The sequence below is a fragment of the Colletes latitarsis genome, chromosome 1, assembly GCF_051014445.1.
Source record: "Colletes latitarsis isolate SP2378_abdomen chromosome 1, iyColLati1, whole genome shotgun sequence".
Taxonomy (NCBI): domain Eukaryota; kingdom Metazoa; phylum Arthropoda; class Insecta; order Hymenoptera; family Colletidae; genus Colletes; species Colletes latitarsis.
The window spans coordinates 31,340,691-31,412,779 of NC_135134.1; positions in this window are offsets into that span (position 1 = coordinate 31,340,691).

Sequence of the window (72,089 nt, forward strand, 5' to 3'; positions counted from 1 at the left end):
CAGGTTTAATTGACTGCTTCAGTGTGGTACCACATTACTGCGTTATTCAAACCCGAAAAAAACCCAGGATCTAGCCAACAAGTTTGCGTAAAAGGCGAAAGTATAAGCCAGATGCGCGCATATCCCAGACCTAACCCAGACCTAACCGGTGTTATCCTCTGAAATATTGATCGAAACCAGGTTTAATTGACTGCCTCAGTGTGTCACCACATTACTACGTGATTGAAACACGAAAAAAACTCAGGATCTGGCCAACAAGTATGCGAAGAAGGCAAAATCATGAGCCAGATGCGGGCATGTCCCGGACCTATCCCAAACCTAACCGGTGTTATCCTCTGAAATATTGATCGAAACCAGGTTTAATTGACTGCTTCAGTGTGTTACCACATTACTACGTGATTCAAACTCGGAAAAAACCCAGGATCTGGCCAACAAGTATGCGATGAAGGCAAAATCATGAGCCAGATGCGGGCATAACCCAGACCTAACCCAGACCTAACCGGTGTTATCCTCTGAAATATTGATCGAAACCAGGTTTAATTGCCTGCTTCAGTGTGTTACCACATTACTACGTGATTCAAACACGAAAAAAACCCAGGATCTGGCCAACAAGTATGCGAAGAAGGCAAAATCATGAGCCAGATGCGGGCATATCCAAGACCTAACCCAGACCTAACCTGTGTTATCCTCTAAAATATTGATCGAAACCAGGTTTAACTGACTGCTTCAGTGTGTTACCACATTACTACGTGATTCAAACACGGAAAAAACCCAGGATCTGGCCAACAAGTATGCGAAGAAGGCAAAATCATGAGCCAGATGCGGGCATGTCCCGGACCTATCCCAGACCTAACCGGTGTTATCCTCTGAAATATTGATCGAAACCAGGTTTAATTGCCTGCTTCAGTGTGTTACCACATTACTACGTGATTCAAACACGAAAAAAACCCAGGATCTGGCCAACAAGTATGCGAAGAAGGCAAAATCATGAGCCAGATGCGGGCATATCCCGGACCTATCCCAGACCTAACCGGTGTTATCCTCTAAAATATTGATCGAAACCAGGTTTAATTGACTGTTTCAGTGTGTTACCACATTACTACGTGATTCAAACACGAAAAAACCCCAGGATCTGGCCAACAAGTATGCGAAGAAGGCAAAATCATGAGCCAGATGCGTGCATGTCCCGGACCTATCCCAAACCTAACCGGTGTTATCCTCTGAAATATTGATCGAAACCAGGTTAAATTGACTGCTTCAGTGTGTTACCACATTACTACGTGATTCAAACACGGAAAAAACCCAGGATCTGGCCAACAAGTATGCGATGAAGGCAAAATCATGAGCCAGATGCGGGCATAACCCAGACCTAACCCAGACCTAACCGGTGTTATCCTCTGAAATATTGATCGAAACCAGGTTTAATTGACTGCTTCAGTGTGTTACCACATTACTACGTGATTCAAACACGGAAAATACCCAGGATCTGGCCAACAAGTTTGCGAAAAAGGCGAAAGTATAAGCCAGATGCGCGCAAATCCCAGACCTAACCCAGACCTAACCGGTGTTATCCTCTAAAATATTGATCGAAACCAGGTTTTATTGACTGCTTCAGTGTGTTACCACATTACTTTTTTTTTTTTTTTTTTTTTTTTTTTTTTTTTTTTTTTTTTTTTTTTGTCGTGGGGAAAATCTTCGAAAGACTCCCTCCCACCTCCTTGGGGAGAGGTGGGAGGGGTGTGTGGGATTCCCCGCGCCCGTACAACGACAGGCGCGGGACCTACCCACTAAAAACCCCACGGTGACCCTTCGGCACGCTTTGGGAGGATACCGGGAATCGCTCGAAGCATTCTTCCGGTATCCTCCCCGTGCCCGCGCTTTCGCGCCCATCCCCCGGGGGGACAATCGGTCCCCCCAGTAGACACACTGCCTCATAGCGGCGGGACGGGGCCACTCCATCCCGCCGCTATCCGTCCCGGGGCCGCGTTTAGTGGCGGCTGCGAGCCCCAACTCGCAACCGCCCGCGACCCCGTTTCCACCCCTCGGCGGCCGGGCGTTCATGGCCGCACCAGACCGCCGAGGGTGCCTCCCCTTGCGTCGGACCGGTAGGGGGAGGCACTCCTACCCCCAACCGGTCCGACCCGGCGCCTCCTGGCGGGAGGAAGGTCCCCTCAGGACCCCCCTCCCAGCCTAGGTCATCCGGCACGCCGAGGCGGCCGCCCGCGACGCCTCGCGACCGGGCGACGACCTCGGGCCACCGCACGAGCGCGAGCTTCAGCGCGCCGCTGAAGCTCGCGCTCCCTCCCCGCGGCCTCCTTCTGCAACATTACGTTCTCGCAGAAGGAGGCCATTACCACATTACTACGTGATCAAACACGGAAAAAACCCAGGATCTGGCCAACAAGTTTGCGAAAAAGGCGAAAGTATAAGCCAGATGCGCGCAAACCCCAGACCTAACCCAGACCTAACCGGTGTTATCCTATAAAATATTGATCGAAACCAGGTTTTATTGACTGCTTCAGTGTGTTACCACATTACTACGTGATGAAACACGGAAAAAACCCAGGATCTGGCCAACAGGTATGCGAAGAAGGCAAAATCATGAGCCAGATGCGGGCATATCCCGGACCTAACCCAGACCTAACCGGTGTTATCCTCTAAAATATTGATCGAAACCAGGTTTAATTGACTGCTTCAGTGTGTTACCACATTACTACGTGATTCAAACACGGAAAAACCCAGGATCTGGCCAACAAGTATGCGAAGAAGGCAAAATCATGAGCCAGATGCGGGCATGTCCCGGACCTATCCCAAACCTAACCGGTGTTATCCTCTGAAATATTGATCGAAACCAGGTTTAATTGACTGCTTCAGTGTGTTACCACATTACTACGTGATTCAAACACGGAAAAAACCCAGGATCTGGCCAACAAGTATGCGATGAAGGCAAAATCATGAGCCAGATGCGGGCATAACCCAGACCTAACCCAGACCTAACCGGTGTTATCCTCTAAAATACTGTCCGAATCCAGGTTTAATAGACTGCCTCAGTGTGTTACCACATTACTACGTGATTGAAACACGAAAAAAACCCAGGATCTGGCCAACAAGTATGCGAAGAAGGCAAAATCATGAGCCAGATGCGGGCATATCCCGGACCTAACCCAGACCTAACCGGTGTTATCCTCTGAAATATTCGTCGAAACCAGGTTTAATTGACTGCTTCAGTGTGGTACCACATTACTGCGTTATTCAAACCCTAAAAAAACCCAGGATCTAGCCAACAAGTTTGCGAAAAAGGCGAAAGTATAAGCCAGATGCGCGCATATCCCAGACCTAACCCAGACCTAACCTGTGTTACCCTCTAAAATATTGATCGAAACCAGGTTTAACTGACTGCTTCAGTGTGTTACCACATTACTACGTGATTCAAACACGAAAAAACCCCAGGATCTGGCCAACAAGTATGCGAAGAAGGCAAAATCATGAGCCAGATGCGGGCATATCCCGGACCTATCCCAGACCTAACCGGTGTTATCCTCTAAAATATTGATCGAAACCAGGTTTAATTGACTGTTTCAGTGTTTTACCACATTACTACGTGATTCAAACACGGAAAAACCCCAGGATCTGGCCAACAAGTATGCGAAGAAGGCAAAATCATGAGCCAGATGCGGGCATAACCCAGACCTAACCCAGACCTAACCGGTGTTATCCTCTAAAATATTGATCGAAACCAGGTTTAATTGACTGCTTCAGTGTGTTACCACATTACTACGTTATTCAAACCCGAAAAAAACCCAGGATCTAGCCAACAAGTTTGCGAAAAAGGCGAAAGTATAAGCCAGATGCGCGCATATCCCAGACCTAACCCAGACCTAACCGGTGTTATCCTCTGAAATATTGATCGAAACCAGGTTTAATTGACTGCTTCAGTGTGTTACCACATTACTACGTGATTCAAACACGAAAAAAACCCAGGATCTGGCCAACAAGTATGCGAAGAAGGCAAAATCATGAGCCAGATGCGGGCATAACCCAGACCTAACCCAGACCTAACCGGTGTTATCCTCTAAAATATTGATCGAAACCAGGTTTAATTGACAGCTTCAGTGTGTTACCACATTACTACGTGATTCAAACACGAAAAAAACCCAGGATCTGCCCAACAAGTATGCGAAGAAGGCAAAATCATGAGCCAGATGCGGGCATAACCCAGACCTAACCCAGACCTAACCGGTGTTATCCTCTGAAATATTGATCGAAACCAGGTTTAATTGACTGCTTCAGTGTGTTACCACATTACTACGTGATTCAAACACGAAAAAAACCCAGGATCTGGCCAACAGGTATGCGAAAAAGGCAAAATCATGAGCCAGATGCGTGCATATCCCGGACCTAACCCAGACCTAACCGGTGTTATCCTCTAAAATATTGATCGAAACCAGGTTTAATTGACTGCTTCAGTGTGTTACCACATTACTACGTGATTCAAATACGTAAAAAACCCAGGATCTGGCCAACAAGTTTGCGAAAAAGGTGAAAGTATAAGCCAGATGCGCGCATATCCCAGACCTAACCCAGACCTAACCGGTGTTATCCTCTAAAATATTGATCGAAACCAGGTTTAATTGACAGCTTCAGTGTGTTACCACATTTCTACGTGATTCAAACACAGAAAAAGCCAGGATCTGGCCAACAAGTTTGCGAAAAAGGTGAAAGTATAAGCCAGATGCGCGCATATCCCAGACCTAACCCAGACCTAACCGGTGTTATCCTCTAAAATATTGATCGAAACCAGGTTTAATTGACACCTTCAGTGTGTTACCACATTACTACGTGATTCAAACACGAAAAAAACCCAGGATCCGGCAAACAAGTATGCGAAGAAGGCAAAATCATGAGCCAGATGCGGGCATAACCCAGACCTAACCCAGACCTAACCGGTGTTATCCTCTAAAATATTGATCGAAACCAGGTTTGATTGACTGCTTCAGTGTGGTACCACATTACTGCGTTATTCAAACCCGAAAAAAACCCAGGATCTAGCCAACAAGTTTGCGTAAAAGGCGAAAGTATAAGCCAGATGCGCGCATATCCCGGACCTATCCCAGACCTAACCGGTGTTATCCTCTAAAATATTGATCGAAACCAGGTTTAATTGACTGCTACAGTGTGTTACCACATTACTACGTGATTCAAACACGGAAAAAACACAGGATCTGGCCAACAAGTATGCGAAGATGGCAAAATCATGAGCCAGATGCGGGCATAACCCAGACCTAACCCAGACCTAACCGGCGTTATCCTCTGAAATATTGATCGAAACCAGGTTTAATTGCCTGCTTCAGTGTGTTACCACATTACTACGTGATTCAAACACGAAAAAACCCCAGGATCTGGCCAACAAGTATGCGAAGAAGGCAAAATCATGAGCCAGATGCGGGCATGTCCCGGACCTATCCCAAACCTAACCGGTGTTATCCTCTGAAATATTGATCGAAACCAGGTTTAATTGACTGCTTCAGTGTGTTACCACATTACTACGTGATTCAAACACGGAAAAAACCCTGGATCTGGCCAACAAGTATGCGATGAAGGCAAAATCATGAGCCAGATGCGGGCATAACCCAGACCTAACCCAGACCAAACCGGTGTTATCCTCTAAAATATTCGTCGAAACCAGGTTTAATTGACTGCTTCAGTGTGGTACCACATTACTGCGTTATTCAAACCGTAAAAAAACCCAGGATCTAGCCAACAAGTTTGCGAAAAAGGCGAAAGTATAAGCCAGATGCGCGCATATCCCAGACCTAACCCAGACCTAACCTGTGTTATCCTCTAAAATATTGATCGAAACCAGGTTTAATTGACTGTTTCAGTGTGTTACCACATTACTACGTGATTCAAACACGAAAAAACCCCAGGATCTGGCCAACAAGTATGCGAAGAAGGCAAAATCATGAGCCAGATGCGGGCATGTCCCGGACCTATCCCAAACCTAACCGGTGTTATCCTCTGAAATATTGATCGAAACCAGGTTTAATTGACTGCTTCAGTGTGTTACCACATTACTACGTGATTCAAACACGGAAAATACCCAGGATCTGGCCAACAAGTATGCGAAGAAGGCAAAATCATGAGCCAGATGCGGGCATAACCCAGACCTAACCCAGACCTAACCGGTGTTATCCTCTAAAATATTGATCGAAACCAGGTTTAATTGACAGCTTCAGTGTGTTACCACATTACTACGTGATTCAAACACGAAAAAAACCCAGGATCTGGCCAACAGGTATGCGAAGAAGGCAAAATCATGAGCCAGATGCGGGCATATCCCGGACCTAACCCAGACCTAACCGGTGTTATCCTCTAAAATATTGATCGAAACCAGGTTTAATTGACTGCTTCAGTGTGTTACCACATTACTACGTGATTCAAACACGGAAAAAACCCAGGATCTAGCCAACAAGTTTGCGTAAAAGGCGAAAGTATAAGCCAGATGCGCGCATATCCCGGACCTATCCCAGACCTAACCGGTGTTATCCTCTAAAATATTGATCGAAACCAGGTTTAATTGACTGCTACAGTGTGTTACCACATTACTACGTGATTCAAACACGGAAAAAACACAGGATCTGGCCAACAAGTATGCGAAGAAGGCAAAATCATGAGCCAGATGCGGGCATAACCCAGACCTAACCCAGACCTAACCGGCGTTATCCTCTGAAATATTGATCGAAACCAGGTTTAATTGCCTGCTTCAGTGTGTTACCACATTACTACGTGATTCAAACACGAAAAAACCCCAGGATCTGGCCAACAAGTATGCGAAGAAGGCAAAATCATGAGCCAGATGCGGGCATAACCCAGGCCTAACCCAGACCTAACCGGTGTTATCCTCTAAAATACTGTCCGAATCCAGGTTTAATAGACTGCCTCAGTGTGTTACCACATTACTACGTGATTGAAACACGAAAAAAACCCAGGATCTGGCCAACAAGTATGCGAAGAAGGCAAAATCATGAGCCAGATGCGGGCATATCCCAGACCTAACCCAGACCTAACCGGTGTTATCCTCTAAAATATTCGTCGAAACCAGGTTTAATTGACTGCTTCAGTGTGGTACCACATTACTGCGTTATTCAAACCCTAAAAAAACCCAGGATCTAGCCAACAAGTTTGCGAAAAAGGCGAAAGTATAAGCCAGATGCGCGCATATCCCAGACCTAACCCAGACCTAACCTGTGTTATCCTCTAAAATATTGATCGAAACCAGGTTTAACTGACTGCTTCAGTGTGTTACCACATTACTACGTGATTCAAACACGGAAAAAACCCAGGATCTGGCCAACAAGTATGCGAAGAAGGCAAAATCATGAGCCAGATGCGGGCATGTCCCGGACCTATCCCAGACCTAACCGGTGTTATCCTCTGAAATAGTGATCGAAACCAGGTTTAATTGACTGTTTCAGTGTGTTACCACATTACTACGTGATTCAAACACGAAAAAACCCCAGGATCTGGCCAACAAGTATACGAAGAAGGCAAAATCATGAGCCAGATGCGGGCATGTCCCGGACCTATCCCAAACCTAACCGGTGTTATCCTCTGAAATATTGATCGAAACCAGGTTTAATTGACTGCTTCAGTGTGTTACCACATTACTACGTGATTCAAACACGGAAAAAACCCAGGATCTGGCCAACAAGTATGCGAAGAAGGCAAAATCATGAGCCAGATGCGGGCATAACCCAGACCTAACCCAGACCTAACCGGTGTTATCCTCTAAAATATTGATCGAAACCAGGTTTAATTGACTGCTTCAGTGTGTTACCACATTACTACGTGATTCAAACACGAAAAAAACCCAGGATCTGGCCAACAAGTATGCGAAGAAGGCAAAATCATGAGCCAGATGCGGGCATAACCCAGACCTAACCCAGACCTAACCGGTGTTATCCTCTAAAATATTGATCGAAACCAGGTTTAATTGACTGCTTCAGTGTGTTACCACATTACTACGTGATTCAAACACGAAAAAAACCCAGGATCTGGCCAACAAGTATGCGAAGAAGGCAAAATCATGAGCCAGATGCGGGCATAACCCAGACCTAACCCAGACCTAACCGGTGTTATCCTCTAAAATATTGATCGAAACCAGGTTTAAGTGACTGCTTCAGTGTATTACCACATTACTACGTGATTCAAACACGGAAAAAACACAGGATCTGGCCAACAAGTATGCGAAGAAGGCAAAATCATGAGCCAGATGCGGGCATAACCCAGACCTAACCCAGACCTAACCGGCGTTATCCTCTGAAATATTGATCGAAACCAGGTTTAATTGCCTGCTTCAGTGTGTTACCACATTACTACGTGATTCAAACACGAAAAAACCCCAGGATCTGGCCAACAAGTATGCGAAGAAGGCAAAATCATGAGCCAGATGCGGGCATAACCCAGGCCTAACCCAGACCTAACCGGTGTTATCCTCTAAAATACTGTCCGAATCCAGGTTTAATAGACTGCCTCAGTGTGTTACCACATTACTACGTGATTGAAACACGAAAAAAACCCAGGATCTGGCCAACAAGTATGCGAAGAAGGCAAAATCATGAGCCAGATGCGGGCATATCCCAGACCTAACCCAGACCTAACCGGTGTTATCCTCTAAAATATTGATCGAAACCAGGTTTAATTGACTGCTTCAGTGTGTTACCACATTACTACGTGATTCAAACACGGAAAAAACCCAGGATCTAGCCAACAAGTTTGCGTAAAAGGCGAAAGTATAAGCCAGATGCGCGCATATCCCGGACCTATCCCAGACCTAACCGGTGTTATCCTCTAAAATATTGATCGAAACCAGGTTTAATTGACTGCTACAGTGTGTTACCACATTACTACGTGATTCAAACACGGAAAAAACACAGGATCTGGCCAACAAGTATGCGAAGAAGGCAAAATCATGAGCCAGATGCGGGCATAACCCAGACCTAACCCAGACCTAACCGGCGTTATCCTCTGAAATATTGATCGAAACCAGGTTTAATTGCCTGCTTCAGTGTGTTACCACATTACTACGTGATTCAAACACGAAAAAACCCCAGGATCTGGCCAACAAGTATGCGAAGAAGGCAAAATCATGAGCCAGATGCGGGCATAACCCAGGCCTAACCCAGACCTAACCGGTGTTATCCTCTAAAATACTGTCCGAATCCAGGTTTAATAGACTGCCTCAGTGTGTTACCACATTACTACGTGATTGAAACACGAAAAAAACCCAGGATCTGGCCAACAAGTATGCGAAGAAGGCAAAATCATGAGCCAGATGCGGGCATATCCCAGACCTAACCCAGACCTAACCGGTGTTATCCTCTAAAATATTCGTCGAAACCAGGTTTAATTGACTGCTTCAGTGTGGTACCACATTACTGCGTTATTCAAACCCTAAAAAAACCCAGGATCTAGCCAACAAGTTTGCGAAAAAGGCGAAAGTATAAGCCAGATGCGCGCATATCCCAGACCTAACCCAGACCTAACCTGTGTTATCCTCTAAAATATTGATCGAAACCAGGTTTAACTGACTGCTTCAGTGTGTTACCACATTACTACGTGATTCAAACACGGAAAAAACCCAGGATCTGGCCAACAAGTATGCGAAGAAGGCAAAATCATGAGCCAGATGCGGGCATGTCCCGGACCTATCCCAGACCTAACCGGTGTTATCCTCTGAAATAGTGATCGAAACCAGGTTTAATTGACTGTTTCAGTGTGTTACCACATTACTACGTGATTCAAACACGAAAAAACCCCAGGATCTGGCCAACAAGTATACGAAGAAGGCAAAATCATGAGCCAGATGCGGGCATGTCCCGGACCTATCCCAAACCTAACCGGTGTTATCCTCTGAAATATTGATCGAAACCAGGTTTAATTGACTGCTTCAGTGTGTTACCACATTACTACGTGATTCAAACACGGAAAAAACCCAGGATCTGGCCAACAAGTATGCGAAGAAGGCAAAATCATGAGCCAGATGCGGGCATAACCCAGACCTAACCCAGACCTAACCGGTGTTATCCTCTAAAATATTGATCGAAACCAGGTTTAATTGACTGCTTCAGTGTGTTACCACATTACTACGTGATTCAAACACGAAAAAAACCCAGGATCTGGCCAACAAGTATGCGAAGAAGGCAAAATCATGAGCCAGATGCGGGCATAACCCAGACCTAACCCAGACCTAACCGGTGTTATCCTCTAAAATATTGATCGAAACCAGGTTTAATTGACTGCTTCAGTGTGTTACCACATTACTACGTGATTCAAACACGAAAAAAACCCAGGATCTGGCCAACAAGTATGCGAAGAAGGCAAAATCATGAGCCAGATGCGGGCATAACCCAGACCTAACCCAGACCTAACCGGTGTTATCCTCTAAAATATTGATCGAAACCAGGTTTAAGTGACTGCTTCAGTGTATTACCACATTACTACGTGATTCAAACACGAAAAAAACCCAGGATCTGGCCAACAAGTATGCGAAGAAGGCAAAATCATGAGCCAGATGCGGGCATAACCCAGACCTAACCCAGACCTAACCGGTGTTATCCTCTAAAATATTGATCGAAACCAGGTTTAATTGACTGCTTCAGTGTGGTACCACATTACTGCGTTATTCAAACCCGAAAAAAACCCAGGATCTAGCCAACAAGTTTGCGTAAAAGGCGAAAGTATAAGCCAGATGCGCGCATATCCCAGACCTAACCCAGACCTAACCGGTGTTATCCTCTGAAATATTGATCGAAACCAGGTTTAATTGACTGCCTCAGTGTGTCACCACATTACTACGTGATTGAAACACGAAAAAAACTCAGGATCTGGCCAACAAGTATGCGAAGAAGGCAAAATCATGAGCCAGATGCGGGCATATCCCGGACCTATCCCAGACCTAACCGGTGTTATCCTCTAAAATATGGATCGAAACCAGGTTTAATTGACTGTTTCAGTGTGTTACCACATTACTACGTGATTTAAACACGAAAAAACCCCAGGATCTGGCCAACAAGTATGCGAAGAAGGCAAAATCATGAGCCAGATGCGGGCATGTCCCGGACCTATCCCAAACCTAACCGGTGTTATCCTCTGAAATATTGATCGAAACCAGGTTTAATTGACTGCTTCAGTGTGTTACCACATTACTACGTGATTCAAACTCGGAAAAAACCCAGGATCTGGCCAACAAGTATGCGATGAAGGCAAAATCATGAGCCAGATGCGGGCATAACCCAGACCTAACCCAGACCTAACCGGTGTTATCCTCTGAAATATTGATCGAAACCAGGTTTAATTGCCTGCTTCAGTGTGTTACCACATTACTACGTGATTCAAACACGAAAAAAACCCAGGATCTGGCCAACAAGTATGCGAAGAAGGCAAAATCATGAGCCAGATGCGGGCATATCCAAGACCTAACCCAGACCTAACCTGTGTTATCCTCTAAAATATTGATCGAAACCAGGTTTAACTGACTGCTTCAGTGTGTTACCACATTACTACGTGATTCAAACACGGAAAAAACCCAGGATCTGGCCAACAAGTATGCGATGAAGGCAAAATCATGAGCCAGATGCGGGCATAACCCAGACCTAACCCAGACCTAACCGGTGTTATCCTCTAAGATATTGATCGAAACCAGGTTTAATTGACTGCTTTAGTGTGTTACCACATTACTACGTGATTCAAACACGGAAAAAACCCAGGATCTGGCCAACTAGTATGCGATGAAGGCAAAATCATGAGCCAGATGCGGGCATAACCCACACCTAACCCAGACCTAACCGGTGTTATCCTCTAAAGTATTGATCGAAACCAGGTTTAATTGACTGCTTCAGTGTATTACCACATTACTACGTGATTCAAACACGAAAAAAACCCAGGATCTGGCCAACAAGTATGCGAAGAAGGCAAAATCATGAGCCAGATGCGGGCATAACCCAGACCTAACCCAGACCTAACCGGTGTTATCCTCTAAAATATTGATCGAAACCAGGTTTAATTGACTGCTTCAGTGTGTTACCACATTACTACGTGATTCAAACACGGAAAAAACCCAGGATCTGGCCAACAAGTATGCGAAGAAGGCAAAATCATGAGCCAGATGCGGGCATAACCCAGACCTAACCCAGACCTAACCGGTGTTATCCTCTAAAATATTGATCGAAACCAGGTTTAATTGACTGCTTCAGTGTGTTACCACATTACTACATGATTCAAACACGAAAAAACCCAGGATCTGGCCAACAAGTATGCGAAGAAGGCAAAATCATGAGCCAGATGCGGGCATAACCCAGACCTAACCCAGACCTAACCGGTGTTATCCTCTAAAATATTGATCGAAACCAGGTTTAATTGACTGCTTCAGTGTGGTACCACATTACTGCGTTATTCAAACCCGAAAAAAACCCAGGATCTAGCCAACAAGTTTGCGTAAAAGGCGAAAGTATAAGCCAGATGCGCGCATATCCCAGACCTAACCCAGACCTAACCGGTGTTATCCTCTGAAATATTGATCGAAACCAGGTTTAATTGACTGCCTCAGTGTGTCACCACATTACTACGTGATTGAAACACGAAAAAAACTCAGGATCTGGCCAACAAGTATGCGAAGAAGGCAAAATCATGAGCCAGATGCGGGCATATCCCGGACCTATCCCAGACCTAACCGGTGTTATCCTCTAAAATATGGATCGAAACCAGGTTTAATTGACTGTTTCAGTGTGTTACCACATTACTACGTGATATAAACACGAAAAAACCCCAGGATCTGGCCAACAAGTATGCGAAGAAGGCAAAATCATGAGCCAGATGCGGGCGTGTCCCGGACCTATCCCAAACCTAACCGGTGTTATCCTCTGAAATATTGATCGAAACCAGGTTTAATTGACTGCTTCAGTGTGTTACCACATTACTACGTGATTCAAACTCGGAAAAAACCCAGGATCTGGCCAACAAGTATGCGATGAAGGCAAAATCATGAGCCAGATGCGGGCATAACCCAGACCTAACCCAGACCTAACCGGTGTTATCCTCTGAAATATTGATCGAAACCAGGTTTAATTGCCTGCTTCAGTGTGTTACCACATTACTACGTGATTCAAACACGAAAAAAACCCAGGATCTGGCCAACAAGTATGCGAAGAAGGCAAAATCATGAGCCAGATGCGGGCATATCCAAGACCTAACCCAGACCTAACCTGTGTTATCCTCTAAAATATTGATCGAAACCAGGTTTAACTGACTGCTTCAGTGTGTTACCACATTACTACGTGATTCAAACACGGAAAAAACCCAGGATCTGGCCAACAAGTATGCGATGAAGGCAAAATCATGAGCCAGATGCGGGCATAACCCAGACCTAACCCAGACCTAACCGGTGTTATCCTCTAAGATATTGATCGAAACCAGGTTTAATTGACTGCTTCAGTGTGTTACCACATTACTACGTGATTCAAACACGGAAAAAACCCAGGATCTGGCCAACTAGTATGCGATGAAGGCAAAATCATGAGCCAGATGCGGGCATAACCCAGACCGAACCCAGACCTAACCGGTGTTATCCTCTAAAATATTGATCGAAACCAGGTTTAATTGACTGCTTCAGTGTATTACCACATTACTACGTGATTCAAACACGAAAAAAACCCAGGATCTGGCCAACAAGTATGCGAAGAAGGCAAAATCATGAGCCAGATGCGGGCATAACCCAGACCTAACCCAGACCTAACCGGTGTTATCCTCTAAAATATTGATCGAAACCAGGTTTAATTGACTGCTTCAGTGTGTTACCACATTACTACGTGATTCAAACACGAAAAAAACCCAGGATCTGGCCAACAAGTATGCGAAGAAGGCAAAATCATGAGCCAGATGCGGGCATAACCCAGACCTAACCCAGACCTAACCGGTGTTATCCTCTGAAATATTGATCGAAACCAGGTTTAATTGACTGCTTCAGTGTGTTACCACATTACTACGTGATTCAAACACGGAAAATACCCAGGATCTGGCCAACAAGTTTGCGAAAAAGGCGAAAGTATAAGCCAGATGCGCGCAAATCCCAGACCTAACCCAGACCTAACCGGTGTTATCCTCTAAAATATTCGTCGAAACCAGGTTTAATTGACTGCTTCAGTGTGGTACCACATTACTGCGTTATACAAACCCTAAAAAAACCCAGGATCTAGCCAACAAGTTTGCGAAAAAGGCGAAAGTATAAGCCAGATGCGCGCATATCCCAGACCTAACCCAGACCTAACCTGTGTTATCCTCTAAAATATTGATCGAAACCAGGTTTAACTGACTGCTTCAGTGTGTTACCACATTACTACGTGATTCAAACACGGAAAAAACCCAGGATCTGGCCAACAAGTATGCGAAGAAGGCAAAATCATGAGCCAGATGCGGGCATGTCCCGGACCTATCCCAGACCTAACCGGTGTTATCCTCTGAAATAGTGATCGAAACCAGGTTTAATTGACTGTTTCAGTGTGTTACCACATTACTACGTGATTCAAACACGAAAAAACCCCAGGATCTGGCCAACAAGTATACGAAGAAGGCAAAATCATGAGCCAGATGCGGGCATGTCCCGGACCTATCCCAAACCTAACCGGTGTTATCCTCTGAAATATTGATCGAAACCAGGTTTAATTGACTGCTTCAGTGTGTTACCACATTACTACGTGATTCAAACACGGAAAAAACCCAGGATCTGGCCAACTAGTATGCGATGAAGGCAAAATCATGAGCCAGATGCGGGCATAACCCAGACCTAACCCAGACCTAACCGGTGATATCCTCTAAAATATTGATCGAAACCAGGTTTTATTGACTGCTTCAGTGTATTACCACATTACTACGTGATTCAAATACGAAAAAAACCCAGGATCTGGCCAACAAGTATGCGAAGAAGGCAAAATCATGAGCCAGATGCGGGCATAACCCAGACCTAACCCAGACCTAACCGGTGTTATCCTCTAAAATATTGATCGAAACCAGGTTTAATTGACTGCTTCAGTGTGTTACCACATTACTACGTGATTCAAACACGAAAAAAACCCAGGATCTGGCCAACAAGTATGCGAAGAAGGCAAAATCATGAGCCAGATGCGGGCATAACCCAGACCTAACCCCGACCTAACCGGTGTTATCCTCTAAAATATTGATCGAAACCAGGTTTAAGTGACTGCTTCAGTGTATTACCACATTACTACGTGATTCAAACACGAAAAAAACCCAGGATCTGGCCAACAAGTATGCGAAGAAGGCAAAATCATGAGCCAGATGCGGGCATAACCCAGACCTAACCCAGACCTAACCGGTGTTATCCTCTAAAATATTGATCGAAACCAGGTTTAATTGACTGCTTCAGTGTGGTACCACATTACTGCGTTATTCAAACCCGAAAAAAACCCAGGATCTAGCCAACAAGTTTGCGTAAAAGGCGAAAGTATAAGCCAGATGCGCGCATATCCCAGACCTAACCCAGACCTAACCGGTGTTATCCTCTAAAATATTCGTCGAAACCAGGTTTAATTGACTGCTTCAGTGTGGTACCACATTACTGCGTTATTCAAACCCGAAAAAAACCCAGGATCTAGCCAACAAGTTTGCGTAAAAGGCGAAAGTATAAGCCAGATGCGCGCATATCCCGGACCTATCCCAGACCTAACCGGTGTTATCCTCTAAAATATTGATCGAAACCAGGTTTAATTGACTGCTACAGTGTGTTACCACATTACTACGTGATTCAAACACGGAAAAAACACAGGATCTGGCCAACAAGTATGCGAAGATGGCAAAATCATGAGCCAGATGCGGGCATAACCCAGACCTAACCCAGACCTAACCGGCGTTATCCTCTGAAATATTGATCGAAACCAGGTTTAATTGCCTGCTTCAGTGTGTTACCACATTACTACGTGATTCAAACACGAAAAAACCCCAGGATCTGGCCAACAAGTATGCGAAGAAGGCAAAATCATGAGCCAGATGCGGGCATGTCCCGGACCTATCCCAAACCTAACCGGTGTTATCCTCTGAAATATTGATCGAAACCAGGTTTAATTGACTGCTTCAGTGTGTTACCACATTACTACGTGATTCAAACACGGAAAAAACCCTGGATCTGGCCAACAAGTATGCGATGAAGGCAGAATCATGAGCCAGATGCGGGCATAACCCAGACCTAACCCAGACCTAACCGGTGTTATCCTCTAAAATATTCGTCGAAACCAGGTTTAATTGACTGCTTCAGTGTGGTACCACATTACTGCGTTATTCAAACCCTAAAAAAACCCAGGATCTAGCCAACAAGTTTGCGAAAAAGGCGAAAGTATAAGCCAGATGCGCGCATATCCCAGACCTAACCCAGACCTAACCTGTGTTATCCTCTAAAATATTGATCGAAACCAGGTTTAATTGACTGTTTCAGTGTGTTACCACATTACTACGTGATTCAAACACGAAAAAACCCCAGGATCTGGCCAACAAGTATGCGAAGAAGGCAAAATCATGAGCCAGATGCGGGCATGTCCCGGACCTATCCCAAACCTAACCGGTGTTATCCTCTGAAATATTGATCGAAACCAGGTTTAATTGACTGCTTCAGTGTGTTACCACATTACTACGTGATTCAAACACGGAAAATACCCAGGATCTGGCCAACAAGTTTGCGAAAAAGGCGAAAGTATAAGCCAGATGCGCGCAAATCCCAGACCTAACCCAGACCTAACCGGTGTTATCCTCTAAAATATTGATCGAAACCAGGTTTTGTTGACTGCTTCAGTGTGTTACCACATTACTACGTGATCAAACACGGAAAAAACCCCGGATCTGGCCAACAAGTATGCGAAGAAGGCAAAATCATGAGCCAGATGCGGGCATTACCCAGACCTAACCCAGACCTAACCGGTGTTATCCTCTAAAATATTGATCGAAACCAGGTTTAATTGACAGCTTCAGTGTGTTACCACATTACTACGTGATTCAAACACGAAAAAAACCCAGGATCTGGCCAACAAGTATGCGAAGAAGGCAAAATCATGAGCCAGATGCGGGCATAACCCAGACCTAAGCCAGACCTAACCGGTGTTATCCTCTAAAATATTGATCGAAACCAGGTTTAATTGACAGCTTCAGTGTGTTACCACATTACTACGTGATTCAAACACGAAAAAAACCCAGGATCTGGCCACAGGTATGCGAAGAAGGCAAAATCATGAGCCAGATGCGGGCATATCCCGGACCTAACCCAGACCTAACCGGTGTTATCCTCTAAAATATTGATCGAAACCAGGTTTAATTGACTGCTTCAGTGTGTTACCACATTACTACGTGATTCAAACACGGAAAAAACCCAGGATCTAGCCAACAAGTTTGCGTAAAAGGCGAAAGTATAAGCCAGATGCGCGCATATCCCGGACCTATCCCAGACCTAACCGGTGTTATCCTCTAAAATATTGATCGAAACCAGGTTTAATTGACTGCTACAGTGTGTTACCACATTACTACGTGATTCAAACACGGAAAAAACACAGGATCTGGCCAACAAGTATGCGAAGAAGGCAAAATCATGAGCCAGATGCGGGCATAACCCAGACCTAACCCAGACCTAACCGGCGTTATCCTCTGAAATATTAATCGAAACCAGGTTTAATTGCCTGCTTCAGTGTGTTACCACATTACTACGTGATTCAAACACGAAAAAACCCCAGGATCTGGCCAACAAGTATGCGAAGAAGGCAAAATCATGAGCCAGATGCGGGCATGTCCCGGACCTATCCCAAACCTAACCGGTGTTATCCTCTGAAATATTGATCGAAACCAGGTTTAATTGACTGCTTCAGTGTGTTACCACATTACTACGTGATTCAAACACGGAAAAAACCCAGGATCTGGCCAACAAGTATGCGATGAAGGCAAAATCATGAGCCAGATGCGGGCATAACCCAGACCTAACCCAGACCTAACCGGTGTTATCCTCTAAAATACTGTCCGAATCCAGGTTTAATAGACTGCCTCAGTGTGTTACCACATTACTACGTGATTGAAACACGAAAAAAACCCAGGATCTGGCCAACAAGTATGCGAAGAAGGCAAAATCATGAGCCAGATGCGGGCATAACCCAGACCTAACCCAGACCTAACCGGTGTTATCCTCTAAAATATTCGTCGAAACCAGGTTTAATTGACTGCTTCAGTGTGGTACCACATTACTGCGTTATTCAAACCCTAAAAAAACCCAGGATCTAGCCAACAAGTTTGCGAAAAAGGCGAAAGTATAAGCCAGATGCGCGCATATCCCAGACCTAACCCAGACCTAACCTGTGTTATCCTCTAAAATATTGATCGAAACCAGGTTTAACTGACTGCTTCAGTGTGTTACCACATTACTACGTGATTCAAACACGGAAAAAACCCAGGATCTGGCCAACAAGTATGCGAAGAAGGCAAAATCATGAGCCAGATGCGGGCATGTCCCGGACCTATCCCAGACCTAACCGGTGTTATCCTCTGAAATAGTGATCGAAACCAGGTTTAATTGACTGTTTCAGTGTGTTACCACATTACTACGTGATTCAAACACGAAAAAACCCCAGGATCTGGCCAACAAGTATACGAAGAAGGCAAAATCATGAGCCAGATGCGGGCATGTCCCGGACCTATCCCAAACCTAACCGGTGTTATCCTCTGAAATATTGATCGAAACCAGGTTTAATTGACTGCTTCAGTGTGTTACCACATTACTACGTGATTCAAACACGGAAAAAACCCAGGATCTGGCCAACTAGTATGCGATGAAGGCAAAATCATGAGCCAGATGCGGGCATAACCCAGACCTAACCCAGACCTAACCGGTGTTATCCTCTGAAATATTGATCGAAACCAGGTTTAATTGACTGCTTCAGTGTGTTACCACATTACTACGTGATCAAACACGGAAAAAACCCCGGATCTGGCCAACAAGTATGCGAAGAAGGCAAAATCATGAGCCAGATGCGGGCATTACCCAGACCTAACCCAGACCTAACCGGTGTTATCCTCTAAAATATTGATCGAAACCAGGTTTAATTGACAGCTTCAGTGTGTTACCACATTACTACGTGATTCAAACACGAAAAAAACCCAGGATCTGGCCAACAAGTATGCGAAGAAGGCAAAATCATGAGCCAGATGCGGGCATAACCCAGACCTAAGCCAGACCTAACCGGTGTTATCCTCTAAAATATTGATCGAAACCAGGTTTAATTGACAGCTTCAGTGTGTTACCACATTACTACGTGATTCAAACACGAAAAAAACCCAGGATCTGGCCACAGGTATGCGAAGAAGGCAAAATCATGAGCCAGATGCGGGCATATCCCGGACCTAACCCAGACCTAACCGGTGTTATCCTCTAAAATATTGATCGAAACCAGGTTTAATTGACTGCTTCAGTGTGTTACCACATTACTACGTGATTCAAACACGGAAAAAACCCAGGATCTAGCCAACAAGTTTGCGTAAAAGGCGAAAGTATAAGCCAGATGCGCGCATATCCCGGACCTATCCCAGACCTAACCGGTGTTATCCTCTAAAATATTGATCGAAACCAGGTTTAATTGACTGCTACAGTGTGTTACCACATTACTACGTGATTCAAACACGGAAAAAACACAGGATCTGGCCAACAAGTATGCGAAGAAGGCAAAATCATGAGCCAGATGCGGGCATAACCCAGACCTAACCCAGACCTAACCGGCGTTATCCTCTGAAATATTAATCGAAACCAGGTTTAATTGCCTGCTTCAGTGTGTTACCACATTACTACGTGATTCAAACACGAAAAAACCCCAGGATCTGGCCAACAAGTATGCGAAGAAGGCAAAATCATGAGCCAGATGCGGGCATGTCCCGGACCTATCCCAAACCTAACCGGTGTTATCCTCTGAAATATTGATCGAAACCAGGTTTAATTGACTGCTTCAGTGTGTTACCACATTACTACGTGATTCAAACACGGAAAAAACCCAGGATCTGGCCAACAAGTATGCGATGAAGGCAAAATCATGAGCCAGATGCGGGCATAACCCAGACCTAACCCAGACCTAACCGGTGTTATCCTCTAAAATACTGTCCGAATCCAGGTTTAATAGACTGCCTCAGTGTGTTACCACATTACTACGTGATTGAAACACGAAAAAAACCCAGGATCTGGCCAACAAGTATGCGAAGAAGGCAAAATCATGAGCCAGATGCGGGCATAACCCAGACCTAACCCAGACCTAACCGGTGTTATCCTCTAAAATATTCGTCGAAACCAGGTTTAATTGACTGCTTCAGTGTGGTACCACATTACTGCGTTATTCAAACCCTAAAAAAACCCAGGATCTAGCCAACAAGTTTGCGAAAAAGGCGAAAGTATAAGCCAGATGCGCGCATATCCCAGACCTAACCCAGACCTAACCTGTGTTATCCTCTAAAATATTGATCGAAACCAGGTTTAACTGACTGCTTCAGTGTGTTACCACATTACTACGTGATTCAAACACGGAAAAAACCCAGGATCTGGCCAACAAGTATGCGAAGAAGGCAAAATCATGAGCCAGATGCGGGCATGTCCCGGACCTATCCCAGACCTAACCGGTGTTATCCTCTGAAATAGTGATCGAAACCAGGTTTAATTGACTGTTTCAGTGTGTTACCACATTACTACGTGATTCAAACACGAAAAAACCCCAGGATCTGGCCAACAAGTATACGAAGAAGGCAAAATCATGAGCCAGATGCGGGCATGTCCCGGACCTATCCCAAACCTAACCGGTGTTATCCTCTGAAATATTGATCGAAACCAGGTTTAATTGACTGCTTCAGTGTGTTACCACATTACTACGTGATTCAAACACGGAAAAAACCCAGGATCTGGCCAACTAGTATGCGATGAAGGCAAAATCATGAGCCAGATGCGGGCATAACCCAGACCTAACCCAGACCTAACCGGTGTTATCCTCTAAAATATTGATCGAAACCAGGTTTTATTGACTGCTTCAGTGTATTACCACATTACTACGTGATTCAAATACGAAAAAAACCCAGGATCTGGCCAACAAGTATGCGAAGAAGGCAAAATCATGAGCCAGATGCGGGCATAACCCAGACCTAACCCAGACCTAACCGGTGTTATCCTCTAAAATATTGATCGAAACCAGGTTTAATTGACTGCTTCAGTGTGTTACCACATTACTACGTGATTCAAACACGAAAAAAACCCAGGATCTGGCCAACAAGTATGCGAAGAAGGCAAAATCATGAGCCAGATGCGGGCATAACCCAGACCTAACCCAGACCTAACCGGTGTTATCCTCTAAAATATTGATCGAAACCAGGTTTAAGTGACTGCTTCAGTGTATTACCACATTACTACGTGATTCAAACACGAAAAAAACCCAGGATCTGGCCAACAAGTATGCGAAGAAGGCAAAATCATGAGCCAGATGCGGGCATAACCCAGACCTAACCCAGACCTAACCGGTGTTATCCTCTAAAATATTGATCGAAACCAGGTTTAATTGACTGCTTCAGTGTGGTACCACATTACTGCGTTATTCAAACCCGAAAAAAACCCAGGATCTAGCCAACAAGTTTGCGTAAAAGGCGAAAGTATAAGCCAGATGCGCGCATATCCCAGACCTAACCCAGACCTAACCGGTGTTATCCTCTGAAATATTGATCGAAACCAGGTTTAATTGACTGCCTCAGTGTGTCACCACATTACTACGTGATTGAAACACGAAAAAAACTCAGGATCTGGCCAACAAGTATGCGAAGAAGGCAAAATCATGAGCCAGATGCGGGCATATCCCGGACCTATCCCAGACCTAACCGGTGTTATCCTCTAAAATATGGATCGAAACCAGGTTTAATTGACTGTTTCAGTGTGTTACCACATTACTACGTGATTTAAACACGAAAAAACCCCAGGATCTGGCCAACAAGTATGCGAAGAAGGCAAAATCATGAGCCAGATGCGGGCATGTCCCGGACCTATCCCAAACCTAACCGGTGTTATCCTCTGAAATATTGATCGAAACCAGGTTTAATTGACTGCTTCAGTGTGTTACCACATTACTACGTGATTCAAACTCGGAAAAAACCCAGGATCTGGCCAACAAGTATGCGATGAAGGCAAAATCATGAGCCAGATGCGGGCATAACCCAGACCTAACCCAGACCTAACCGGTGTTATCCTCTGAAATATTGATCGAAACCAGGTTTAACTGACTGCTTCAGTGTGTTACCACATTACTACGTGATTCAAACACGGAAAAAACCCAGGATCTGGCCAACAAGTATGCGATGAAGGCAAAATCATGAGCCAGATGCGGGCATAACCCAGACCTAACCCAGACCTAACCGGTGTTATCCTCTAAGATATTGATCGAAACCAGGTTTAATTGACTGCTTCAGTGTGTTACCACATTACTACGTGATTCAAACACGGAAAAAACCCAGGATCTGGCCAACTAGTATGCGATGAAGGCAAAATCATGAGCCAGATGCGGGCATAACCCAGACCTAACCCAGACCTAACCGGTGTTATCCTCTAAAATATTGATCGAAACCAGGTTTAATTGACTGCTTCAGTGTATTACCACATTACTACGTGATTCAAACACGAAAAAAACCCAGGATCTGGCCAACAAGTATGCGAAGAAGGCAAAATCATGAGCCAGATGCGGGCATAACCCAGACCTAACCCAGACCTAACCGGTGTTATCCTCTAAAATATTGATCGAAACCAGGTTTAATTGACTGCTTCAGTGTGTTACCACATTACTACGTGATTCAAACACGAAAAAAACCCAGGATCTGGCCAACAAGTATGCGAAGAAGGCAAAATCATGAGCCAGATGCGGGCATAACCCAGACGTAACCCAGACCTAACCGGTGTTATCCTCTAAAATATTGATCGAAACCAGGTTTAATTGACTGCTTCAGTGTGTTACCACATTACTACATGATTCAAACACGAAAAAACCCAGGATCTGGCCAACAAGTATGCGAAGAAGGCAAAATCATGAGCCAGATGCGGGCATAACCCAGACCTAACCCAGACCTAACCGGTGTTATCCTCTAAAATATTGATCGAAACCAGGTTTAATTGACTGCTTCAGTGTGGTACCACATTACTGCGTTATTCAAACCCGAAAAAAACCCAGGATCTAGCCAACAAGTTTGCGTAAAAGGCGAAAGTATAAGCCAGATGCGCGCATATCCCAGACCTAACCCAGACCTAACCGGTGTTATCCTCTGAAATATTGATCGAAACCAGGTTTAATTGACTGCCTCAGTGTGTCACCACATTACTACGTGATTGAAACACGAAAAAAACTCAGGATCTGGCCAACAAGTATGCGAAGAAGGCAAAATCATGAGCCAGATGCGGGCATATCCCGGATCTATCCCAGACCTAACCGGTGTTATCCTCTAAAATATGGATCGAAACCAGGTTTAATTGACTGTTTCAGTGTGTTACCACATTACTACGTGATTTAAACACGAAAAAACCCCAGGATCTGGCCAACAAGTATGCGAAGAAGGCAAAATCATGAGCCAGATGCGGGCATGTCCCGGACCTATCCCAAACCTAACCGGTGTTATCCTCTGAAATATTGATCGAAACCAGGTTTAATTGACTGCTTCAGTGTGTTACCACATTACTACGTGATTCAAACTCGGAAAAAACCCAGGATCTGGCCAACAAGTATGCGATGAAGGCAAAATCATGAGCCAGATGCGGGCATAACCCAGACCTAACCCAGACCTAACCGGTGTTATCCTCTGAAATATTGATCGAAACCAGGTTTAATTGCCTGCTTCAGTGTGTTACCACATTACTACGTGATTCAAACACGAAAAAAACCCAGGATCTGGCCAACAAGTATGCGAAGAAGGCAAAATCATGAGCCAGATGCGGGCATATCCAAGACCTAACCCAGACCTAACCTGTGTTATCCTCTAAAATATTGATCGAAACCAGGTTTAACTGACTGCTTCAGTGTGTTACCACATTACTACGTGATTCAAACACGGAAAAAACCCAGGATCTGGCCAACAAGTATGCGATGAAGGCAAAATCATGAGCCAGATGCGGGCATAACCCAGACCTAGCCCAGACCTAACCGGTGTTATCCTCTAAGATATTGATCGAAACCAGGTTTAATTGACTGCTTCAGTGTGTTACCACATTACTACGTGATTCAAACACGGAAAAAACCCAGGATCTGGCCAACTAGTATGCGATGAAGGCAAAATCATGAGCCAGATGCGGGCATAACCCAGACCTAACCCAGACCTAACCGGTGTTATCCTCTAAAATATTGATCGAAACCAGGTTTAATTGACTGCTTCAGTGTATTACCACATTACTACGTGATTCAAACACGAAAAAACCCCAGGATCTGGCCAACAAGTATGCGAAGAAGGCAAAATCATGAGCCAGATGCGGGCATGTCCCGGACCTATCCCAAACCTAACCGGTGTTATCCTCTGAAATATTGATCGAAACCAGGTTTAATTGACTGCTTCAGTGTGTTACCACATTACTACGTGATTCAAACTCGGAAAAAACCCAGGATCTGGCCAACAAGTATGCGATGAAGGCAAAATCATGAGCCAGATGCGGGCATATCCCGGACCTATCCCAGACCTAACCGGTGTTATCCTCTAAAATATGGATCGAAACCAGGTTTAATTGACTGTTTCAGTGTGTTACCACATTACTACGTGATTTAAACACGAAAAAACCCCAGGATCTGGCCAACAAGTATGCGAAGAAGGCAAAATCATGAGCCAGATGCGGGCATGTCCCGGACCTATCCCAAACCTAACCGGTGTTATCCTCTGAAATATTGATCGAAACCAGGTTTAATTGACTGCCTCAGTGTGTCACCACATTACTACGTGATTGAAACACGAAAAAAACTCAGGATCTGGCCAACAAGTATGCGAAGAAGGCAAAATCATGAGCCAGATGCGGGCATATCCCGGACCTATCCCAGACCTAACCGGTGTTATCCTCTAAAATATGGATCGAAACCAGGTTTAATTGACTGTTTCAGTGTGTTACCACATTACTACGTGATTTAAACACGAAAAAACCCCAGGATCTGGCCAACAAGTATGCGAAGAAGGCAAAATCATGAGCCAGATGCGGGCATGTCCCGGACCTATCCCAAACCTAACCGGTGTTATCCTCTGAAATATTGATCGAAACCAGGTTTAATTGACTGCTTCAGTGTGTTACCACATTACTACGTGATTCAAACTCGGAAAAAACCCAGGATCTGGCCAACAAGTATGCGATGAAGGCAAAATCATGAGCCAGATGCGGGCATAACCCAGACCTAACCCAGACCTAACCGGTGTTATCCTCTGAAATATTGATCGAAACCAGGTTTAATTGCCTGCTTCAGTGTGTTACCACATTACTACGTGATTCAAACACGGAAAAAACCCAGGATCTGGCCAACTAGTATGCGATGAAGGCAAAATCATGAGCCAGATGCGGGCATAACCCAGACCTAACCCAGACCTAACCGGTGTTATCCTCTAAAATATTGATCGAAACCAGGTTTAATTGACTGCTTCAGTGTATTACCACATTACTACGTGATTCAAACACGAAAAAACCCCAGGATCTGGCCAACAAGTATGCGAAGAAGGCAAAATCATGAGCCAGATGCGGGCATGTCCCGGACCTATCCCAAACCTAACCGGTGTTATCCTCTGAAATATTGATCGAAACCAGGTTTAATTGACTGCTTCAGTGTGTTACCACATTACTACGTGATTCAAACTCGGAAAAAACCCAGGATCTGGCCAACAAGTATGCGATGAAGGCAAAATCATGAGCCAGATGCGGGCATATCCCGGACCTATCCCAGACCTAACCGGTGTTATCCTCTAAAATATGGATCGAAACCAGGTTTAATTGACTGTTTCAGTGTGTTACCACATTACTACGTGATTTAAACACGAAAAAACCCCAGGATCTGGCCAACAAGTATGCGAAGAAGGCAAAATCATGAGCCAGATGCGGGCATGTCCCGGACCTATCCCAAACCTAACCGGTGTTATCCTCTGAAATATTGATCGAAACCAGGTTTAATTGACTGCCTCAGTGTGTCACCACATTACTACGTGATTGAAACACGAAAAAAACTCAGGATCTGGCCAACAAGTATGCGAAGAAGGCAAAATCATGAGCCAGATGCGGGCATATCCCGGACCTATCCCAGACCTAACCGGTGTTATCCTCTGAAATATTGATCGAAACCAGGTTTAATTGACTGCTTCAGTGTGTTACCACATTACTACGTGATTCAAACTCGGAAAAAACCCAGGATCTGGCCAACAAGTATGCGATGAAGGCAAAATCATGAGCCAGATGCGGGCATAACCCAGACCTAACCCAGACCTAACCGGTGTTATCCTCTGAAATATTGATCGAAACCAGGTTTAATTGCCTGCTTCAGTGTGTTACCACATTACTACGTGATTCAAACACGGAAAAAACCCAGGATCTGGCCAACTAGTATGCGATGAAGGCAAAATCATGAGCCAGATGCGGGCATAACCCAGACCTAACCCAGACCTAACCGGTGTTATCCTCTAAAATATTGATCGAAACCAGGTTTAATTGACTGCTTCAGTGTATTACCACATTACTACGTGATTCAAACACGAAAAAACCCCAGGATCTGGCCAACAAGTATGCGAAGAAGGCAAAATCATGAGCCAGATGCGGGCATGTCCCGGACCTATCCCAAACCTAACCGGTGTTATCCTCTGAAATATTGATCGAAACCAGGTTTAATTGACTGCTTCAGTGTGTTACCACATTACTACGTGATTCAAACTCGGAAAAAACCCAGGATCTGGCCAACAAGTATGCGATGAAGGCAAAATCATGAGCCAGATGCGGGCATATCCCGGACCTATCCCAGACCTAACCGGTGTTATCCTCTAAAATATGGATCGAAACCAGGTTTAATTGACTGTTTCAGTGTGTTACCACATTACTACGTGATTTAAACACGAAAAAACCCCAGGATCTGGCCAACAAGTATGCGAAGAAGGCAAAATCATGAGCCAGATGCGGGCATGTCCCGGACCTATCCCAAACCTAACCGGTGTTATCCTCTGAAATATTGATCGAAACCAGGTTTAATTGACTGCCTCAGTGTGTCACCACATTACTACGTGATTGAAACACGAAAAAAACTCAGGATCTGGCCAACAAGTATGCGAAGAAGGCAAAATCATGAGCCAGATGCGGGCATATCCCGGACCTATCCCAGACCTAACCGGTGTTATCCTCTAAAATATGGATCGAAACCAGGTTTAATTGACTGTTTCAGTGTGTTACCACATTACTACGTGATTTAAACACGAAAAAACCCCAGGATCTGGCCAACAAGTATGCGAAGAAGGCAAAATCATGAGCCAGATGCGGGCATGTCCCGGACCTATCCCAAACCTAACCGGTGTTATCCTCTGAAATATTGATCGAAACCAGGTTTAATTGACTGCTTCAGTGTGTTACCACATTACTACGTGATTCAAACTCGGAAAAAACCCAGGATCTGGCCAACAAGTATGCGATGAAGGCAAAATCATGAGCCAGATGCGGGCATAACCCAGACCTAACCCAGACCTAACCGGTGTTATCCTCTGAAATATTGATCGAAACCAGGTTTAATTGCCTGCTTCAGTGTGTTACCACATTACTACGTGATTCAAACACGAAAAAAACCCAGGATCTGGCCAACAAGTATGCGAAGAAGGCAAAATCATGAGCCAGATGCGGGCATATCCAAGACCTAACCCAGACCTAACCTGTGTTATCCTCTAAAATATTGATCGAAACCAGGTTTAACTGACTGCTTCAGTGTGTTACCACATTACTACGTGATTCAAACACGGAAAAAACCCAGGATCTGGCCAACAAGTATGCGATGAAGGCAAAATCATGAGCCAGATGCGGGCATAACCCAGACCTAACCCAGACCTAACCGGTGTTATCCTCTAAGATATTGATCGAAACCAGGTTTAATTGACTGCTTCAGTGTGTTACCACATTACTACGTGATTCAAACACGGAAAAAACCCAGGATCTGGCCAACTAGTATGCGATGAAGGCAAAATCATGAGCCAGATGCGGGCATAACCCAGACCTAACCCAGACCTAACCGGTGTTATCCTCTAAAATATTGATCGAAACCAGGTTTAATTGACTGCTTCAGTGTATTACCACATTACTACGTGATTCAAACACGAAAAAAACCCAGGATCTGGCCAACAAGTATGCGAAGAAGGCAAAATCATGAGCCAGATGCGGGCATAACCCAGACCTAACCCAGACCTAACCGGTGTTATCCTCTAAAATATTGATCGAAACCAGGTTTAATTGACTGCTTCAGTGTGTTACCACATTACTACGTGATTCAAACACGAAAAAAACCCAGGATCTGGCCAACAAGTATGCGAAGAAGGCAAAATCATGAGCCAGATGCGGGCATAACCCAGACCTAACCCAGACCTAACCGGTGTTATCCTCTAAAATATTGATCGAAACCAGGTTTAATTGACTGCTTCAGTGTGGTACCACATTACTGCGTTATTCAAACCCGAAAAAAACCCAGGATCTAGCCAACAAGTTTGCGTAAAAGGCGAAAGTATAAGCCAGATGCGCGCATATCCCAGACCTAACCGGTGTTATCCTCTGAAATATTGATCGAAACCAGGTTTAATTGACTGCCTCAGTGTGTCACCACATTACTACGTGATTGAAACACGAAAAAAACTCAGGATCTGGCCAACAAGTATGCGAAGAAGGCAAAATCATGAGCCAGATGCGGGCATGTCCCGGACCTATCCCAAACCTAACCGGTGTTATCCTCTGAAATATTGATCGAAACCAGGTTTAATTGACTGCTTCAGTGTGTTACCACATTACTACATGATTCAAACACGAAAAAACCCAGGATCTGGCCAACAAGTATGCGAAGAAGGCAAAATCATGAGCCAGATGCGGGCATAACCCAGACCTAACCCAGACCTAACCGGTGTTATCCTCTAAAATATTGATCGAAACCAGGTTTAATTGACTGCTTCAGTGTGGTACCACATTACTGCGTTATTCAAACCCGAAAAAAACCCAGGATCTAGCCAACAAGTTTGCGTAAAAGGCGAAAGTATAAGCCAGATGCGCGCATATCCCAGACCTAACCCAGACCTAACCGGTGTTATCCTCTGAAATATTGATCGAAACCAGGTTTAATTGACTGCCTCAGTGTGTCACCACATTACTACGTGATTGAAACACGAAAAAAACTCAGGATCTGGCCAACAAGTATGCGAAGAAGGCAAAATCATGAGCCAGATGCGGGCATATCCCGGATCTATCCCAGACCTAACCGGTGTTATCCTCTAAAATATGGATCGAAACCAGGTTTAATTGACTGTTTCAGTGTGTTACCACATTACTACGTGATTTAAACACGAAAAAACCCCAGGATCTGGCCAACAAGTATGCGAAGAAGGCAAAATCATGAGCCAGATGCGGGCATGTCCCGGACCTATCCCAAACCTAACCGGTGTTATCCTCTGAAATATTGATCGAAACCAGGTTTAATTGACTGCTTCAGTGTGTACCACATTACTACGTGATTCAAACTCGGAAAAAACCCAGGATCTGGCCAACAAGTATGCGATGAAGGCAAAATCATGAGCCAGATGCGGGCATAACCCAGACCTAACCCAGACCTAACCGGTGTTATCCTCTGAAATATTGATCGAAACCAGGTTTAATTGCCTGCTTCAGTGTGTTACCACATTACTACGTGATTCAAACACGAAAAAAACCCAGGATCTGGCCAACAAGTATGCGAGGAAGGCAAAATCATGAGCCAGATGCGGGCATATCCAAGACCTAACCCAGACCTAACCTGTGTTATCCTCTAAAATATTGATCGAAACCAGGTTTAACTGACTGCTTCAGTGTGTTACCACATTACTACGTGATTCAAACACGGAAAAAACCCAGGATCTGGCCAACAAGTATGCGATGAAGGCAAAATCATGAGCCAGATGCGGGCATAACCCAGACCTAGCCCAGACCTAACCGGTGTTATCCTCTAAGATATTGATCGAAACCAGGTTTAATTGACTGCTTCAGTGTGTTACCACATTACTACGTGATTCAAACACGGAAAAAACCCAGGATCTGGCCAACTAGTATGCGATGAAGGCAAAATCATGAGCCAGATGCGGGCATAACCCAGACCTAACCCAGACCTAACCGGTGTTATCCTCTAAAATATTGATCGAAACCAGGTTTAATTGACTGCTTCAGTGTATTACCACATTACTACGTGATTCAAACACGAAAAAACCCCAGGATCTGGCCAACAAGTATGCGAAGAAGGCAAAATCATGAGCCAGATGCGGGCATGTCCCGGACCTATCCCAAACCTAACCGGTGTTATCCTCTGAAATATTGATCGAAACCAGGTTTAATTGACTGCTTCAGTGTGTTACCACATTACTACGTGATTCAAACTCGGAAAAAACCCAGGATCTGGCCAACAAGTATGCGATGAAGGCAAAATCATGAGCCAGATGCGGGCATATCCCGGACCTATCCCAGACCTAACCGGTGTTATCCTCTAAAATATGGATCGAAACCAGGTTTAATTGACTGTTTCAGTGTGTTACCACATTACTACGTGATTTAAACACGAAAAAACCCCAGGATCTGGCCAACAAGTATGCGAAGAAGGCAAAATCATGAGCCAGATGCGGGCATGTCCCGGACCTATCCCAAACCTAACCGGTGTTATCCTCTGAAATATTGATCGAAACCAGGTTTAATTGACTGCCTCAGTGTGTCACCACATTACTACGTGATTGAAACACGAAAAAAACTCAGGATCTGGCCAACAAGTATGCGAAGAAGGCAAAATCATGAGCCAGATGCGGGCATATCCCGGACCTATCCCAGACCTAACCGGTGTTATCCTCTAAAATATGGATCGAAACCAGGTTTAATTGACTGTTTCAGTGTGTTACCACATTACTACGTGATTTAAACACGAAAAAACCCCAGGATCTGGCCAACAAGTATGCGAAGAAGGCAAAATCATGAGCCAGATGCGGGCATGTCCCGGACCTATCCCAAACCTAACCGGTGTTATCCTCTGAAATATTGATCGAAACCGGGTTTAATTGACTGCTTCAGTGTGTTACCACATTACTACGTGATTCAAACTCGGAAAAAACCCAGGATCTGGCCAACAAGTATGCGATGAAGGCAAAATCATGAGCCAGATGCGGGCATAACCCAGACCTAACCCAGACCTAACCGGTGTTATCCTCTGAAATATTGATCGAAACCAGGTTTAATTGCCTGCTTCAGTGTGTTACCACATTACTACGTGATTCAAACACGAAAAAAACCCAGGATCTGGCCAACAAGTATGCGAAGAAGGCAAAATCATGAGCCAGATGCGGGCATATCCAAGACCTAACCCAGACCTAACCTGTGTTATCCTCTAAAATATTGATCGAAACCAGGTTTAACTGACTGCTTCAGTGTGTTACCACATTACTACGTGATTCAAACACGGAAAAAACCCAGGATCTGGCCAACAAGTATGCGATGAAGGCAAAATCATGAGCCAGATGCGGGCATAACCCAGACCTAACCCAGACCTAACCGGTGTTATCCTCTAAGATATTGATCGAAACCAGGTTTAATTGACTGCTTCAGTGTGTTACCACATTACTACGTGATTCAAACACGGAAAAAACCCAGGATCTGGCCAACTAGTATGCGATGAAGGCAAAATCATGAGCCAGATGCGGGCATTTCCCAGACCTAACCCAGACCTAACCGGTGTTATCCTCTAAAATATTGATCGAAACCAGGTTTAATTGACTGCTTCAGTGTATTACCACATTACTACGTGATTCAAACACGAAAAAAACCCAGGATCTGGCCAACAAGTATGCGAAGAAGGCAAAATCATGAGCCAGATGCGGGCATAACCCAGACCTAACCCAGACCTAACCGGTGTTATCCTCTAAAATATTGATCGAAACCAGGTTTAATTGACTGCTTCAGTGTGTTACCACATTACTACGTGATTCAAACACGAAAAAAACCCAGGATCTGGCCAACAAGTATGCGAAGAAGGCAAAATCATGAGCCAGATGCGGGCATAACCCAGACCTAACCCAGACCTAACCGGTGTTATCCTCTAAAATATTGATCGAAACCAGGTTTAATTGACTGCTTCAGTGTGTTACCACATTACTACATGATTCAAACACGAAAAAACCCAGGATCTGGCCAACAAGTATGCGAAGAAGGCAAAATCATGAGCCAGATGCGGGCATAACCCAGACCTAACCCAGACCTAACCGGTGTTATCCTCTAAAATATTGATCGAAACCAGGTTTAATTGACTGCTTCAGTGTGGTACCACATTACTGCGTTATTCAAACCCGAAAAAAACCCAGGATCTAGCCAACAAGTTTGCGTAAAAGGCGAAAGTATAAGCCAGATGCGCGCATATCCCAGACCTAACCCAGACCTAACCGGTGTTATCCTCTGAAATATTGATCGAAACCAGGTTTAATTGACTGCCTCAGTGTGTCACCACATTACTACGTGATTGAAACACGAAAAAAACTCAGGATCTGGCCAACAAGTATGCGAAGAAGGCAAAATCATGAGCCAGATGCGGGCATATCCCGGATCTATCCCAGACCTAACCGGTGTTATCCTCTAAAATATGGATCGAAACCAGGTTTAATTGACTGTTTCAGTGTGTTACCACATTACTACGTGATTTAAACACGAAAAAACCCCAGGATCTGGCCAACAAGTATGCGAAGAAGGCAAAATCATGAGCCAGATGCGGGCATGTCCCGGACCTATCCCAAACCTAACCGGTGTTATCCTCTGAAATATTGATCGAAACCAGGTTTAATTGACTGCTTCAGTGTGTTACCACATTACTACGTGATTCAAACTCGGAAAAAACCCAGGATCTGGCCAACAAGTATGCGATGAAGGCAAAATCATGAGCCAGATGCGGGCATAACCCAGACCTAACCCAGACCTAACCGGTGTTATCCTCTGAAATATTGATCGAAACCAGGTTTAATTGCCTGCTTCAGTGTGTTACCACATTACTACGTGATTCAAACACGAAAAAAACCCAGGATCTGGCCAACAAGTATGCGAAGAAGGCAAAATCATGAGCCAGATGCGGGCATATCCAAGACCTAACCCAGACCTAACCTGTGTTATCCTCTAAAATATTGATCGAAACCAGGTTTAACTGACTGCTTCAGTGTGTTACCACATTACTACGTGATTCAAACACGGAAAAAACCCAGGATCTGGCCAACAAGTATGCGATGAAGGCAAAATCATGAGCCAGATGCGGGCATAACCCAGACCTAGCCCAGACCTAACCGGTGTTATCCTCTAAGATATTGATCGAAACCAGGTTTAATTGACTGCTTCAGTGTGTTACCACATTACTACGTGATTCAAACACGGAAAAAACCCAGGATCTGGCCAACTAGTATGCGATGAAGGCAAAATCATGAGCCAGATGCGGGCATAACCCAGACCTAACCCAGACCTAACCGGTGTTATCCTCTAAAATATTGATCGAAACCAGGTTTAATTGACTGCTTCAGTGTATTACCACATTACTACGTGATTCAAACACGAAAAAAACCCAGGATCTGGCCAACAAGTATGCGAAGAAGGCAAAATCATGAGCCAGATGCGGGCATAACCCAGACCTAACCCAGACCTAACCGGTGTTATCCTCTAAAATATTGATCGAAACCAGGTTTAATTGACTGCTTCAGTGTGTTACCACATTACTACGTGATTCAAACACGAAAAAAACCCAGGATCTGGCCAACAAGTATGCGAAGAAGGCAAAATCATGAGCCAGATGCGGGCATAACCCAGACCTAACCCAGACCTAACCGGTGTTATCCTCTGAAATATTGATCGAAACCAGGTTTAATTGACTGCTTCAGTGTGTTACCACATTACTACGTGATTCAAACACGGAAAATACCCAGGATCTGGCCAACAAGTTTGCGAAAAAGGCGAAAGTATAAGCCAGATGCGCGCAAATCCCAGACCTAACCCAGACCTAACCGGTGTTATCCTCTAAAATATTGATCGAAACCAGGTTTTATTGACTGCTTCAGTGTGTTACCACATTACTACGTGATCAAACACGGAAAAAACCCAGGATCTGGCCAACAAGTTTGCGAAAAAGGCGAAAGTATAAGCCAGATGCGCGCAAATCCCAGACCTAACCCAGACCTAACCGGTGTTATCCTCTAAAATATTGATCGAAACCAGGTTTTATTGACTGCTTCAGTGTGTTACCACATTACTACGTGATGAAACACGGAAAAAACCCAGGATCTGGCCAACAGGTATGCGAAGAAGGCAAAATCATGAGCCAGATGCGGGCATATCCCGGACCTAACCCAGACCTAACCGGTGTTATCCTCTAAAATATTGATCGAAACCAGGTTTAATTGACTGCTTCAGTGTGTTACCACATTACTACGTGATTCAAACACGGAAAAACCCAGGATCTGGCCAACACGTTTGCGAAAAAGGTGAAAGTATAAGCCAGATGCGCGCATATCCCAGACCTAACCCAGACCTAACCGGTGTTATCCTCTGAAATATTGATCGAAACCAGGTTTAATTGACTGCCTCAGTGTGTTACCACATTACTACGTGATTGAAACACGAAAAAAACTCAGGATCTGGCCAACAAGTATGCGAAGAAGGCAAAATCATGAGCCAGATGCGGGCATATCCCGGACCTAACCCAGACCTAACCGGTGTTATCCTCTAAAATATTCGTCGAAACCAGGTTTAATTGACTGCTTCAGTGTGGTACCACATTACTGCGTTATTCAAACCCTAAAAAAACCCAGGATCTAGCCAACAAGTTTGCGAAAAAGGCGAAAGTATAAGCCAGATGCGCGCATATCCCAGACCTGACCCCGACCTAACCTGTGTTATCCTCTAAAATATTGATCGAAACCAGGTTTAATTGACTGTTTCAGTGTGTTACCACATTACTACGTGATTCAAACACGAAAAAACCCCAGGATCTGGCCAACAAGTATGCGAAGAAGGCAAAATCATGAGCCAGATGCGGGCATGTCCCGGACCTATCCCAAACCTAACCGGTGTTATCCTCTGAAATATTGATCGAAACCAGGATTAATTGACTGCTTCAGTGTGTTACCACATTACTACGTGATTCAAACACGGAAAATACCCAGGATCTGGCCAACAAGTTTGCGAAAAAGGCGAAAGTATAAGCCAGATGCGCGCAAATCCCAGACCTAACCCAGACCTAACCGGTGTTATCCTCTAAAATATTGATCGAAACCAGGTTTTATTGACTGCTTCAGTGTGTTACCACATTACTACGTGATCAAACACGGAAATTACCAAGGATCTGGCCAACAAGTTTGCGAAAAAGGCGAAAGTATAAGCCAGATGCGCGCAAATCCCAGACCTAACCCAGACCTAACCGGTGTTATCCTCTAAAATATTGATCGAAACCAGGTTTTATTGACTGCTTCAGTGTGTTACCACATTACTACGTGATCAAACACGGAAAAAACCCAGGATCTGGCCAACAAGTATGCGATGAAGGCAAAATCATGAGCCAGATGCGGGCATAACCCAGACCTAACCCAGACCTAACCGGTGTTATCCTCTGAAATATTGATCGAAACCAGGTTTAATTGACTGCTTCAGTGTGTTACCACATTACTACGTGATTCAAACACGGAAAATACCCAGGATCTGGCCAACAAGTTTGCGAAAAAGGCGAAAGTATAAGGCAGATGCGCGCAAATCCAGACCTAACCCAGACCTAACCGGTGTTATCCTCTAAAATATTGATCGAATCCAGGTTTTATTGACTGCTTCAGTGTGTTACCACGTTACTACGTGATCAAACACGGAAAAAACCCCGGATCTGGCCAACAAGTATGCGAAGAAGGCAAAATCATGAGCCAGATGCGGGCATAACCCAGACCTAACCCAGACCTAACCGGCGTTATCCTCTAAAATATTGATCGAAACCAGGTTTTATTGACTGCTTCAGTGTGTTACCACATTACTACGTGATTCAAACACGGAAAAAACCCAGGATCTGGCCAACAAGTATGCGAAGAAGGCAAAATCATGAGCCAGATGCGGGCATAACCCAGACCTAACCCAGACCTAACCGGCGTTATCCTCTAAAATATTGATCGAAACCAGGTTTTATTGACTGCTTCAGTGTGTTACCACATTACTACGTGATTCAAACACGGAAAATACCCAGGATCTGTCCAACAAGTTTGCGAAAAAGGCGAAAGTATAAGCCAGATGGGTGCAAATCCCAGACCTAACCCAGACCTAACCGGTGTTATCCTCTAAAATATTGATCGAAACCAGGTTTTATTGACTGCTTCAGTGTGTTACCACATTACTACGTGATCAAACACGGAAAAAACCCAGGATCTGGCCGACAAGTTTGCGATAAAGGTGTAAGTATAAGCCAGATGCGCGCATATCCCAGACCTAACCCAGACCTAACCGGTGTTATCCTCTAAAATATTGATCGAAACCAGGTTTAATTGACAGCTTCAGTGTGTTACCACATTACTACGTGATTCAAACACGAAAAAAACCCAGGATCTGCCCAACAAGTGTGCGAAGAATGCAAAATCATGAGCCAGATGCGGGCATAACCCAGACCTAACCCAGACCTAACCGGTGTTATCCTCTAAAATATTGATCGAAACCAGGTTTAATTGACAGCTTCAGTGTGTTACCACATTACTACGTGATTCAAACACGAAAAAAACCCAGGATCTGGCCAACAAGTATGCGAAGAAGGCAAAATCATGAGCCAGATGCGGGCATTTCCCGGACCTAACCCAGACCTAACCGGTGTTATCCTCTAAAATATTGATCGAAACCAGGTTTTATTGACTGCTTCAGTGTATTACCACATTACTACGTGATTCAAACACGAAAAAAACCCAGGATCTGGCCAACAAGTATGCGAAGAAGGCAAAATCATGAGCCAGATGCGGGCATATCCCGGACCTAACCCAGACCTAACCGGTGTTATCCTCTAAAATATTGATCGAAACCAGGTTTTATTGACGGCTTCAGTTTGTTACCGCATTACTACGTGATTCAAACACGAAAAAAACCCAGGATCTGGACAACAAGTATGCGAAGAAGGCAAAATCATGAGCCAGATGCGGGCATAACCCATACCTAACCCAGACCTAACCGGTGTTATCCTCCGAAATATTGATCGAAACCAGGTTTAATTGACAGCTTCAGTGTGTTACCACATTACTACGTGATTCAAACGCGAAAAAAACCCAGGATCTGGCCAAGAAGTATGCGAAGAAGGCAAAATCATGAGCCAGATGCGGGCATAACCCAGACCTAACCCAGACCTAACCGGTGTTATCCTCTGAAATATTGATCGACACCAGGTTTAATTGACAGCTTCAGTGTGTTACCACATTACTACGTGATTCAAACACGAAAAAAACCCAGGATCTGGCCAACAAGTATGCGAAGAAGACAAAATCATGAGCCAGATGCGGGCATAACCCAGACCTAACCCAGACCTAACCGGTGTTATCCTCTAAAATATTGATCGAAACCAGGTTTAATTGACAGCTTCAATGTGTTACCACATTACTACGTGATTCAAACACGAAAAAAACCCAGGATCTGGCCAACAACAATGCGAAGAAGGCAAAATCATGAGCCAGATGCGGGCATTTCCCGGACCTAACCCAGACCTAACCGGTGTTATCCTCTAAAATATTGATCGAAACCAGGTTTTATTGACTGCTTCAGTGTATTACCACATTACTACGTGATTCAAACACGAAAAAAACCCAGGATCTGGCCAACAAGTATGCGAAGAAGGCAAAATCATGAGTCAGATGCGGGCATATCCCGGACCTAACCCAGACCTAACCGGTGTTATCCTCTGAAATATTGATCGAAACCAGGTTTAATTGACTGCTTCAGTGTGTTACCACATTACTACGTGATTCAAACACGGAAAAAACCCAGGATCTGGCCAACAAGTATGCGAAGAAGGCAAAATCATGAACCAGATGCGGGCATAACCCAGACCTAACCCAGACCTAACCGGTGTTATCCTCTAAAATATTGATCGAAACCAGGTTTAATTGACAGCTTCAGTGTGTTACCACATTACTACGTGATTCAAACACGAAAAAAACCCAGGATCTGGCCAACAAGTATGCGAAGAAGGCAAAATCATGAGCCAGATGCGGGCATATCCCGGACCTAACCCAGACCTAACCGGTGTTATCCTCTAAAATATTGATCGAAACCAGGTTTTATTGACTGCTTCAGTTTGTTACCGCATTACTACGTGATTCAAACACGAAAAAAACCCAGGATCTGGCCAACAAGTTTGCGAAGAAGGCAAAATCATGAGCCAGATGCGGGCATAACCCAGACCTAACCCAGACCTAACCGGTGTTATCCTCTAAAATATTGATCGAAACCAGGTTTAATTGACTGCTTCAGTGTGGAACCATATTACTGCGTTATTCAAACCCGAAAAAAACCCAGGATCTAGCCAACAAGTTTGCGAAAAAGGCGAAAGTATAAGCCAGATGCGCGCATATCCCAGACTTAACCCAGACCTAACCGGTGTTATCCTCTGAAATATTGATCGAAACCAGGTTTAATTGACTGCTTCAGTGTGTTACCACATTACTACGTGATTCAAACACGGAAAATACCCAGGATCTGGCCAACAAGTTTGCGAAAAAGGCGAAAGTATAAGCCAGATGCGCGCATATCCCAGACCTAACCCAGACCTAACCGGTGTTATCCTCTAAAATATTGATCGAAACCAGGTTTAATTGACTGCTTCAGTGTATCACCTCATTACTACGTGATTCAAACACGAAAAAAACCCAGGATCTGGCCAACAAGTATGCGAAGAAGGCAAAATCATGAGCCAGATGCGGGCATAACCCAGACCTAACCCAGACCTAACCGGTGTTATCCTCTAAAATATTGATCGAAACCAGGTTTAATTGACTGCTTCAGTGTGGAACCACATTACTGCGTTATTCAAACCCGAAAAAAACCCAGGATCTAGCCAACAAGTTTGCGAAAAAGGCGAAAGTATAAGCCAGATGCGCGCATATCCCAGACTTAACCCAGACCTAACCGGTGTTATCCTCTGAAATATTGATCGAAACCAGGTTTAATTGACTGCTTCAGTGTGTTACCACATTACTGCGTTATTCAAACCCGAAAAAAACCCAGGATCTAGCCAACAAGTTTGCGAAAAAGGCGAAAGTATAAGCCATATGCGCGCATTTCCCAGACCTAACCCAGACCTAACCGATGTTATCCTCTGAAATATTGATCGAAACCAAGTTTAATTGACTGCTTCAGTGTGTTACCACATTACTACGTGTTTCAAACACGGAAAATACCCAGGATCTGGCCAACAAGTATGCGAAGAAGGCAAAATCATGTGCCAGATGCGGGCATATCCCGGACCTAACCCAGACCTAACCGGTGTTATCCTCTAAAATATTGATCGAAACCAGGTTTAATTGACTGCTTCAGTGTGGTACCACATTACTGCGTTATTCAAACCCGAAAAAAACCCAGGATCTAGCCAACAAGTTTGCGTAAAAGGCGAAAGTATAAGCCAGATGCGCGCAAATCCCAGACCTAACCCAACCTAACCGGTGTTATCCTCTGAAATATTGATCGAAACCAGATTTAATTGACTGCTTCAGTGTGTTACCGCATTACTACGTGATTCAAACACGGAAAATACCCAGGATCTGGCCAACAAGTATGCGAAGAAGGCAAAATCATGAGCCAGATGCGGGCATAACCCAGACCTAACCCGGACCTAACCGGTGTTATCCTCTACAATATTGATCGAAACCAGGTTTAATTGACAGCTTCAGTGTGTTACCACATTACTACGTGATTCAAACACGAAAAAAACCCAGGATCTGGCCAACTAGTATGCGAAGAAGGCAAAATCATGAGCCAGATGCGGGCATATCCCGGACCTAACCCAGACCTAACCGGTGTTATCCTCTAAAATGTTGATCGAAACCAGGTTTTATTGACTGCTTCAGTGTATTACCACATTACTACGTGATTCAAACACGAAAAAAACCCAGGATCTGGCCAACAAGTATGCGAAGAAGGCAAAATCGAGAGCCAGATGCGGGCATAACCCAGACCTAACCCAGACCTAACCGGTGTTATCCTCTAAAATATTGATCGAAACCAGGTTTAATTGACTGCTTCAGTGTGGTACCACATTACTGCGTTATTCAAACCCGAAAAAAACCCAGGATCTAGCCAACAAGTTTGCGTAAAAGGCGAAAGTATAAGCCAGATGCGCGCATATCCCAGACCTAACCCAGACCTAACCGGTGTTATCCTCTGAAATATTGATCGAAACCAGGTTTAATTGACTGCTTCAGTGTGTTACCACATTACTACGTGTTTCAAACACGGAAAATACCCGGATCTGGCCAACAAGTTTGCGAAAAAGGCGAAAGCATAAGCCAGATGCGCGCATATCCCAGACCTAACCGGTGTTATCCTCCAAAATATTGATCGAAACCTGGTATAATTGACTGCTTCAGTGTATTACCACATTACTACGTGATTCAAACACGAAAAAAACCCAGGATCTGGCCAACAAGTATGCGAAGAAGGCAAAATCATGAGCCAGATGCGGGCATAACCCAGACCTAACCCAGACCTAACCGGTGTTATCCTCTGAAATATTGATCGAAACCAGGTTTAATTGACTGCTTCAGTGTGTTACCACATTACTACGTGATTCAAACACGGAAAATACCCAGGATCTGGCCAACAAGTTTGCGAAATAGGCGAAAGTATAAGCCAGATGCGCGCAAATCCCAGACCTAACCCAGACCTAACCGGTGTTATCCTCTAAAATATTGATCGAAACCAGGTTTTATTGACTGCTTCAGTGTGTTACCACATTACTACGTGATCAAACACGGAAAAAACCCAGGATCTGGCCAACAAGTTTGCGATAAAGGTGAAAGTATAAGCCAGATGCGCGCATATCCCAGACCTAACCCAGACCTAACCGGTGTTATCCTCTTAAATATTGATCGAAACCAGGTTTAATTGACAGCTTCAGTGTGTTACCACATTACTACGTGATTCAAACACGAAAAAAACCCAGGATCTGACCAACAAGTATGCGAAGAAGGCAAAATCATGAGCCAGATGCGGGCATAACCCAGACCTAACCCAGACCTAACCGGTGTTATCCTCTAAAATATTGATCGAAACCAGGTTTAATTGACAGCTTCAGTGTGTTACCACATTACTACGTGATTCAAACACGAAAAAAACCCAGGATCTGGCCAACAAGTATGCGAAGAATGCAAAATCATGAGCCAGATGCGGGCATATCCCGGACCTAACCCAGACCTAACCGGTGTTATCCTCTAAAATATTGATCGAAACCAGGTTTTATTGACTGCTTCAGTGTATTACCACATTACTACGTGATTCAAACACGAAAAAAACCCAGGATCTGGCCAACAAGTATGCGAAGAAGGCAAAATCATGAGCCAGATGCGGGCATAACCCAGACCTAACCCAGACCTAACCGGTGTTATCCTCTGAAATATTGATCGAAACCGGGTTTAATTGACTGCTTCAGTGTGTTACCACATTACTACGTGATTCAAACACGAAAAAAACCCAGGATCTGGCCAACAAGTATGCGAAGAATGCAAAATCATGAGCCAGATGCGGGCATATCCCGGACCTAACCCAGACCTAACCGGTGTTATCCTCTAAAATATTGATCGAAACCAGGTTTTATTGACTGCTTCAGTGTATTACCACATTACTACGTGATTCAAACACGAAAAAAACCCAGGATCTGGCCAACAAGTATGCGAAGAAGGCAAAATCATGAGCCAGATGCGGGCATAACCCAGACCTAACCCAGACCTAACCGGTGTTATCCTCTGAAATATTGATCGAAACCAGGTTTAATCGACTGCTTCAGTGTGTTACCACATTACTACGTGATTCAAACACGGAAAAAACCCAGGATCTGGCCAACAAGTATGCGAAGAAGGCAAAATCATGAACCAGATGCGGGCATAACCCAGACCTTACCCAGACCTAACCGGTGTTATCCTCTAAAATATTGATCGAAACCAGGTTTAATTGACAGCTTCAGTGTGTTACCACATTACTACGTGATTCAAACACGAAAAAAACCCAGGATCTGGCCAACAAGTATGCGAAGAAGGCAAAATCATGAGCCAGATGCGGGCATATCCCGGACCTAACCCAGACCTAACCGGTGTTATCCTCTAAAATATTGATCGAAACCAGGTTTTATTGACTGCTTCAGTGTGTTACCACATTACTACGTGATTCAAATACGGAAAATACCCAGGATCTGGCCAACAAGTATGCGAAGAAGGCAAAATCATGAGCCAGATGCGGGGATAACCCAGACCTAACCCAGACCTAACCGGTGTTATCCTCTGAAATATTGATCGAAACCAGGTTTAATTGACTGCTTCAGTGTGTTACCACATTACTACGTGATTCAAACACGGAAAATACCCAGGATCTGGCCAACAAGTTTGCGAAAAAGGCGAAAGTATAAGCCAGAGGCGCGCAAATCCCAGACCTAACCCGGACCTAACCGGTGTTATCCTCTGAAATATTGATCGAAACCAGATTTACTTGACTGCTTCAGTGTGTTACCACATTACTACGTTATTCAAACACGAAAAAACCCAGGATCTGGCCAACAAGTATGCGAAGAAGGCAAAATCATGAGCCAGATGCGGGCATATCCCGGACCTAACCCAGACCTAACCGGTGTTATCCTCTAAAATATTGATTGAAACCAGGTTTAAGTGACTGCTTCAGTGTGTTACCACATTACTACGTGATTCAAACACGAAAAAAACCCAGGATCCGGCAAACAAGTATGCGAAGAAGGCAAAATCATGAGCCAGATGCGGGCATAACCCAGACCTAACCCAGACCTAACCGGTGTTATCCTCTAAAATATTGATCGAAACCAGGTTTAATTGACAGCTTCAGTGTGTTACCACATTACTACGTGATTCAAACACGAAAAAAATCCAGGATCCGGCAAACAAGTATGCGAAGAAGGCAAAATCATGAGCCAGATGCGGGCATATCCCGGACCTAACCCAGACCTAACCGGTGTTATCCTCTAAAATATTGATCGAAACCAGGTTTTATTGACTGCTTCAGTGTATTACCACATTACTACGTGATTCAAACACGAAAAAAACCCAGGATCTGGCCAACAAGTATGCGAAGAAGGCAAAATCATGAGCCAGATGCGGGCATAACCCAGACCTAACCCAGACCTAACCGGTGTTATCCTCTAAAATATTGATCGAAACCAGGTTTAATTGACTGCATCAGTGTGGTACCACATTACTGCGTTATTCAAACCTGAAAAAAACCCAGGATCTAGCTAACAAGTTTGCGTAAAAGGCGAAAGTGTAAGCCAGAGGCGCGCATATCCCAGACCTAACCCAGACCTAACCGGTGTTATCCTCTGAAATATTGATCGAAACCAGGTTTAATTGACTGCTTCAGTGTGTTACCACATTACTACTTGTTTCAAACACGGAAAATACCCAGGATCTGGCCAACAAGTTTGCGAAAAAGGCGAAAGCATAAGCCAGATGCGCGCATATCCCAGACCTAACCCAGACCTAACCGGTGTTATCCCCTAAAATATGTATCGAAACCAGGTTTAATTGACAGCTTCAGTGTGTTACCACATTACTACGTGATTCAAACACGAAAAAAACCCAGGATCTGGCCAACAAGTATGCGAAGAAGGCAAAATCATGAGCCAGATGCGGGCATAACCCAGACCTAACCCAGACCTAACCGGTGTTATCCTCTAAAATATTGATGGAAACCAGGTTTAATTGACAGCTTCAGTGTGTTACCACATTACTACGTGATTCAAACACGAAAAAAACCCAGGATCTGGCCAACAAGTATGCGAAGAAGGCAAAATCATGAGCCAGATGCGGGCATTTCCCGGACCTAACCCAGACCTAACCGGTGTTATCCTCTAAAATATTGATGGAAACCAGGTTTTATTGACTGCTTCAGTGTATTACCACATTACTACGTGATTCAAACACGAAAAAAACCCAGGATCTGGCCAACAAGTATGCGAAGAAGGCAAAATCATGAGCCAGATGCGGGCATAACCCAGACCTAACCCAGACCTAACCGGTGTTATCCTCTGAAATATTGATCGAAACCAGGTTTAATTGACTGCTTCAGTGTGTTACCACATTACTACGTGATTCAAACACGGAAAAAACCCAGGATCTGGCCAACAAGTATGCGAAGAAGGCAAAATCATGAACCAGATGCGGGCATAACCCAGACCTTACCCAGACCTAACCGGGGTTATCCTCTAAAATATTGATCGAAACCAGGTTTAATTGACAGCTTCAGTGTGTTACCACATTACTACGTGATTCAAACACGAAAAAAACCCAGGATCTGGCCAACAAGTATGCGAAGAAGGCAAAATCATGAGCCAGATGCGGGCATATCCCGGACCTAACCCAGACCTAACCGGTGTTATCCTCTAAAATATTGATCGAAACCAGGTTTTATTGACTGCTTCAGTTTGTTACCGCATTACTACGTGATTCAAACAAGGAAAATACCCAGGATCTGGCCAACAAGTATGCGAAGAAGGCAAAATCATGAGCCAGATGCGGGCATATCCCGGACCTAACCCAGACCTAACCGGTGTTATCCTCTAAAATATTGATCGAAACCAGGTTTAATTGACTGATTCAGTGTGTTACCACATTACTACGTGATTCAAACACGGAAAATACCCAGGATCTGGCCAACAAGTTTGCGAAAAAGGTGAAAGTATTAGCCAGATGCGCGCATATCCCAGACCTAACCCAGACCTAACCGGTGTTATCCTCTAAAATATTGATCGAAACCAGGTTTAATTGACAGCTTCAGTGTGTTACCACATTACTACGTGATTCAAACACGAAAAAAACCCAGGATCTGGCCAACAAGTATGCGAAGAAGGCAAAATCATGAGCCAGATGCGGGCATAACCCAGACCTAACCCAGACCTAACCGGTGTTATCCTCTAAAATATTCATCGAAACCAGGTTTAATTGACTGCATCAGTGTGGTACCACATTACTGCGTTATTCAAACCCCGAGAAAAACCCAGGATCTAGCTAACAAGTTTGCGTAAAAGGCGAAAGTGTAAGCCAGATGCGCGCATATCCCAGACCTAACCCAGCCCTAACCGGTGTTATCCTCTGAAATATTGATCGAAACCAGGTTTAATTGACTGCTTCAGTGGGTTACCACATTACTACGTGTTTCAAACACGGAAAATACCCAGGATCTGGCCAACAAGTTTGCGAAAAAGGCGAAAGCATAAGCCAGATGCGCGCATATCCCAGACCTAACCCAGACCTAACCGGTGTTATCCTCTAAAATATTGATCGAAACCTGGTTTAATTGACTGCTTCAGTGTATTACCACATTACTACGTGATTCAAACACGAAAAAAACCCAGGATCTGGCCAACAAGTATGCGAAGAAGGCAAAATCATGAGCCAGATGCGGGCATAACCCAGACCTAACCCAGACCTAACCGGTGTTATCCTCTGAAATATTGATCGAAACCAGGTTTACTTGACTGCTTCAGTGTGTTACCACATTACTACGTTATTCAAACACGAAAAAAACCCAGGATCTGGCCAACATGTATGCGAAGAAGGCAAAATCATGAGCCAGATGCGGGTATATCCCGGACCTAACCCAGACCTAACCGGTGTTATCCTCTAAAATATTGATCGAAACCAGGTTTAATTGACTGCTTCAGTGTGTTACCACATTACTACGTGATTCAAACACGAAAAAAACCCAGGATCCGGCAAACAAGTATGCGAAGAAGGCAAAATCATGAGCCAGATGCGGGCATAACCCAGACCTAACCCAGACCTAACCGGTGTTATCCTCTAAAATATTGATCGAAACCAGGTTTAATTGACAGCTTCAGTGTGTTACCACATTACTACGTGATTCAAACACGAAAAAAACCCAGGATCCGGCAAACAAGTATGCGAAGAAGGCAAAATCATGAGCCAGATGCGGGCATATCCCGGACCTAACCCAGACCTAACCGGTGTTATCCTCTGAAATATTGATCGAAACCAGGTTTAATTGACTGCTTCAGTGTGTTACCACATTACTACGTTATTCAAACACGAAAAAAACCCAGGATCTGGCCAACAAGTATGCGAAGAAGGCAAAATCATGAGCCAGATGCGGGCATATCCCGGACCTATCCCAGACCTAACCGGTGTTATCCTCTAAAATATTGATCGAAACCAGGTTTAATTGACTGCTTCAGTGTGTTACCACATTACTACGTGATTCAAACACGAAAAAAACCCAGGATCTGGCCAAGAAGTATGCGAAGTAGGCAAAATCATGAGCCAGATGCGGGCATATCCCGGACCTAACCCAGACCTAACCGGTGTTATCCTCTAAAATATTGATCGAAACCAGGTTTAATTGACTGCTTCAGTGTGTTACCACATTACTACGTGATTCAAACACGGAAAATACCCAGGATCTGGCCAACAAGTTTGCGAAAAAGGCGAAAGTATAAGCCAGATGCGCGCAAATCCCAGACCTAACCCAGACCTAACCGGTGTTATCCTCTAAAATATTGATCGGAACCAGGTTTTATTGACTGCTTCAGTGTGTTACCACATTACTACGTCATTCAAACACGGAAAAAACCCAGGATCTGGCCAACAAGTATGCGAAGAAGGCAATATCATGAGCCTGATGCGGGCATAACCCAGACCTAACCCAGACCTAACCGGCGTTATCCTCTAAAATATTGATCGAAACCAGGTTTAATTGACTGCTTCAGTGTGGTACCACATTACTGCGTTATTCAAACCCGAAAAAAACCCAGGATCTAGCCAACAAGTTTGCGAAAAAGGCGAAAGTATAAGCCAGATGCGCGCATTTCCCAGACCTAACCCAGACCTAACCGGTGTTATCCTCTGAAATATTGATCGAAACCAGGTTTAATTGACTGCTTCAGTGTGTTACCACATTACTACGTGATTCAAACACGGAAAATACCCAGGATCTGGCCAACAAGTATGCGAAGAAGGCAAAATCATGAGCCAGATGCGGGCATAACCCAGACCTAACCCAGACTTAACCGGTGTTATCCTCTAAAATAATGTCCGAATCCAGGTTTAATTGACTGCCTCAGTGTGGTACCACATTACTACGTGATTCAAACACGAAAAAAACCCAGGATCTGGCCAACAAGTTTGCGAAAAAGGTGAAAGTATAAGCCAGATGCGCGCATATCCCAGACCTAACCCAGACCTAACCGGTGTTATCCTCTAAAATATTGATCGAAACCAGGTTTAATTGACTGCTTCAGTGTGTTACCACATTACTACGTGATTCAAACACGAAAAAAACCCAGGATCCGGCAAACAAGTATGCGAAGAAGGCAAAATCATGAGCCAGATGCGGGCTTAACCCAGACCTAACCCAGACCTAACCCGTGTTATCCTCTAAAATATTGATCGAAACCAGGTTTAATTGACAGCTTCAGTGTGTTACCACATTACTACGTGATTCAAACACGAAAAAAACCCAGGATCCGGCAAACAAGTATGCGAAGAAGGCAAAATCATGAGCCAGATGCGGGCATATCCCGGACCTAACCCAGACCTAACCGGTGTTATCCTCTAAAATATTGATCGAAACCAGGTTTAATTGACTGCTTCAGTGTGGCACCACATTACTGCGTTATTCAAACCCGAAAAATACCCAGGATCTGGCCAACAAGTTTGCGAAAAAGGTGAAAGTATAAGCCAGATGCGCGCATATCCCAGACCTAACCCAGACATAACCGGTGTTATCCTCTAAAATATTGATCGAAACCAGGTTTAATTGACTGCTTCAGTGTGTTACCACATTACTACGTTATTCAAACACGAAAAAAACCCAGGATCCGGCAAACAAGTATGCGAAGAAGGCAAAATCATGAGCCAGATGCGGGCATAACCCAGACCTAACCCAGACCTAACCGGGGTTATCCTCTAAAATATTGATCGAAACCAGGTTTAATTGACAGCTTCAGTGTGTTACCACATTACTACGTGATTGAAACACGAAAAAAACCCAGGATCCGGCAAACAAGTATGCGAAGAAGGCAAAATCATGAGCCAGATGCGGGCATATCCCGGACCTAACCCAGACCTAACCGGTGTTATCCTCTGAAATATTGATCGAAACCAGGTTTAATTGACTGCTTCAGTGTGTTACCACATTACTACGTTATTCAAACACGAAAAAATCCCAGGATCTGGCCAACAAGTATGCGAAGAAGGCAAAATCATGAGCCAGATGCGGGCATATCCCGGACCTATCCCAGACCTAACCGGTGTTATCCTCTAAAATATTGATCGAAACCGGGTATAATTGACTGCTTCAGTGTGTTACCACATTACTACGTGATTCAAACACGAAAAAAGCCCAGGATCTGGCCAACAAGTATGCGAAGAAGGCAAAATCATGAGCCAGATGCGGGCATATCCCGGACCTAACCCAGACCTAACCGGTGTTATCCTCTAAAATATTGATCGAAACCAGGTTTTATTGACTGCTTCAGTGTATTACCACATTACTACGTGATTCAAACACGAAAAAAACCCAGGATCTGGCGAACAAGTATGCGAAGAAGGCAAAATCATGAGCCAGATGCGGGCATAACCCAGACCTAACCCAGACCTAACCGGTGTTATCCTCTAAAATATTGATCGAAACCAGGTTTAATTGACTGCTTCAGTGTGGCACCACATTACTGCGTTATTCAAACCCGAAAAAAACCCAGGATCTAGCCAACAAGTTTGCGCAAAAGGCGAAAGTATAAGCCAGATGCGCGCATATCCCAGACCTAACCCAGACCTAACCGGTGTTATCCTCTGAAATATTGATCGAAACCAGGTTTAATTGACTGCTTCAGTGTGTTACCACATTACTACGTTATTCAAACACGAAAAAAACCCGGGATCTGGCCAACAAGTATGCGAAGAAGGCAAAATCATGAGCCAGATGCGGGCATATCCCGGACCTATCCCAGACCTAACCGGTGTTATCCTCTAAAATATTGATCGAAACCAGGTTTAATTGACTGCTTCAGTGTGTTACCACATTACTACGTGATTCAAACACGAAAAAAACCCAGGATCTGGCCAACAAGTATGCGAAGAAGGCAAAATCATGAGCCAGATGCGGGCATATCCCGGACCTAACCCAGACCTAACCGGTGTTATCCTCTAAAATATTGATCGAAACCTGGTTTAATTGACAGCTTCAGTGTGTTACCACATTACTACGTGATTCAAACACGAAAACAACCCAGGATCTGGCCAACAAGTATGCGAAGAAGGCAAAATCATGAGCCAGATGCGTGCATATCCCGGACCTAACCCAGACCTAACCGGTGTTATCCTCTAAAATATTGATCGAAACCAGGTTTTATTGACTGCTTCAGTTTGTTACCGCATTACTACGTGATTCAAACACGAAAAAAACCCAGGATCTGGCCAACAAGTATGCGAAGAAGGCAAAATCATGAGCCAGATGCGGGCATAACCCATACCTAACCCAGACCTAACCGGTGTTATCCTCTAAAATATTGATCGAAACCAGGTTTAATTGACAGCTTCAGTGTGTTACCACATTACTACGTGATTCAAACACGAAAAAAACCCAGGATCTGGCCAACAAGTATGCGAAGAAGGCAAAATCATGAGCCAGATGCGGGCATATCCCGGACCTAACCCAGACCTAACCGGTGTTATCCTCTAAAATATTCATCGAAACCAGGTTTAATTGACTGCTTCAGTGTGGTACCACATTACTGCGTTATCCAAACCCGAAAAAAACCCAGGATCTAGCCAACAAGTTTGCGTAAAAGGCGAAAGTATAAGCCAGATGCGCGCATATCCCAGACCTAACCCAGACCTAACCGGTGTTATCCTCTGAAATATTGATCGAAACCAGGTTTAATTGACTGCTTCAGTGTGTTACCACATTACTACGTATTTCAAACACGGAAAATACCCAGGATCTGGCCAACAAGTTTGCGAAAAAGGCGAAAGTATAAGCCAGATGCGCGCATATCCCAGACCTAACCCAGACCTAACCGGTGTTATCCTCTAAAATATTGATCGAAACCAGGTTTAATTGACTGCTTCAGTGTATCACCTCATTACTACGTGATTCAAACACGAAAAAAACCCAGCATCTGGCCAACAAGTATGCGAAGAAGGCAAAATCATGAGCCAGATGCGGGGATAACCCAGACCTAACCCAGACCTAACCGGTGTTATCCTCTAAAATATTGATCGAAACCAGGTTTAATTGACTGCTTCAGTGTGGTACCACATTACTGCGTTATTCAAACCCGAAAAAAACCCAGGATCTAGCCAACAAGTTTGCGAAAAAGGCGAAAGTATAAGCCAGATGCGCGCATATCCCAGACTTAACCCAGACCTAACCGGTGTTATCCTCTGAAATATTGTTCGAAACCAGGTTTAATTGACTGCTTCAGTGTGTTACCACATTACTGCGTTATTCAAACCCGAAAAAAACCCAGGATCTAGCCAACAAGTTTGCGAAAAAGGCGAAAGTATAAGCCAGATGCGCGCATTTCCCAGACCTAACCCAGACCTAACCGGTGTTATCCTCTGAAATATTGATCGAAACCAGGTTTAATTGACTGCTTCAGTGTGTTACCACATTACTACGTGATTCAAACACGGAAAATACCCAGGATCTGGCCAACAAGTATGCGAAGAAGGCAAAATCATGAGCCAGATGCGGGCATAACCCAGACCTAACCCAGACTTAACCGGTGTTATCCTCTAAAATAATGTCCGAATCCAGGTTTAATTGACTGCCTCAGTGTGGTACCACATTACTACGTGATTCAAACACGAAAAAAACCCAGGATCTGGCCAACAAGTTTGCGAAAAAGGTGAAAGTATAAGCCAGATGCGCGCATATCCCAGACCTAACCCAGACCTAACCGGTGTTATCCTCTAAAATATTGATCGAAACCAGGTTTAATTGACTGCTTCAGTGTGTTACCACATTACTACGTGATTCAAACACGAAAAAAACCCAGGATCCGGCAAACAAGTATGCGAAGAAGGCAAAATCATGAGCCAGATGCGGGCTTAACCCAGACCTAACCCAGACCTAACCCGTGTTATCCTCTAAAATATTGATCGAAACCAGGTTTAATTGACAGCTTCAGTGTGTTACCACATTACTACGTGATTCAAACACGAAAAAAACCCAGGATCCGGCAAACAAGTATGCGAAGAAGGCAAAATCATGAGCCAGATGCGGGCATATCCCGGACCTAACCCAGACCTAACCGGTGTTATCCTCTAAAATATTGATCGAAACCAGGTTTAATTGACTGCTTCAGTGTGGCACCACATTACTGCGTTATTCAAACCCGAAAAATACCCAGGATCTGGCCAACAAGTTTGCGAAAAAGGTGAAAGTATAAGCCAGATGCGCGCATATCCCAGACCTAACCCAGACATAACCGGTGTTATCCTCTAAAATATTGATCGAAACCAGGTTTAATTGACTGCTTCAGTGTGTTACCACATTACTACGTGATTCAAACACGAAAAAAACCCAGGATCCGGCAAACAAGTATGCGAAGAAGGCAAAATCATGAGCCAGATGCGGGCATAACCCAGACCTAACCCAGACCTAACCGGGGTTATCCTCTAAAATATTGATCGAATCCAGGTTTAATTGACAGCTTCAGTGTGTTACCACATTACTACGTGATTCAAACACGAAAACAACCCAGGATCTGGCCAACAAGTATGCGAAGAAGGCAAAATCATGAGCCAGATGCGTGCATATCCCGGACCTATCCCAGACCTAACCGGTGTTATGCTCTAAAATATTGATCGAAACCAGGTTTAATTGACTGCTTCAGTGTGTTACCACATTACTACGTGATTCAAACACGAAAAAAACCCAGGATCTGGCCAACAAGTATGCGAAGAAGGCAAAATCATGAGCCAGATGCGGGCATATCCCGGACCTAACCCAGACCTAACCGGTGTTATCCTCTAAAATATTGATCGAAACCTGGTTTAATTGACAGCTTCAGTGTGTTACCACATTACTACGTGATTCAAACACGAAAACAACCCAGGATCTGGCCAACAAGTATGCGAAGAAGGCAAAATCATGAGCCAGATGCGTGCATATCCCGGACCTAACCCAGACCTAACCGGTGTTATCCTCTAAAATATTGATCGAAACCAGGTTTTATTGACTGCTTCAGTGTGTTACCACATTACTACGTGATTGAAACACGAAAAAAACCCAGGATCCGGCAAACAAGTATGCGAAGAAGGCAAAATCATGAGCCAGATGCGGGCATATCCCGGACCTAACCCAGACCTAACCGGTGTTATCCTCTGAAATATTGATCGAAACCAGGTTTAATTGACTGCTTCAGTGTGTTACCACATTACTACGTTATTCAAACGCGAAAAAATCCCAGGATCTGGCCAACAAGTATGCGAAGAAGGCAAAATCATGAGCCAGATGCGGGCATATCCCGGACCTATCCCAGACCTAACCGGTGTTATCCTCTAAAATATTGATCGAAACCGGGTATAATTGACTGCTTCAGTGTGTTACCACATTACTACGTGATTCAAACACGAAAAAAGCCCAGGATCTGGCCAACAAGTATGCGAAGAAGGCAAAATCATGAGCCAGATGCGGGCATATCCCGGACCTAACCCAGACCTAACCGGTGTTATCCTCTAAAATATTGATCGAAACCAGGTTTTATTGACTGCTTCAGTGTATTACCACATTACTACGTGATTCAAACACGAAAAAAACCCAGGATCTGGCGAACAAGTATGCGAAGAAGGCAAAATCATGAGCCAGATGCGGGCATAACCCAGACCTAACCCAGACCTAACCGGTGTTATCCTCTAAAATATTGATCGAAACCAGGTTTAATTGACTGCTTCAGTGTGGCACCACATTACTGCGTTATTCAAACCCGAAAAAAACCCAGGATCTAGCCAACAAGTTTGCGCAAAAGGCGAAAGTATAAGCCAGATGCGCGCATATCCCAGACCTAACCCAGACCTAACCGGTGTTATCCTCTGAAATATTGATCGAAACCAGGTTTAATTGACTGCTTCAGTGTGTTACCACATTACTACGTTATTCAAACACGAAAAAAACCCGGGATCTGGCCAACAAGTATGCGAAGAAGGCAAAATCATGAGCCAGATGCGGGCATATCCCGGACCTATCCCAGACCTAACCGGTGTTATCCTCTAAAATATTGATCGAAACCAGGTTTAATTGACTGCTTCAGTGTGTTACCACATTACTACGTGATTCAAACACGAAAAAAACCCAGGATCTGGCCAACAAGTATGCGAAGAAGGCAATATCATGAGCCAGATGCGGGCATATCCCGGACCTAACCCAGACCTAACCGGTGTTATCCTCTAAAATATTGATCGAAACCTGGTTTAATTGACAGCTTCAGTGTGTTACCACATTACTACGTGATTCAAACACGAAAACAACCCAGGATCTGGCCAACAAGTATGCGAAGAAGGCAAAATCATGAGCCAGATGCGTGCATATCCCGGACCTAACCCAGACCTAACCGGTGTTATCCTCTAAAATATTGATCGAAACCAGGTTTTATTGACTGCTTCAGTTTGTTACCGCATTACTACGTGATTCAAACACGAAAAAAACCCAGGATCTGGCCAACAAGTATGCGAAGAAGGCAAAATCATGAGCCAGATGCGGGCATAACCCATACCTAACCCAGACCTAACCGGTGTTATCCTCTAAAATATTGATCGAAACCAGGTTTAATTGACAGCTTCAGTGTGTTACCACATTACTACGTGATTCAAACACGAAAAAAACCCAGGATCTGGCCAACAAGTATGCGAAGAAGGCAAAATCATGAGCCAGATGCGGGCATATCCCGGACCTAACCCAGACCTAACCGGTGTTATCCTCTAAAATATTCATCGAAACCAGGTTTAATTGACTGCTTCAGTGTGGTACCACATTACTGCGTTATTCAAACCCGAAAAAAACCCAGGATCTAGCCAACAAGTTTGCGTAAAAGGCGAAAGTATAAGCCAGATGCGCGCATATCCCAGACCTAACCCAGACCTAACCGGTGTTATCCTCTGAAATATTGATCGAAACCAGGTTTAATTGACTGCTTCAGTGTGTTACCACATTACTACGTATTTCAAACACGGAAAATACCCAGGATCTGGCCAACAAGTTTGCGAAAAAGGCGAAAGTATAAGCCAGATGCGCGCATATCCCAGACCTAACCCAGACCTAACCGGTGTTATCCTCTAAAATATTGATCGAAACCAGGTTTAATTGACTGCTTCAGTGTATCACCTCATTACTACGTGATTCAAACACGAAAAAAACCCAGGATCTGGCCAACAAGTATGCGAAGAAGGCAAAATCATGAGCCAGATGCGGGGATAACCCAGACCTAACCCAGACCTAACCGGTGTTATCCTCTAAAATATTGATCGAAACCAGGTTTAATTGACTGCTTCAGTGTGGAACAACATTACTGCGTTATTCAAACCCGAAAAAAACCCAGGATCTAGCCAACAAGTTTGCGAAAAAGGCGAAAGTATAAGCCAGATGCGCGCATATCCCAGACTTAACCCAGACCTAACCGGTGTTATCCTCTGAAATATTGATCGAAACCAGGTTTAATTGACTGCTTCAGTGTGTTACCACATTACTGCGTTATTCAAACCCGAAAAAAACCCAGGATCTAGCCAACAAGTTTGCGAAAAAGGCGAAAGTATAAGCCATATGCGCGCATTTCCCAGACCTAACCCAGACCTAACCGGTGTTATCCTCTGAAAAATTGATCGAAACCAAGTTTAATTGACTGCTCCAGTGTGTTACCACATTACTACGTGTTTCAAACACGGAAAATACCCAGGATCTGGCCAACAAGTATGCGAAGAAGGCAAAATCATGAGCCAGATGCGGGCATAACCCAGACCCAACCCAGACCTAACCGGTGTTATCCTCTGAAATATTGATCGAAACCAGGTTTAATTGACTGCTTCAGTGTGGTACCACATTACTGCGTTATTCAAACCCGAAAAAAACCCAGGATCTAGCCAACAAGTTTGCGTAAAAGGCGAAAGTATAAGCCAGATGCGCGCATATCCCAGACCTAACCCAGACCTAACCGGTGTTATCCTCTGAAATATTGATCGAAACCAGATTTAATTGACTGCTTCAGTGTGTTACCACATTACTACGTGATTGAAACACGGAAAATACCCAGGATCTGGCCAACAAGTATGCGAAGAAGGCAAAATCATGAGCCAGATGCGGGCATAACCCAGACCCAACCCAGACCTAACCGGTGTTATCCTCTGAAATATTGATCGAAACCAGGTTTAATTGACTGCTTCAGTGTGTTACCACATTACTACGTGATTCAAACACGGAAAAAACCCAGGATCTGGCCAACAAGTATGCGAAGAAGGCAAAATCATGAGCCAGATGCGGGCATAACCCAGACCTAACCCGGACCTAACCGGTGTTATCCTCTAAAATATTGATCGAAACCAGGTTTAATTGACAGCTTCAGTGTGTTACCACATTACTACGTGATTCAAACACGAAAAAAACCCAGGATCTGGCCAACAAGTATGCGAAGAAGGCAAAATCATGAGCCAGATGCGGGCATATCCCGGACCTAACCCAGACCTAACCGGTGTTATCCTCTAAAATATTCATCGAAACCAGGTTTAATTGACTGCTTCAGTGTGGTACCACATTACTGCGTTATTCAAGCCCGAAAAAAACTCAGGATCTAGCCAACAAGTTTGCGTAAAAGGCGAAAGTATAAGCCAGATGCGCGCATATCCCAGACCTAACCCAGACCTAACCGGTGTTATCCTCTGAAATATTGATCGAAACCAGGTTTAATTGACTGCTTCAGTGTGTTACCACATTACTACGTATTTCAAACACGGAAAATACCCAGGATCTGGCCAACAAGTTTGCGAAAAAGGCGAAAGCATAAGCCAGATGCGCGCATATCCCAGACCTAACCCAGACCTAACCGGTGTTATCCTCCAAAATATTGATCGAAACCTGGTATAATTGACTGCTTCAGTGTATTACCACATTACTGCGTTATTCAAACCCGAAAAAAACCCAGGATCTGGCCAACAAGTTTGCGAAAAAGGTGAAAGTATAAGCCAGATGCGTGCATATCCCAGACCTAACCCAGACCTAACCCAGACCTAACCGGTGTTATCCTCTAAAATATTGATCGAAACCAGGTTTAATTGACTGCTTCAGTGTCTTACCACATTACTACGTGATTCAAACACGAAAAAAACCCAGGATCCGGCAAACAAGTATGCGAAGAAGGCAAAATCATGAGCCAGATGCGGGCATAACCCAGACCTAACCCAGACCTAACCGGGGTTATCCTCTAAAATATTGATCGAAACCAGGTTTAATTGACAGCTTCAGTGTGTTACCACATTACTACGTGATTGAAACACGAAAAAAACCCAGGATCCGGCAAACAAGTATGCGAAGAAGGCAAAATCATGAGCCAGATGCGGGCATATCCCGGACCTAACCCAGACCTAACCGGTGTTATCCTCTGAAATATTGATCGAAACCAGGTTTAATTGACTGCTTCAGTGTGTTACCACATTACTACGTTATTCAAACACGAAAAAATCCCAGGATCTGGCCAACAAGTATGCGAAGAAGGCAAAATCATGAGCCAGATGCGGGCATATCCCGGACCTAACCCAGACCTAACCGGTGTTATCCTCTGAAATATTGATCGAAACCAGGTTTAATTGACTGCTTCAGTGTGTTACCACATTACTACGTGATTCAAACACGAAAAAAGCCCAGGATCTGGCCAACAAGTATGCGAAGAAGGCAAAATCATGAGCCAGATGCGGGCATATCCTGGACCTAACCCAGACCTAACCGGTGTTATCCTCTAAAATATTGATCGAAACCAGGTTTTATTGACTGCTTCAGTGTATTACCACATTACTACGTGATTCAAACACGAAAAAAACCCAGGATCTGGCGAACAAGTATGCGAAGAAGGCAAAATCATGAGCCAGATGCGGGCATAACCCAGACCTAACCCAGACCTAACCGGTGTTATCCTCTAAAATATTGATCGAAACCAGGTTTAATTGACTGCTTCAGTGTGGCACCACATTACTGCGTTATTCAAACCCGAAAAAAACCCAGGATCTAGCCAACAAGCTTGCGCAAAAGGCGAAAGTATAAGCCAGATGCGCGCATATCCCAGACCTAACCCAGACCTAACCGGTGTTATCCTTTGAAATATTGATCGAAACCAGGTTTAATTGACTGCTTCAGTGTGTTACCACATTACTACGTTATTCAAACACGAAAAAAACCCGGGATCTGGCCAACAAGTATGCGAAGAAGGCAAAATCATGAGCCAGATGCGGGCATATCCCGGACCTAACCCAGACCTAACCGGTGTTATCCTCTAAAATATTGATCGAAACCAGGTTTTATTGACTGCTTCAGTGTATTACCACATTACTACGTGATTCAAACACGAAAAAAACCCAGGATCTGGCCAACAAGTATGCGAAGAAGGCAAAATCATGAACCAGATGCGGGCATAACCCAGACCTAACCCAGACCTAACCGGTGTTATCCTCTGAAATATTGATCGAAACCAAGTTTAATTGCCTGCATCAGTGTGTACCACATTACTACGTGTTTCAAACACGGAAAATACCCAGGATCTGGCCAACAAGTATGCGAAGAAGGCAAAATCATGAGCCAGATGCGGGCATATCCCGGACCGAACCCAGACCTAACCGGTGTTATCCTCTAAAATATTGATCGAAACCAGGTTTAATTGACTGCTTCAGTGTGGTACCACATTACTGCGTTATTCAAACCCGAAAAAAACCCAGGATCTAGCCAACAAGTTTGCGTAAAAGGCGAAAGTATAAGCCAGATGCGCGCATATCCCAGACCTAACCCAGACCTAACCGGTGTTATCCTCTGAAATATTGATCGAAACCAGATTTAATTGACTGCTTCAGTGTGTTACCACATTACTACGTGATTCAAACACGGAAAATAGCCAGGATCTGGCCAACAAGTATGCGAAGAAGGCAAAATCATGAGCCAGATGCGGGCATATCCCAGACCTAACCCAGACCTAACCGGTGTTATCCTCTGAAATATTGATCGAAACCAGATTTAATTGACTGCTTCAGTGTGTTACCACATTACTACGTGATTCAAACACGGAAAATACCCAGGATCTGGCCAACAAGTATGCGAAGAAGGCAAAATCATGAGCCAGATGCGGGCATATCCCGGACCTAACCCAGACCTAACCGGTGTTATCCCCTAAAATATTGATCGAAACCAGGTTTAATTGACTGCTTCAGTGTGGTACCACATTACTGCGTTATTCAAACCCGAAAAAAACCCAGGATCTAGCCAACAAGTTTGCGTAAAAGGCGAAAGTATAAGCCAGATGCGCGCATATCCCAGACCTAACCCAGACCTAACCGGTGTTATCCTCTGAAATATTGATCGAAACCAGGTTTAATTGACTGCTTCAGTGTGTTACCACATTACTACGTATTTCAAACACGGAAAATACCCAGGATCTGGCCAACAAGTTTGCGAAAAAGGCGAAAGCATAAGCCAGATGCGCGCATATCCCAGACCTAACCCAGACCTAACCGGTGTTATCCTCCAAAATATTGATCGAAACCTGGTATAATTGACTGCTTCAGTGTATTACCACATTACTACGTGATTCAAACACGAAAAATACCCAGGATCTGGCCAACAAGTATGCGAAGAAGGCAAAATCATGAGCCAGATGCGGGCATAACCCAGACCTAACCCAGACCTAACCGGTGTTATCCTCTGAAATATTGATCGAAACCAGGTTTAATTGACTGCTTCAGTGTGTTACCACATTACTACGTGATTCAAACACGGAAAATACCCAGGATCTGGCCAACAAGTTTGCGAAATAGGCGAAAGTATAAGCCAGATGCGCGCAAATCCCAGACCTAACCCAGACCTAACCGGTGTTATGCTCTAAAATATTGATCGAAACCAGGTTTTATTGACTGCTTCAGTGTGTTACCACATTACTACGTGATCAAACACGGAAAAAACCCAGGATCTGGCCAACAAGTATGCGAAGAAGGCAAAATCATGAGCCAGATGCGGGCATATCCCGGACCTAACCCAGACCTAACCGGTGTTATCCTCTAAAATATTGATCGAAACCAGGTTTAATTGACTGCTTCAGTGTGTTACCACATTACTACGTGATTCAAATACGGAAAATACCCAGGATCTGGCCAACAAGTTTGCGTAAAAGGCGAAAGTATAAGCCAGATGCGCGCATATCCCAGACCTAACCCAGACCTAACCGGTGTTATCCTCTGAAATATTGATCGAAACCAGATTTAATTGACTGCTTCAGTGTGTTACCACATTACTGCGTTATTCAAACCCGAAAAAAACCCAGGATCTAGCCAACAAGTTTGCGAAAAAGGCGAAAGTATAAGCCATATGCGCGCATTTCCCAGACCTAACCCAGACCTAACCGGTGTTATCCTCTGAAAAATTGATCGAAACCAAGTTTAATTGACTGCTCCAGTGTGTTACCACATTACTACGTGTTTCAAACACGGAAAATACCCAGGATCTGGCCAACAAGTATGCGAAGAAGGCAAAATCATGAGCCAGATGCGGGCATAACCCAGACCCAACCCAGACCTAACCGGTGTTATCCTCTGAAATATTGATCGAAACCAGGTTTAATTGACTGCTTCAGTGTGGTACCACATTACTGCGTTATTCAAACCCGAAAAAAACCCAGGATCTAGCCAACAAGTTTGCGTAAAAGGCGAAAGTATAAGCCAGATGCGCGCATATCCCAGACCTAACCCAGACCTAACCGGTGTTATCCTCTGAAATATTGATCGAAACCAGATTTAATTGACTGCTTCAGTGTGTTACCACATTACTACGTGATTGAAACACGGAAAATACCCAGGATCTGGCCAACAAGTATGCGAAGAAGGCAAAATCATGAGCCAGATGCGGGCATAACCCAGACCCAACCCAGACCTAACCGGTGTTATCCTCTGAAATATTGATCGAAACCAGGTTTAATTGACTGCTTCAGTGTGTTACCACATTACTACGTGATTCAAACACGGAAAAAACCCAGGATCTGGCCAACAAGTATGCGAAGAAGGCAAAATCATGAGCCAGATGCGGGCATAACCCAGACCTAACCCGGACCTAACCGGTGTTATCCTCTAAAATATTGATCGAAACCAGGTTTAATTGACAGCTTCAGTGTGTTACCACATTACTACGTGATTCAAACACGAAAAAAACCCAGGATCTGGCCAACAAGTATGCGAAGAAGGCAAAATCATGAGCCAGATGCGGGCATATCCCGGACCTAACCCAGACCTAACCGGTGTTATCCTCTAAAATATTCATCGAAACCAGGTTTAATTGACTGCTTCAGTGTGGTACCACATTACTGCGTTATTCAAGCCCGAAAAAAACTCAGGATCTAGCCAACAAGTTTGCGTAAAAGGCGAAAGTATAAGCCAGATGCGCGCATATCCCAGACCTAACCCAGACCTAACCGGTGTTATCCTCTGAAATATTGATCGAAACCAGGTTTAATTGACTGCTTCAGTGTGTTACCACATTACTACGTATTTCAAACACGGAAAATACCCAGGATCTGGCCAACAAGTTTGCGAAAAAGGCGAAAGCATAAGCCAGATGCGCGCATATCCCAGACCTAACCCAGACCTAACCGGTGTTATCCTCCAAAATATTGATCGAAACCTGGTATAATTGACTGCTTCAGTGTATTACCACATTACTGCGTTATTCAAACCCGAAAAAAACCCAGGATCTGGCCAACAAGTTTGCGAAAAAGGTGAAAGTATAAGCCAGATGCGTGCATATCCCAGACCTAACCCAGACCTAACCCAGACCTAACCGGTGTTATCCTCTAAAATATTGATCGAAACCAGGTTTAATTGACTGCTTCAGTGTCTTACCACATTACTACGTGATTCAAACACGAAAAAAACCCAGGATCCGGCAAACAAGTATGCGAAGAAGGCAAAATCATGAGCCAGATGCGGGCATAACCCAGACCTAACCCAGACCTAACCGGGGTTATCCTCTAAAATATTGATCGAAACCAGGTTTAATTGACAGCTTCAGTGTGTTACCACATTACTACGTGATTGAAACACGAAAAAAACCCAGGATCCGGCAAACAAGTATGCGAAGAAGGCAAAATCATGAGCCAGATGCGGGCATATCCCGGACCTAACCCAGACCTAACCGGTGTTATCCTCTGAAATATTGATCGAAACCAGGTTTAATTGACTGCTTCAGTGTGTTACCACATTACTACGTTATTCAAACACGAAAAAATCCCAAGATCTGGCCAACAAGTATGCGAAGAAGGCAAAATCATGAGCCAGATGCGGGCATATCCCGGACCTAACCCAGACCTAACCGGTGTTATCCTCTGAAATATTGATCGAAACCAGGTTTAATTGACTGCTTCAGTGTGTTACCACATTACTACGTGATTCAAACACGAAAAAAGCCCAGGATCTGGCCAACAAGTATGCGAAGAAGGCAAAATCATGAGCCAGATGCGGGCATATCCTGGACCTAACCCAGACCTAACCGGTGTTATCCTCTAAAATATTGATCGAAACCAGGTTTTATTGACTGCTTCAGTGTATTACCACATTACTACGTGATTCAAACACGAAAAAAACCCAGGATCTGGCGAACAAGTATGCGAAGAAGGCAAAATCATGAGCCAGATGCGGGCATAACCCAGACCTAACCCAGACCTAACCGGTGTTATCCTCTAAAATATTGATCGAAACCAGGTTTAATTGACTGCTTCAGTGTGGCACCACATTACTGCGTTATTCAAACCCGAAAAAAACCCAGGATCTAGCCAACAAGCTTGCGCAAAAGGCGAAAGTATAAGCCAGATGCGCGCATATCCCAGACCTAACCCAGACCTAACCGGTGTTATCCTTTGAAATATTGATCGAAACCAGGTTTAATTGACTGCTTCAGTGTGTTACCACATTACTACGTTATTCAAACACGAAAAAAACCCGGGATCTGGCCAACAAGTATGCGAAGAAGGCAAAATCATGAGCCAGATGCGGGCATATCCCGGACCTAACCCAGACCTAACCGGTGTTATCCTCTAAAATATTGATCGAAACCAGGTTTTATTGACTGCTTCAGTGTATTACCACATTACTACGTGATTCAAACACGAAAAAAACCCAGGATCTGGCCAACAAGTATGCGAAGAAGGCAAAATCATGAACCAGATGCGGGCATAACCCAGACCTAACCCAGACCTAACCGGTGTTATCCTCTGAAATATTGATCGAAACCAAGTTTAATTGCCTGCATCAGTGTGTACCACATTACTACGTGTTTCAAACACGGAAAATACCCAGGATCTGGCCAACAAGTATGCGAAGAAGGCAAAATCATGAGCCAGATGCGGGCATATCCCGGACCGAACCCAGACCTAACCGGTGTTATCCTCTAAAATATTGATCGAAACCAGGTTTAATTGACTGCTTCAGTGTGGTACCACATTACTGCGTTATTCAAACCCGAAAAAAACCCAGGATCTAGCCAACAAGTTTGCGTAAAAGGCGAAAGTATAAGCCAGATGCGCGCATATCCCAGACCTAACCCAGACCTAACCGGTGTTATCCTCTGAAATATTGATCGAAACCAGATTTAATTGACTGCTTCAGTGTGTTACCACATTACTACGTGATTCAAACACGGAAAATAGCCAGGATCTGGCCAACAAGTATGCGAAGAAGGCAAAATCATGAGCCAGATGCGGGCATATCCCAGACCTAACCCAGACCTAACCGGTGTTATCCTCTGAAATATTGATCGAAACCAGATTTAATTGACTGCTTCAGTGTGTTACCACATTACTACGTGATTCAAACACGGAAAATACCCAGGATCTGGCCAACAAGTATGCGAAGAAGGCAAAATCATGAGCCAGATGCGGGCATATCCCGGACCTAACCCAGACCTAACCGGTGTTATCCCCTAAAATATTGATCGAAACCAGGTTTAATTGACTGCTTCAGTGTGGTACCACATTACTGCGTTATTCAAACCCGAAAAAAACCCAGGATCTAGCCAACAAGTTTGCGTAAAAGGCGAAAGTATAAGCCAGATGCGCGCATATCCCAGACCTAACCCAGACCTAACCGGTGTTATCCTCTGAAATATTGATCGAAACCAGGTTTAATTGACTGCTTCAGTGTGTTACCACATTACTACGTATTTCAAACACGGAAAATACCCAGGATCTGGCCAACAAGTTTGCGAAAAAGGCGAAAGCATAAGCCAGATGCGCGCATATCCCAGACCTAACCCAGACCTAACCGGTGTTATCCTCCAAAATATTGATCGAAACCTGGTATAATTGACTGCTTCAGTGTATTACCACATTACTACGTGATTCAAACACGAAAAATACCCAGGATCTGGCCAACAAGTATGCGAAGAAGGCAAAATCATGAGCCAGATGCGGGCATAACCCAGACCTAACCCAGACCTAACCGGTGTTATCCTCTGAAATATTGATCGAAACCAGGTTTAATTGACTGCTTCAGTGTGTTACCACATTACTACGTGATTCAAACACGGAAAATACCCAGGATCTGGCCAACAAGTTTGCGAAATAGGCGAAAGTATAAGCCAGATGCGCGCAAATCCCAGACCTAACCCAGACCTAACCGGTGTTATGCTCTAAAATATTGATCGAAACCAGGTTTTATTGACTGCTTCAGTGTGTTACCACATTACTACGTGATCAAACACGGAAAAAACCCAGGATCTGGCCAACAAGTATGCGAAGAAGGCAAAATCATGAGCCAGATGCGGGCATATCCCGGACCTAACCCAGACCTAACCGGTGTTATCCTCTAAAATATTGATCGAAACCAGGTTTAATTGACTGCTTCAGTGTGTTACCACATTACTACGTGATTCAAATACGGAAAATACCCAGGATCTGGCCAACAAGTTTGCGAAAAAGGTGAAAGTATTAGCCAGATGCGCGCATATCCCAGACCTAACCCAGACCTAACCGGTGTTATCCTCTAAAATATTGATCGAAACCAGGTTTAATTGACAGCTTCAGTGTGTTACCACATTACTACGTGATTCAAACACGAAAAAAACCCAGGATCTGGCCAACAAGTATGCGAAGAAAGCAAAATCATGAGCCAGATGCGGGCATATCCCGGACCTAACCCAGACCTAACCGGTGTTATCCTCTTAAATATTGATCGAAACCAGGTTTTATTGACTGCTTCAGTGTGTTACCACATTACTACGTGATTCAAACACGGAAAATACCCAGGATCTGGCCAACAAGTATGCGAAGAAGGCAAAATCATGAGCCAGATGCGGGGATAACCCAGACCTAACCCAGACCTAACCGGTGTTATCCTCTGAAATATTGATCGAAACCAGGTTTAATTGACTGCTTCAGTGTGTTACCACATTACTACGTCATTCAAACACGGAAAATACCCAGGATCTGGCCAACAAGTTTGCGAAAAAGGCGAAAGTATAAGCCAGATGCGCGCAAATCCCAGACCTAACCCAGACCTAACCGGTGTTATCCTCTAAAATATTGATCGAAACCAGGTTTTATTGACTGCTTCAGTGTGTTACCACATTACTACGTGATTCAAACACGGAAAAAACCCAGGATCTGGCCAACAAGTATGCGAAGAAGGCAAAATCATGAGCCAGATGCGGGCATAACCCAGACCTAACCCAGACCTAACCGGCGTTATCCTCTAAAATATTGATCGAAACCAGGTTTAATTGACTGCTTCAGTGTGGTACCACATTACTGCGTTATTCAAACCCGAAAAAAACCCAGGATCTAGCCAACAAGTTTGCGAAAAAGGCGAAAGTATAAGCCAGATGCGCGCATATCCCAGACTTAACCCAGACCTAACCGGTGTTATCCTCTGAAATATTGATCGAAACCAGGTTTAATTGACTGCTTCAGTGTGTTACCACATTACTGCGTTATTCAAACCCGAAAAAAACCCAGGATCTAGCCAACAAGTTTGCGAAAAAGGCGAAAGTATAAGCCAGGTGCGCGCATTTCCCAGACCTAACCCTGACCTAACCGGTGTTATCCTCTGAAATATTGATCGAAACCAGGTTTAATTGACTGCTTCAGTGTGTTACCACATTACTACGTGTTTCAAACGCGGAAAATACCCAGGATCTGGCCAACAAATATGCGAAGAAGGCAAAATCATGAGCCAGATGCGGGCATAACCCAGACCTAACCCAGACCTAACTTGTGTTATCGTCTAAAATAATGTCCGAATCCAGGTTTAATTGACTGCCTCAGTGTGGTACCACATTACTACGTGATTCAAACACGAAAAAAACCCAGGATCTGGCCAACAAGTTTGCGAAAAAGGTGAAAGTATAAGCCAGATGCGCGCATATCCCAGACCTAACCCAGACCTAACCGGTGTTATCCTCTAAAATATTGATCGAAACCAGGTTTAATTGACTGCTTCAGTGTGTTACCACATTACTACGTGATTCAAACACGAAAAAAACCCAGGATCCGGCAAACAAGTATGCGAAGAAGGCAAAATCATGAGCCAGATGCGGGCATAACCCAGACCTAACCCAGACCTAACCGGTGTTATCCTCTAAAATATTGATCGAAACCAGGTTTAATTGACAGCTTCAGTGTGTTACCACATTACTACGTGATTCAAACACGAAAAAAACCCAGGATCCGGCAAACAAGTATGCGAAGAAGGCAAAATCATGAGCCAGATGCGGGCATATCCCGGACCTAACCCAGACCTAACCGGTGTTATCCTCTAAAATATTGATCGAAACCAGGTTTAATTGACTGCTTCAGTGTGGCACCACATTACTGCGTTATTCAAACCCGAAAAAAACCCAGGATCTGGCCAACAAGTTTGCGAAAAAGGTGAAAGTATAAGCCAGATGCGCGCATATCCCAGACCTAACCCAGACCTAACCGGTGTTATCCTCTAAAATATTGATCGAAACCAGGTTTAATTGACTGCTTCAGTGTGTTACCACATTACTACGTGATTCAAACACGAAAAAAACCCAGGATCCGGCAAACAAGTATGCGAAGAAGGCAAAATCATGAGCCAGATGCGGGCATTTCCCGGACCTAACCCAGACCTAACCGGTGTTATCCTCTAAAATATTGATCGAAACCAGGTTTTATTGACTGCTTCAGTGTATTACCACATTACTACGTGATTCAAACACGAAAAAAACCTAGGATCTAGCCAACAAGTTTGCGTAAAAGGCGAAAGTATAAGCCAGATGCGCGCATATCCCAGACCTAACCCAGACCTAACCGGTGTTATCCTCTGAAATATTGATCGAAACCAGGTTTAATTGACTGCTTCAGTGTGTTACCACATTACTACGTGTTTCAAACACGGAAAATACCCAGGATCTGGCCAACAAGTTTGCGAAAAAGGCGAAAGCATAAGCCAGATGCGCGCATATCCCAGACCTAACCCAGACCTAACCGGTGTTATCCTCTAAAATATTCATCGAAACCTGGTTTAATTGACTGCTTCAGTGTATTACCACATTACTACGTGATTCAAACACGAAAAAAACCCAGGATCTGGCCAACAAGTATGCGAAGAAGGCAAAATCATGAGCCAGATGCGGGCATAACCCAGACCTAACCCAGACCTAACCGGTGTTATCCTCTGAAATATTGATCGAAACCAGGTTTAATTGACTGCTTCAGTGTGTTACCACATTACTACGTGATTCAAACACGGAAAATACCCAGGATCTGGCCAACAAGTATGCGAAGAAGGCAAAATCATGAGCCAGATGCGGGCATAACCCATACCTAACCCAGACCTAACCGGTGTTATCCTCTAAAATATTGATCGAAACCAGGTTTAATTGACAGCTTCAGTGTGTTACCACATTACTACGTGATTCAAACACGAAAAAAACCCAGGATCTGGCCAACAAGTATGCGAAGAAGGCAAAATCATGAGCCAGATGCGGGCATATCCTGGACCTAACCCAGACCTAACCGGTGTTATCCTCTAAAATATTGATCGATACCAGGTTTAATTGACTGCTTCAGTGTGTTACCACATTACTACGTGATTCAAACACGGAAAATACCCAGGATCTGGCCAACAAGTTTGCGAAAAAGGCGAAAGTATAAGCCAGATGCGCGCATATCCCAGACCTAACCCAGACCTAACCGGTGTTATCCTCTAAAATATTGATCGAAACCAGGTTTAATTGACTGCTTCAGTGTATCACCTCATTACTACGTGATTCAAACACGAAAAAAACCCAGGATCTGGCCAACAAGTATGCGAAGAAGGCAAAATCATGAGCCAGATGCGGGCATAACCCAGACCTAACCCAGACCTAACCGGTGTTATCCTCTAAAATATTGTTCGAAACCAGGTTTAATTGACAGCTTCAGTGTGTTACCACATTACTACGTGATTCAAACACGAAAAAAACCCAGGATCTGGCCAACAAGTATGCGAAGAAGGCAAAATCATGAGCCAGATGCGGGCATAACCCAGACCTAACCCAGACCTAACCGGTGTTATCCTCTAAAATATTGATCGAAACCAGGTTTAATTGACAGCTTCAGTGTGTTACCACATTACTACGTGATTCAAACACGAAAAAAACCCAGGATCTGGCCAACAAGTATGCGAAGAAGGCAAAATCATGAGCCAGATGCGGGCATATCCCGGACCTAACCCAGACCTAACCGGTGTTATCCTCTAAAATATTGATCGAAACCAGGTTTTATTGACTGCTTCAGTTTGTTACCGCATTACTACGTGATTCAAACACGAAGAAAACCCAGGATCTGGCCAACAAGTATGCGAAGAAGGCAAAATCATGAGCCAGATGCGGGCTTAACCCATACCTAACCCAGACCTAACCGGTGTTATCCTCTAAAATATTGATCGAAACCAGGTTTAATTGACAGCTTCAGTGTGTTACCACATTACTACGTGATTCAAACACGAAAAAAACCCAGGATCTGGCCAACAAGTATGCGAAGAAGGCAAAATCATGAGCCAGATGCGGGCATATCCTGGACCTAACCCAGACCTAACCGGTGTTATCCTCTAAAATATTGATCGAAACCAGGTTTAATTGACTGCTTCAGTGTGTTACCACATTACTACGTGATTCAAACACGGAAAATACCCAGGATCTGGCCAACAAGTTTGCGAAAAAGGCGAAAGTATAAGCCAGATGCGCGCATATCCCAGACCTAACCCAGACCTAACCGGTGTTATCCTCTAAAATATTGATCGAAACCAGGTTTAATTGACTGCTTCAGTGTATCACCTCATTACTACGTGATTCAAACACGAAAAAAACCCAGGATCTGGCCAACAAGTATGCGAAGAAGGCAAAATCATGAGCCAGATGCGGGCATAACCCAGACCTAACCCAGACCTAACCGGTGTTATCCTCTAAAATATTCATCGAAACCAGGTTTAATTGACTGCTTCAGTGTGGAACCACATTACTGCGTTATTCAAACCCGAAAAAAACCCAGGATCTAGCCAACAAGTTTGCGAAAAAGGCGAAAGTATAAGCCAGATGCGCGCATATCCCAGACTTAACCCAGACCTAACCGGTGTTATCCTCTGAAATATTGATCGAAACCAGGTTTAATTGACTGCTTCAGTGTGTTACCACATTACTGCGTTATTCAAACCCGAAAAAAACCCAGGATCTAGCCAACAAGTTTGCGAAAAAGGCGAAAGTATAAGCCATATGCGCGCATTTCCCAGACCTAACCCAGACCTAACCGGTGTTATCCTCTGAAATATTGATCGAAACCAAGTTTAATTGACTGCTTCAGTGTGTTACCACATTACTACGTGTTTCAAACACGGAAAATACCCAGGATCTGGCCAACAAGTATGCGAAGAAGGCAAAATCATGAGCCAGATGCGGGCATATCCCGGACCTAACCCAGACCTAACCGGTGTTATCCTCTAAAATATTGATCGAAACCAGGTTTAATTGACAGCTTCAGTGTGTTACCACATTACTACGTGATTCAAACACGAAAAAAACCCAGGATCTGGCCAACAAGTATGCGAAGAAGGCAAAATCATGAGCCAGATGCGGGCATAACCCGGACCTAACCCAGACCTAACCGGTGTTATCCTCTTAAATATTGATCGAAACCAGGTTTAATTGTCTGCTTCAGTGTGGTACCACATTACTGCGTTATTCAAACCCGAAAAAAACCCAGGAACTAGCCAACAAGTTTGCGAAAAAGGCGAAAGTATAAGCCAGATGCGCGCATATCCCAGACTTAACCCAGACCTAACCGGTGTTATCCTCTGAAATATTGATCGAAACCAGGTTTAATTGACTGCTTCAGTGTGTTACCACATTACTACGTGATTCAAACCCGAAAAAAACCCAGGATCTAGCCAACAAGTTTGCGAAAAAGGCGAAAGTATAAGCCAGGTGCGCGCATTTCCCAGACCTAACCCTGACCTAACCGGTGTTATCCTCTGAAATATTGATCGAAACCAGGTTTAATTGACTGCTTCAGTGTGTTACCACATTACTACGTGATTCAAACACGAAAAAAACCCAGGATCTGGCCAACAAGTTTGCGAAAAAGGCGAAAGTATAAGCCAGATGCGCGCAAATCCCAGACCTAACCCAGACCTAACCGGTGTTATCCTCTAAAATATTGATCGAAACCAGGTTTAATTGACTGCTTCAGTGTGTTACCACATTACTACGTGATTCAAATACGGAAAATACCCAGGATCTGGCCAACAAGTTTGCGAAAAAGGTGAAAGTATTAGCCAGATGCGCGCATATCCCAGACCTAACCCAGACCTAACCGGTGTTATCCTCTAAAATATTGATCGAAACCAGGTTTAATTGACTGCTTCAGTGTGTTACCACATTACTACGTGATTCAAATACGGAAAATACCCAGGATCTGGCCAACAAGTTTGCGAAAAAGGTGAAAGTATTAGCCAGATGCGCGCATATCCCAGACCTAACCCAGACCTAACCGGTGTTATCCTCTAAAATATTGATCGAAACCAGGTTTAATTGACAGCTTCAGTGTGTTACCACATTACTACGTGATTCAAACACGAAAAAAACCCAGGATCTGGCCAACAAGTATGCGAAGAAAGCAAAATCATGAGCCAGATGCGGGCATATCCCGGACCTAACCCAGACCTAACCGGTGTTATCCTCTTAAATATTGATCGAAACCAGGTTTTATTGACTGCTTCAGTGTGTTACCACATTACTACGTGATTCAAACACGGAAAATACCCAGGATCTGGCCAACAAGTATGCGAAGAAGGCAAAATCATGAGCCAGATGCGGGGATAACCCAGACCTAACCCAGACCTAACCGGTGTTATCCTCTGAAATATTGATCGAAACCAGGTTTAATTGACTGCTTCAGTGTGTTACCACATTACTACGTGATTCAAACACGGAAAATACCCAGGATCTGGCCAACAAGTTTGCGAAAAAGGCGAAAGTATAAGCCAGATGCGCGCAAATCCCAGACCTAACCCAGACCTAACCGGTGTTATCCTCTAAAATATTGATCGAAACCAGGTTTTATTGACTGCTTCAGTGTGTTACCACATTACTACGTGATTCAAACACGGAAAAAACCCAGGATCTGGCCAACAAGTATGCGAAGAAGGCAAAATCATGAGCCAGATGCGGGCATAACCCAGACCTAACCCAGACCTAACCGGCGTTATCCTCTAAAATATTGATCGAAACCAGGTTTAATTGACTGCTTCAGTGTGGTACCACATTACTGCGTTATTCAAACCCGAAAAAAACCCAGGATCTAGCCAACAAGTTTGCGAAAAAGGCGAAAGTATAAGCCAGATGCGCGCATATCCCAGACTTTACCCAGACCTAACCGGTGTTATCCTCTGAAATATTGATCGAAACCAGGTTTAATTGACTGCTTCAGTGTGTTACCACATTACTGCGTTATTCAAACCCGAAAAAAACCCAGGATCTAGCCAACAAGTTTGCGAAAAAGGCGAAAGTATAAGCCAGGTGCGCGCATTTCCCAGACCTAACCCTGACCTAACCGGTGTTATCCTCTGAAATATTGATCGAAACCAGGTTTAATTGACTGCTTCAGTGTGTTACCACATTACTACGTGTTTCAAACGCGGAAAATACCCAGGATCTGGCCAACAAATATGCGAAGAAGGCAAAATCATGAGCCAGATGCGGGCATAACCCAGACCTAACCCAGACCTAACTTGTGTTATCGTCTAAAATAATGTCCGAATCCAGGTTTAATTGACTGCCTCAGTGTGGTACCACATTACTACGTGATTCAAACACG